The sequence below is a fragment of the Trichogramma pretiosum genome, unplaced genomic scaffold, assembly GCF_000599845.2.
Source record: "Trichogramma pretiosum strain Unisexual culture from Peru unplaced genomic scaffold, Tpre_2.0 scaffold157, whole genome shotgun sequence".
Classification (NCBI taxonomy): Eukaryota; Metazoa; Arthropoda; class Insecta; order Hymenoptera; family Trichogrammatidae; genus Trichogramma; species Trichogramma pretiosum.
In genome coordinates, this window is record NW_019640826.1 from 11,055 (window position 1) to 83,143 (window position 72,089).

Below are 72,089 nucleotides of genomic sequence, written 5' to 3' on the forward strand. Positions count from 1 at the left end.
ACTTGAAAATTAGTTAAGTATTGCACATTTAAACATATAGATACACCTTTGTTAAAAATTAGTTAAAACGATCGCTACTTGATTACTTTGATTGGATATTTTTATATAATTTAAAAATTTTAATAAAGTCATTAAAAAATTGAAAATTTAGTTACTATGTTTTCTGCAGAGCTGTATTCTTAGTCAGCTTAGATACTTCATAGTCAAAAAAATTAAAATGCGCATAGTTAAAAAAAATTTTGTCAGCATCAAATATTCACGAAGCGGCTGATTATGTTTGTTTTGACGACTGCAATAATACGTCATTCTGCACATATTGCTCTCGTATTAAGGGTTCATTTTCATAAATGAATTTTACTTTTTACAATAAAATATATCTTCGTGTCGAATACATTAATTTTCAAGACTCTATGAGTTAAACCTTTAAGCAAAATTTTCTTGCTTTCGAACCCTTTTCGATTACGAGCTAACAATGCATTGTATAAGACTTTTTTGCATATATACATATACACTTACTGTATATCTATAAAGGTTTGCTCTATCCTACTCATTTTTTCTCAGTCCCCCTCGCATCTTTTTTCCTCTTTTTTATTTCAGCGCCCACGACGTTCACTCGCGTCACCGATCTGATTATCCATCCCATTTTCTCTTCAATTTATTATATCTACTATATACACAGACTCGCTTTGCTCCGACACCTTTGCCTTGCGGATGACGGCTTTTTTCTTGCGCTGGTACACCATTTTTAGTAAGCTTTTATTTCTTTATTTATTAGCTTTGTAGCTTCGAATTAATTTCAAAACGGTTTTGCGATTTAACGAAAAAAACGAATGATATTAATTTAAATGATTTCGAAAAAATATGATTGTAATCATAGTAGAGTTACTGTAGTAGACATTGAATGATATTTTAAAATGAAGAGAAATATTTCTAACGTAATTTTTCAAATCCTGATTAATTAGTCAAAGTAGACTTATTGAGAGCCCTTTTGATAATTTTCCATTCAGATTCGATGAAATATAAATTGAATAAAGATCTTTGCTATTGTCTGGGACATATAGTTGTTGCATTTTCTTAAGAAGAGTATTGCATCCATGAATATCAAGTATACAAAAAGAGAGCAGGGCATTGGAGGAATGGTACAATTTGCAAAAAATCGATACGGATCATTATCCTTCACAATTAATTTTTCGAACAATGAATAAAGTCGTATATAAATTTTATAAATAAATCGATTTCAATTATATTCTATAATTTTTTAATTCACCTGCAGTTATACTTTATTTGCTGTAAATTCGTTGTAAATTTTTTGATTGCGTTTTAAAGCTATAAGCTCGTAGCTAAAATAATTAAACTCTTTATAAAAATACAAAAACAGCAGAGAAAGAAAATCGATCTTGCAACACGCTAAGACGAAAGCGCCTACGTACAAAACATATCTGCACTCTATGTAGTTACGAAGCTCCTTTCCATTCCTCCATGTAAAAGGGGTCCATCTATGTTCTTCTCGTATGAACTGCTGTATGTGTGTAGGAGAAGAAGAGAAAGAGGCAGCGTACGTGTGAGCGAGGAGAGTGCAATCGATATTGTACCACCCCCTCGGAGACGACGCGCATGGACACCCTCGAGCGAATACTTCAGCCTACTGTTGCGATGCGTTTGCCTACATGTATATTATAAACGCGTTTGAGTGTATGTGCATGCGTATGCATGAGGCGTTGTACATTATCGAGGGGGACATCCCCGCGTGCGATTTTTCGGATATGATCATGTAGCGAGTCAAAAAGAAAGAGAAAACGTCAATAGAGTCATAAAAGCAAGTTATGGAACTCACATAGCTACATTTTAGACTACCCACGGATATGGATTAATAGCACAGTCATTTTATGATAAGAGTTTGACCACATGTACAATATCACAGCCAATCACAGCTAAAAAAATTTTATTTTCAGGGAATAAAATCAAATATTTTGTGGATACACCCCATTCTCTTCTAATTTAGTAGTTAGTTCATTTGTATAAACTTTTTTACACGTGTTTAATGCTTATGTGGTGCTCGCAATTCTGACGTTTCAAGTGGTTGTTACAAATATAACTTTTATTGAAGATAAGTAGTTATATTTAACGATCAGCAGTTTTGAGACTGATATTATAGTCAACATTTTATCTGAATGCATTATGTGTAAATACAGTCGATTTAAGATCAATCAGCTAAGAATTTTATTCAAAATATCAAAAAATATCTGCATACTTATACAAAATACAAAAATTTGTGAGGATGATTTATCGGGCATAAATAGTTTAAGATGAACTGTGGTGAGATGAGTTTCCATAAGATGTGCAGACCGACTTCCACTTCAATCGCTTCGCAAAATGGACCCTCGAAATACAGCAAGTGCAAGTGAGCCATTCTGCATCACTTCTCATTATTTTGGATTTTCAATGTTTGTATAGCAGACGTTGTACCTAACTATGTTTTGTGCACAACAAACTAAATATTAAAGACAAAAAAAGTTTTCAAACTTATTCTGAAATTTATTTTTAACAACAAATAGGACTTAAGTCATTTAGATAATGTTCTTAACACTCTCTCTCTGTCTCTCACCGTTCGAGTTGACATTTATATGTTCCTTTGCTCTTCAATCATATAATCTCCGTTTTTAATACTATTGGCTTTAAAAACACGATTCACAGGCTTAATTTGCATGGGTTTCAAGTTTGTATATAGCATTGCTTCGCTAATTAAAGATAATATCCCTTCATGTAGATGAGAAAATTATATATGTGCAAATTTAGTTACAAGCATCACACGCGGCATGTATATATATTTCCATGAGCAAATGTTGGTGCTCTATTGCACGGTACATTGTAACGGATGATGGGTTAACGGTAAAGTTCATATGTACATTTAAGGAAGTCGAAACCTCATAATCTAATGTCAACGGCTTGTTACGTGATGCAACACATATATATATGTGCGAATAGATATTGAAGCTTGTCTTGAAAAGGCGCATCGTCTTGCAAACGGAAGCACGTTGAGGCCTTGACACTCTTCAAGTCAATCATACTTTCATATCATTGAGATTTCACTTATTGTTTACCACGTTTCAGTGAAAGATTAAATTAATCACTCCAAAAAACTGTCATCATACGGTACAGACGTACTTCAATGTGCAAAGAAATGACGATACATAATTACATGGTGAAATCGTTTATTTTTTACATCAAATAAAAATTAGTATTTTATGATTAAAACTTATTGGCACAGCAGAGCTTAGTGGCCCAGCGCAACGAGAGTCCTTATTAGGCATATCAGAAAGTGTTCCCTATGACACGAGTATCATACCCAATTCTTTTGCAACGTTGAATAAAAACAATATTGGAGACTCATAATAAAGTCAACTTTGAGAAATTTCATAAGTCAGGGCATTTTTAAAAATTCAAGCTTGAAAAGGTTTTTTTAGCTCAGGGAGAGGACACGAACATTTTTCTAACTTAGAGAGATTTTTGAGTTAAGGTGGTTCGGCTTTGAGAGAGTCTACTGCATATACGCATATGCAACAAATTTCCGTAAGCGCAAAAATGTGTCTGCTTTAAAAAAAATTTTTTTACTTGAAAAAATGACTTTTTTGAGCAATTTTCGGCTTTAAAAAAAACTTCATTGCAGAACTCTTAACACGTTGGAGGTTCAAACACACCGACACATTTCAACAACAAGCAGTACAAATTTCGAAGAATTAGTCAAGGAATTTTTCAATAGGATGACAGCCAGTTTTCTTTTGTCATTATAAAGAGCCGTGTACCGCTTCTAGTTTGACTGACTTAGAATATATGAAATTTTTTAAAAAATAACTATCTTAATGCTTAAAATGTTTATCATTTCAAATTCGATTAATGTGACAAATTATTTCACTTAAAAATACTCAATTTTGCACTCATATTTCGTGGTGCTGCAAAACTTCTTGCTTTTAAAAAAATGAAAAATCCTCGGATGTTGAGAGCTCTTTTGTTTCGAAGTTCGCTTTAATTAGACACGAAGCTACAGAGCTATACGGGCGCAGGAGCAAAGTCCGAACTTTTCGACAAGAGATGAGAAACTTTCTCAATTTATCGTTAATTCCAAGTGAAGTAGGAAAAGGTCTACAGCATCTATATGTAAAATATAGATTCTGATATCCTGTAAGGATCATAGATGGAAAACAATAGTTAATTTTCTTTTTATGCGGCGTAGTGACGTACTTGTAATAGTGTAAAAGTGAACACAGAGGTTAAAATGTAATCGTATATCACATTGGTATATAAAGTGCTTCTATCACGCAAAGATTAAAATCAAGATGCCAACTTTTTTGTTTCTAAAATTCGAACATAAATAAACCACGTTTTCAAACTCTGCGATTGTCTATATCGAGATAGAAACAATTAAACGAAAAAAATGTAAAAAACAAAGATGTCTTAAAATTAGTCAAAGAACACAAAAAAAATTTACAGAATTTTTTGAGGACATTTTTAAATTTCGAATGTGACGTTCTTGGCAACCTGTCATATGGACATTCAAAATGACCGTAGCTACGGGGTTTTCCATTTTTTGGTTCGAGAAAACTAAAAAAAGTTTGGGAGCGAAGATCCAAGCAACTGAGTAAATAAGTGCCACGCTAATCAATATTTATTAGCTCTTGAACGAATATGCAGCTACCCTAGTCAATTTTTAAATATAAATTTTTAATACGCATAACTGAACCCATTAAAAAATATATAAACTTTCGTGCAAGCGCCAGAAAATGATTAAATAAGGGTTTTTGTAAAGTTATTGTAAAAATTTAATCAGTTACCACTTGTATAATTATCATTAGTACATCGTTAACTGAAATACGATATAATTTTAAGCTAACACATTCATTTTTCGTTCAGTAATGTTACTCGAAACACGGTTTATAATATAATTGTCATCAGTACAACGTTAAATGAATTTTTTCAGAATTTTTTGAATCGTCCATTACCGTTTTTTAAAGGTTTCTGAATTGCGCAAAAAAAGCATCAAATTAGGGTCTCTGAAAAATGGTAATGGACGATTAAAAAAATTCTGAAAAAATTCTTTGAAAAATTTCAAAACTTTTGATCTGTGCATTTTTTGTTGAAGGGTTTCTATCTTGATATAGAAAATCTCAAAGATTTAAAAAAAAATATATAAAACCCCTTTTAAAATGGGCTCTAAGGCCCATTCAATAAAATTAAGCATAGGGAGCTTTATTATTAGGTTGCTGGAGACCCCAAAAAAATTGTTGGTAAAGATCCGTGACCCAAAGGTGAGAAGGTCTGCTTGTGAGTAGTATTGTGCGTCGTCCAAACGAATATGTTGCTCATATCATAAAAGAGTTGATAGTTTAAAAATGGAACAGAAACTTAATATCGTCGCCCCAGCGCAGGAAGGTATCTATTTCCAAGCTGTAGCAAGAAGGATACTTACTCGCGCGCTGAGGCAAAAAGGTATCTAACTCGAGCGCAGCGGCAAAAAGGTATCTAATTCAAGCGAGAAGGAAAAAAGTAGCTAATTCAAACGAAGTGGCAAGAAAGTTTTGACGCGCTGAATTTAGGTTGGCAACGGAGCCGTAAATGATTTTATTTCAACATTCAACATTCAACATTTAATTCAAAGCTATGTAAAGCCGATAACTTCTACTTTCCTTTTATAACATACAAAGTTCTCTATAAGTGGCAAATTGAGTCGAAATCATGGTGAGATTGATTTGTTTGCTCGCATTACAAATGGATGAAAATCATTACACTAGCTCAAATGTTTTTCCTCTTTTTTGCTCTAATACAAAACAAAATTTTATCATTTACGACTCCGTTGCCAACCTAAATTCAGCGCGTCAAAACTTTCTTGCCACTTCGTTTGAATTAGCTACTTTTTTCCTTCTCGCTTGAATTAGATACCTTTTTGCCGCTGCGCTCGAGTTAGATACCTTTTTGCCTCAGCGCGCGAGTAAGTATCCTTCTTGCTACAGCTTGGAAATAGATACCTTCCTGCGCTGGGGCGACGATATGTACTTTTATATAAACTTAATTCGTACTATATTGAAAAATGAAAAATCAACTTTGAGCCCCTGTAGATACATGAGGGAAGGACCTAAAGCGCTAAAATTTTCAGGATTTTCATTTTTAATGTACTCTTAAAAAGAGTTACTTAGTTCCTGTTACATTTTTTTAACCATCAACTTTTTTATGAATTGCCCCATATAAATGGTTGTATTACCAAGTGTTTTTTTTTTTTATTTTAATTGATTTAATCTATTACAATAACTATAAGGGGGTTCCTAAAGGGTATTTTTTATGTCTCATTTTTTTGAATGACTAATGTATTGACAATGAAATGTGAATATTAGTATAGATGAATACAAAATTTGGATATGAGCCATAGAAGAGTAAGTCTTTTGAAAATCAGACAATTTAATTTTTCATGCAAGTATACTGAAAAGAATAAAGCGTGAGAAAGACTTTGTGAACATACTCACAGCAGTGCATGTATAATATATTTCAAATAATGTAAGTATCTGCAGTTTACAACATATTAATATCTGTGGTTAACCGATTTCCTGCTTGCTCGTATAAACGTAAGGTTTCAAGTTTATATCTATTCGTCGACTCATGTATTTAATTTTTAAAATCTTATAAATCCATGGTTACAAAAAGTAATAAAGTGTGAATTTTCTGGAAAGGTCCTGAAAAATTTTTTTACTTTACACATTAACATCCAGAATAACGAAATTTTTTGTTCAGGATCGACGCGATTTTTTTCCATATTTTGGGCTCAAAAAAGTCATACATAATTTTACATAAAATTTGATGCCCTTTGAGAATCCCGGCTCAAATTTAAGATTTGATGTTTCTATAAAAATTCTCTCATTAAATTCTCGATTATCCCGCTCATCAAACTTCAAAAAACCAATCGAATCAGTATCGTTTTAGAGTTCTCTGAATAAATTTTCGTACGAATTAAAAAAAATATTTTTTGTACAAACTTATTACATAGTGAAGTTACAGTTAATAAGTTACGATAAAATCAATGATACTGCACTACATTTATCATGAAGTAATTCTATGTAATATAATCACGATAAATCATATGTCAAATCTTGCAAAATATACATTTATTTGAAACTGGTTTATTATGTACTATGACGCAATTAATATTATATACACTTTATTATGAGCTTATACTCTTATTTGTGTACATAGTACGCGAAAATTCTAATTTTTTAAGGGTGGTTTGGCGATATTGGATTGTTTAAGCTTTGATGTAGCGTGACATAATCATGAAGAAGAACTTTATCAAAAATGATATGAACCTATATCAAGAGTTCTACTGTATAGAACTTCAAATCATACCGAGTGATCTCCAAACAAATTTTAGAATCTTTGTGAAAAACGATACATTTGTTATTGCATGCGGTTAATTTTCTAATAGAATTAGCCAAATGTTTTTGTTAAGTAACGGAAAAAATATATTTTTCATCACTAATGCCTCTGATTTCATTCGAATTTGTGGACCGAAGTATTTTTTACTAGAGTAAAAGTAGTGTGTGACATGAAAATTTTATACGCAAATTCGAGATGAAATTTTAGAAAGCTAACTCTGAATCAAAATGAAAAAAAAATTTATTATACAGAAAGAAATATTCGAAAGAAAATTAAATTATTGATTAGTTTTTGAAAAGTTGAGCTAGTCTGAAGGCCTTTTTATAGATGAATTACAGAATCAATTTTCAATGACTTTATTCATGACATAAACATTTCAAAATATGTTTTGTAAAATTTTTTAATAGAAATGATAAATACTTAGATATTTTATGTATGTTTTCTCTCAAATTATTCGATGACTTGTCGAACTTGGTATTCAAAAGAATTGGCTTGAACAAAGTATTAACCAAGCTGTTGCATTCAAAAAGCTGCACGATAAAAGTCTTACTACTGTAGGAGACCTAATGACTCCAAGGGGTTACCTTGACCGTGTAGAGACAACTCGAGAGGATTAAGGTCCTCGAGCTAATAGACAGGAGGCACTCAGAGCTTAATGCGAACAGCTACTTCGTATTGTTTGAACTTAAAAAATCTTCATTATTAAATCTAAGAAGTAATAAAGTATGATTATCGAATGACTATTAATTTGACTTACAAAGGAAAACAAAAATCTTTTCTAATTCAATCATCTTTTAATTAGTAACAAGCATACATTTTATTATTTTACCTCATTGTACTTCACTAATTTTAGTTCTTTCTACGTTAAAGTAGTGAAAGTAGGTCTTATGATTTAATTGGTATGAATTATGGCCAACAATCGAATAAAAAAGAAATCTCTTGAAAATCAATAAAGCTAAGTTTTAAGTCCAAAAAATCAATAATAATTTAAGCTCTGAAGATTTATGGTACCCGAATAATGTATAAAATAATTTTTTTGGTCGTAGTGAATTATAATGGTACTTGAAAATAGAGAACTTAAAAACGTCAAAAATTTCAGTTTCAACATAAAAACCTTTTTCTTATATTTTTTACAACTAATAATTAGTAAAAAAACCATGATATAAGAATTTAAGGTTTTTTGAGCGTTTAAAAAGTTTTAAAAATATATATCTAAAGTTTATATTCTTTATAATAATGAGTGTGTTTTTTGGTAAAAAAATTGTTGAATCAATTATTATTATCTATACGTCCATTGTCCCCAAAAGTTTTATCTTCTTATCTATGATCAAGCTCAGACGAAACATACATCAGTAAATTAGTTGCTGAACCCATGGGTTAACAAGTAGATTCGCAACACGTCTTGCTGTGTTCTGCATTTGAGCTCTCTTAAACATTAAAGGCGAGTTTCTTTTTCTCTACAAAATTACATTGATATCCTCTTTTGAGGTTTTATTCACGAACCAACTTCGAAATTCAATATTGTTTACCATACAGTGTAAGGCAGTTAACAGCAAACTTCTCGAACGCACCTCATTAAAAGTTAAATTAGTGATAAAATCGTTACGCCTTTTTTGGGTATATGTCAATGAGAATAAACCAGCGATAAAAGCGGTGCCAAAGTCAAAATTTATTAAAAAATAGGCGGTGGGCGAGAGTGTACAATCTCGCACTTCTCGTCACCTAGTCGATGTTTCGCCGACCACTTTGTCGGCCTCTTCAGGACTATATAAATTAGCTCACCTAAAAACTGTGATAGTATACTAGCGTATACATCCGCGCAGTGAATACACAACTTAGAGATACAATGGAAATCTGCTTTGTTATATATAAAGCAGTTTTTGATTGAGGATCTTGCTAGTTAGTATTAAACATTTCATTGATGTTGACAGGAACGCGTGCGTATTCCAAATCATCACATTATAAACATTGTCGTCTAGGAGTTAAAGGACGTTGGCCATCATAACGAGTTATAAAAAATTGATTACTACAAAAATAACTGCGCTTATTTATATTTAGTAATAATGTGAGTGATAAATTGACTTTGACAGGACAGGGATTTTTTAGTTCAATATAACTTTACTTGCACCAAAATTTGGCTATACACACCAGATAAGTAATTTTAGATGCTACAATAAAAAATATATCGATCGCCCCAGTCCTCTAAATCTGAAACATTAAATACTGTAGAAAATCGTCTTCATAAAAAAAACTAAATTATATAAAATCCATAAAATAATCATAAAACGTTTTGGAAAATCGACTTCCTCAAAATAATGAAAAAACCCATGAAGTTGTCAAACTATAAAGATCCTATAAAGATGATTCAAGTTTTACGCGAAAAAGAATGGTTTTAAGAAAAAATATTATAAAAAAGATGTTTCACATCAAAAAAATGCATAGAATTGGATAAAAGTAAGTACACGAATGAAATTTGTGTATATTTTTTATGGAAAATAATTTAAGGTTTGGATCGTTTTCGAAGAATAGAAAGTAATTATTATTTATAGTTACTTTAAGGATTAAACTTTCTGTAAATGAAGTGATTATTTTTACTCAAGAGACCGTTTGAAAAAAAATAAGAGTAACTATTTGCGCCCACCTTTTAGGTATAGATAAATATGAAAACAGTTAATACGTGATACTTCGTAATTATGTTTTAAGTAAATTCGTTGCGATACAACAATATTCAAAGTTAAGATATAATGGTGAATGGACAGAGCGAATTATGCATCAAAAGCTTTCCAGTTGAACATTCACCATAAAACTGTTTTTTTTTGTTATTTTTGGAAAGTGAAAGCTATTTTCCACGAAAAAACGTTGCAAGCAATCGACAATAATTAACTTGCAGTTCAAAATCGATTTCGATACGTGACAAGCAAATTTGTGAAATAAAAAAGTATAGCTCGCTAAACAAGTGAAAGACTCCTCAATTCCACTCAACTATAAAATTATATGAGCTGTTGTAGAATTTAAATATGGGTCAGATTCAGAATTTTTTAAATAAACCTGTGGATGAGGTCCACGAATTTTCCTTAAATTTTGGTATGTTATAGTACATACTAAAAGGGTCCCAAAACCTACATTATATAGACCCCCTCCCCCTCCTACCCACCACCCCGCTTTAAACGTCTATTATCTATTTATATTTATTTTGAAGCCCTGAAGTAATTGAAAAATCTGAAAAAATTCATGATTGTACTTTTTAACAATCTAAACAACCTTGAATTATTAAAAAATTTTTAATTACTTCAGGGCTTCAAAATAAATATAAGTAGATAATAGACATTTATAGCGGGGTTGGTGGGTAGGTGGGGGAGGGGGGTTCAAATTTTGGCACCCTTTTACTATGTACTATAACATACCAAAATTTCAGGAAAATCCGTGGACCTCGTGCGCAGGTTTATTTAAAAAATTCTGAATCTGACCCATAATCTTATTAGCATTTGAACCAAAAAAGCTAAGTCGTGTTTTGTATTTTCATCTACGATAAAGGTGTGCTACATGAAATGACATGAAAATGTTCAAAATTTATCAGAACAAACAATTAAATGTCAAACTTTACGATTCAATTGCTCTAATTCGAACGATAAATACATATTAATTACGAGAATTCTAAAGTGACGGAATCATATAAAATTAATAAATTAATGAAATTTATATGATTAATGCTCGAAGCATTTGCAATGAAAAAACTAAGAATATTAAAAATAAGTTCGGAAAAAACAAGATAAAATTAATAGTGAAAGAGATTGGCGTCGTCAAGGTTACTTACAAACACTACCTCTACCATGATTTATTTACGATACGAAATTCTCGTATATTTGAGAAACGTGTTTGAGTATCGATGGCGTCACAACGATGTTAATGTTTATATTGAGAATGTAGAAATCCCTCCAAAAATTTTACGAAGGCACAATCAAATAGTTAGCTTCAAGCATAATCTTTACGAACTAAAAAGTATGCGGAGCAAAAGTGACTTGAACTATTCATTCTGTGCGATTTTCCAATCTAGAGCAGAAAATTTATTTCACCGAAAAATCTATCTAACACTTATTGAAGCGACTCAACCACTTGTGAAAGTGAATACCAAGCAACATTGACGAAGCTGTCTCGTGCCTACTTGACTGCTGCACTTTGCTATGGGCCAAATCATAGTAGAATGGAAATAGCAAAAAAACTGCGATTCTTTCCCATACGAGCCCCACATTCCCGTACGTTTAGCTTTGAAGAGGAGCAAACGCAATACTGGCGCGCGTAATCGCGTGGGACAACGTAACTGTATTGTACGCACGATATACTGCATGGTAGCCACTGCGTGACAGTAGTACTGCCGCCGCTTCTGCCGAACACGTTTACCGAAACAATGCAAGCGCTCCACAAGCTATACATAGCTTGAGTTAAAAATAGGCAAAAGGACTCCGAATGTCGGGCTTTTAAACAATACGCCAAGTCAACTCGATAACGCCTGCTCGAGCTGCGGCTCGAGTGTTACACACATCCACCGAAACAATGTATACCTTTACAGTTTCGCAGTAGGTAGGAAAAATAGGCAAAGAACGAAAATTTTTTCGTCCATCAGTTTGTGAAAAAAATTTTAAAGTATGTCTCAGATAACTTTGTGTAAAAATATATGCATACGCTTATATTAGTGCAGTCAGGTAGTAACGATCATCTAACGACAAGTATCAAAGATGATACACATGCCATTACTTACAAATACTTTGCCGTGGAGGATATCAACTCAATTACTCGAAGCGATAAAAAAGTTTTAAACATTCTTCGATAAAATAATTATTTTTGAATTTTTGTAGTTCGAAGTGTAATTTTTTTCCATTTAGTTTCCTACTTTATAGACAACATTAGAACCGATGCTACGCGTGTTTCACGTTTTAACTTAAAGGGCTATTTTAAATTTGCTAATGAAATGAATCTTTTTGTAAATAGATTTAGATATCAAAACTAATTTTAAAAAACGCCTCAAACTATTACAACACGAATTTGCAAGCTCAAAGTCAAACATATAACAAGTCTATGAGCCCACAAGTATTACAATGCATACATCGAGAATAAAAAGGTTTAATTTTTACAGCATTACACTCGTGAAAATTATTTTCATTTCTACATGCAAATCTTAAGAACATAAAGAGTGAATTGAAAAGAACGCTTTTTGTTCAACTTTGGAAAATGTATGCGACTATCCTAAATGCCTAATAAAGTCGATGTTTATTCAAACTGTGATGATTTAGATTTTTCACAGGGAAAAAATCTGAACATTCTGCAGCAAAATTCCGAATAAATTGAATTACTCATTTAAATAAAATTGAATATACTGTAGTATGTACACTTTTGAACAAATAAAATAATTCATAAAGCAATGATTAAGTGGAATAGATAACGCATGACCAACACATTAAGAAACGTAGGACAAGTTACCATCTAATAATCAATTGCTATAAACCGTGTTCTCGATGAAAATCTGAATATTTCAGTCTGATTATAGTGGGCATTAAACTCAAGATCCCTATAAGTTAATCACTGCAACGCGTGCACTTTCCATTTTTTGAATTTCCGTTATCATGTACGATTGCGTGTTAAACTAAATGATAGCTCCTGAAAAAATGTCCGCACATCGGCCCGTGTAACAAAACTCAATGGAAATGGTAAAACTTCCTACATAAAAGGTAAGCAAAATTACAGCCGAAGCTAATAATTCGCCCGAAATGGAGGAAATAAAGTTACTGCAAACGATGCCGTTGAACCAGTTAAAATTAACATCACGCGCATACGTGTATAGTACGAGCAGCTGTCGTTTGTCCGGGCGCACAAATATACAGTGCATATCATAAGCATATATAGCCTACTTTTGTCTCATCTACTTTTGAAAGAACGTTGAATGCGTAGCATTCCGACACGCTCGAGTGTGTCGATGACAACACAGGTGGTGCAGTCAAAAAAAAAAAAAAAACGACTGACCCCATCGGAGGATGGGGTATGGGATATGACAGACTTGGCTCGTTCCGATTCATGAAATAAATTAAATTGAAAATAAATAAATCAATATTATTTTCTTTTTAAACATTTATGAATGTAAGAAAAAAAATGAGCTTTATTCGACAAATAATGTATTTTTCGAAAGCGGTAGTACGCTTGATTTCATTTGTACGCCTGCGGATGTTTTAAAATATTACGAATCATTGTGCAAACCGTAGAAACAAGCTTTTGTGAATGATTACAAGAATGATTTTCTAAAAGTAACACCTGAATTATATGTCATGCGAAAATGCGAGCATCGAGAATTTTTTTTTGTTTCGGGGAAAATCGATCAATTTTCTCCAATAAATATCAACTTCAAAAAAGCAGAATGGACGAATAAAACTAAAAGGATCATCAGCCGCATCGATCACTTCCACACTACCCTTCCACTTGCGTTATACGAACGGCTTTCATTTTTCCAGTATAATCTGAGGCTTTGAGTCACCGTCTCAAAGTTTCCGATACTCTAAAGATACCACCACGTAACGATTATGCCACTCTCTCACGGTTTATCATAGATGGTTAATTAATATTGTTATTTGAATAAAAATGAATCGAAATCACTTTTAATTAGTATCCACTTTTATGAAATTACTTAGTATCTTCCATGTATCTGTTTTGATCCAGAGTTTGAGTCATATGTTATAAAATATTTTGGTTTTTTGCATATATACACGCGTCTATAGTGATAGAATTCTGACTTTCTTTCTAAAAAAATTGTCTTGGAAATATAAAATTTTTATAAAATAACACGCATAATGAAAACTTCAAAAAAAAAAATAGCATTCCTTCTTTATTTAAAGTTTTAACACTATACAATGGCTATAATTTATTTTTTCAAATCTCATCCACAAGTCTAATTGAGTAAGATATAATCATTCACTGCATTATTCAAATTTACGTACGTAATATAGTAAAAAATGACAAGAGGCTGATCAGTAGTTTTTTCATACGAAGGGCCCATATAGGTAGTCATTTCTGGACCTCGTTGGCTATGTATGAAGCTCGACTTAAATTGCAATATTTCTCGTATATTGTGAAAAATTCATTAGTATTATAATGCAGTTTGGGAATTATATAATTTCTCGTACTTGAGATAAAAAATAGTACATCGGTCTAGACAGCGAAAAAGAAAACTCCAGTGTGCGTATTCATGGCTAATTACTCATGGATTGAGATAATTCTACTATTTTTAAGACCGTTATGTACTATTTGATTGATCGTCACATTTGACATTTTATCGGTCCAGCGTAGAAAGATATTATGAAACCCGGAGGTAAAATCTTATCTTTGTCCTATCTAAGTAATACAAAAATTGAAACATGTTTTCGCCTTCAAGTTTCATAAGATATCTGTCTATTCTAAGCGAAAGATTTGTTCATTGTACGCAAATACTGAAAGTAAGAGGTAAGACCTATGGGATAGATCATTGAGTAGCGATTTATGATTCAGCAATGATTTATGAAAGAGGTGCAGAAAGTTTGTTGAAATAATAAATAAAAATATGAGAAAGTAAATACAATTGAATTAGAAGCAGATGCAAGCGCGCTACATCGATCTAGTATATTAATAAATGCGTTGATTGTTGGCGGCATGAATCGCAAGAGGAGGGTATTTTTAAAGAAACTGGGTTAAATCGAAGGTAACGCGTGAAACGAGCGAAGAGCTGTCTTTGATTGATTTATAAATATATATGTGTAAAGGCTTACGAGCTAATGTCTGCATTGTTATACAAGCGCATTACTGCTTTGCTTATTGACATATATTATAATTTAGCTATGCAATGGAGCTCACACCTCGTACTGGTGAGTTACCTTGACCTAAAATTCATCGGGAGACTGGAATCGCGATCAAATTCGAAAATAGCTGACCGATAAAATTATTATACGGATCGAAGAACTCGGCAGGAAAGAAAAGCGGCTCGGGTTTGGTAGTGATGGAGGTTTGCGCGGAGAACAACCGAAAAATCGCTCGGAAGAATTACCATAAATACGGGCGCGCAGTCGCAACGAACCGTTATGAACCTTTGCGCACTTTTCTGCTTCTGAATATTTAAATATGCACGAGTGTGGAGCAACAATGTAGGCGCTTACATTACAGTGTACAGGCCCGCCTATGCAGATCTGCTTCGTCAACGCTCGAAGGTCGGCGAACTGTTTCACCTTCTTCTCGTCGTCGACTTTTTCATTCAATCCGTTCAAACGTATACGTATAAAAAGTCATTTTCAAAGCGAGAAAAGTCAAAGTGCCAACTTTGCAAATCCCATTAAGGATGAAAAAACCCTCACCCGTTCATCGTGTGTGCTTTCGACCCAAGTCGGCTGCGCTCGAGTGAGTAAGCGAGTGTTTATGTAAAAAAAGCTCACACGTGGAACTGTATGGAGCCCTTTTGAGCGAATCGCGATACTATTCAGCTTGAATCGCTGTAAGTGTGTTTTATGTATATATGTAAATGAGAAATAAATATAGCATGAGTATAGATTCTTTTGGCATCTTCTATAATTAGATCTAATCTCATTTCGCGATTAAAGCCACACAAGAAGTTGAATTCTCAGTAAATAAATACGTATGTATTATGTACATTTTAATTTCGTCTGACATCTAAGAGTTTTGTTTTATCAACATGGTTTACAGCACTTGTTCAAGTCAATTATCGAAAAGTTTATCGATATTACAAATAAGTGAATTGTGGTACGCCAGACATTCGACTGTTAAAAATTCAAAAGCGTATACAAACAACGCAATCGGTCTATCGTTTCATTCATCAAAAGAATTCGCAAAGTTAACACCTTCCCTCTGCGGGAATGCATAATATTAGAGAAAGTTACCTTGGTGTTAAATAAATGTTCACCGAATTCATGTAACTCACCACAAACGTTGAGCCATCCCTCAACTCGGCACGGGTACTCCAGCTGCTTCATTTTCCTCCAAAATATGAAAAACAATATATTTTTTTGCGTCCAACTATTGCACTGGTCGATATTTTTCCCTTATCTGCGTTCACAAGTATATGAATAACACCACACTCTTACTCTAATGCATTTACAAAATACACTTTCACTCACTTCGACACTGCATACATGATCATGTGTATACATAGAATAGGTATAGTTATACCAAACTCCACACTGAATCTGGGAAATTTATATGTAATACATATAAAGTAGAAACTTGGATCCGGCAAAGACCATGTCGTTTCGGCTCTGTTATCACTTCCTGATTCGACACATGGACGAGCAAAGGTATAGGCTGTAAAAAAGCACTAATAGCGCTTGCACTCGACTACTGCAAGCTGCTAGTGAAAAAACTTTGAATTTTCATGAAAAAACTAAAAAGCGCCCCACGACCATATTCCCGCGGGCCTTGGAGTTACGCAACACACGTTGAAGAATTCCTCGGATGATGCTCATTTACACACATTCACTAGGAGAAAAAAATACGCCAGCGAGACGGGCGCGCCACACGCAAAGATGCGAGTAAACCGGCGTCCGGAATGAAACTGAGTCTAGCTGCTGATCATGGCACATAGCCGTACACACGACGCGAATGTTGGAAAGTGCTATCCCGGTGCGACTCACCTCCTCATATCTCTGTACATGTGCGCGCACACACACACTTCGCACACATACATTGCTGTGCAAATTTCTCGATCGAAGCGACTTGGCGCGCTGTTAAAACTCTGCCGGTAATGCAGATTCGATGTTTTGTTTGTATCGCTCGAAGCATCTAAAACGCATCAGTTATGGATTTCTATCGTGTATTTGTCTTGCTTTAGCAACATTGATTTATTATTGTTTACTGCTTAATTTCAAATTTTGCATGAATTGTCAAAATCACCAGTGAATATTTGTCAGCTGCTACGAGTCGCAAAAACTGTGAACAATACTCTGTCAAAGTAACTTCACCGTAAAGAATAAGGATGTTATTTTACAAAATAGCTGGTAAAGTTGCGGTGAAATTATTATGGTAAAAGTCATTTTTGAAGAATGTAGGACGTGGAAAAAGCTCACGCGCAGACAGACGGTAGCGAAGTTCAAGCACAGTATCGATTACGTGCGCCCTAAACTTTCTAGGCTTTTCTGTCGGAGCTTGCTTGTGTACTGAGCGTCGTGCACTACAGCGTCTGCTCTGCCAATGACGAATTCAGCAACCCGTCGCGAAGGAAAATTCAATGTAAAACTGCGCGTTACGAGCTTACCGAGCTGAAGAACTTGTTTCTAACAATCCGCACAGTATGATGACAATTCAACAATTCAAACAGAGTTTGCACATGAACATGTGGTTTTTGATGTTTCAGTGCTTTTGAAATTTTGCCGAGATTGATTATTTTGGCTCATTCCGTAAATTTTGAAACTCGCGCTCAATCGCAATGCTCAACTTTGCCAACAAGAAACATTATTTAACATTTGGAGGAAAAAATAATAAGAAAATGCACCTATGCCAATATAAGCAATTAGGTGAAAAAAGCAGTTTCTCTGCGTATAGGTACACCCCGTATACCAGAGGAAAGTACGGATCGCGAAGAGAGAGAGAGAGAGAGAGAGGACGAGAGAGCATTTTCAGCAGCAGTAGCCACGACTAGCGCGCGAGAGTTTCGAAGCTGCGCGCGAATGTTGCGCGTACGTTTGTGCGCTGATCGCAGACTTGGCGGCGCGGCTTGGTCGTACTGTCGTCTTGTCGACTAGCACTAGTCAGTTTTAACGGAGGAGTTGAAACAACAGCACGTTATTGTGGCCGCTCTGACAACACAAGCGAACGAGCGGACAGAACTCCAGCAGTTAAAGAGAAGCAACGAGAGTGACAGAAGAGGTCGGACTCGTCGTCGTCGCAGTCGAGTGCACTTCTCGTCGTCCCGTGAACGAGGCAGTAGTAGGGCAGCCCATACTTACCTGGATAATCGGCTTGCAAAAACACTCTTACTGTCAAAATGGCGCTCAAGGCACAAGTCGGTCAAAGTGAGTAAGGATCCACGTTCCTGTCTGTGTTTGCCTTTTTCCCGAGCTTTTCGGCCTTCTCTTGGCAGTGCGGAAAAACGGGACGTTTACCCACGATAGTCGGCTGCTCGTTATTGTACAATACATGTAATGTGTGTCAGTGCTGCTGTGTCATATGCGCGTTCGCCTATCTCCATACGGGTGCAAGCGAGACGGAAGAGGTGGGCGTGCGCCGATGATTTCATCGCGCTCTTCGCCACAATCGGCTGCTTCTTCGCGTATTTTTATATATCTACATTATTCCTATCAGCTTCGCTTACCACGCTGATACTAGCCACTTGAATGAAGTAACAGCTTCCTTTATATAGATTCGTGTTTTCAAAGTCACTTTTATTTACTCTCTTTCGATCGAACGTAATTATTTTCGCTTCTTTTTTAACGTCTACGCTTAGCAATGATGTCAGGTGTCAAAATTGACCTTTACTAAAAATCGTTTCTTCCGAACTTTAATGAGCCAGCTATTGTTTTTTTATTTTGTCGAATACATCCCTATGTCTAATTGCGTTCATCGCAAATTATCTTTTGGGTGCTGAAAGTCATTGAAGATTAGCATTTTATGCCTACCTTTTTTATGCTCTTATACTACCGAGAAAGAAAAATTATCAAATAATTCAATTAAATACGTCAAATACTCATTAACACATGATTCGCTTTTTAAAACTACGATGAAAATCCGATCGTAAATGCTGTATTACAGCCCAGCTGATATGCGTCAAATGAAGCCCACTAAAAACCAATTGTCCTTTTTACTCTATGAATTATGACGTCGCTTGTTGATTATTTCTATATCTTCACATTTATAATTGCATTTGGCTTTGCAATGACGTCATTCATGGTTGAATGTTGCTGTATATCCATTGATTGTAGCTATTTAGACTATATTGACTAAAAATGGGATTTCATTCAAGATTTTGTGTTATATTCATTTTCATTTCCTCATTTTGGCTTACAAAATCTCTTTTGTTTTTTTAGAATGAACGCTCAATCTTTTTTATTAATATTTTTACAAATTCTGGTAACGAGATTCGTACAATCGAGAATTTCATACTTCAATTTAAAGTTATATCATGAATATTTCAATTACATATGCTCATAATATAATCTCATGAACGATACTCGTGGTACAGGAAGAGTTAACATTCATTATGTATCAAAATTTTTATGCCTAATTAAGTTGAGCATTGCATGCGAATTAATTAATGTTAACAATATATATCGTAATGATTTACCCTGGGGGGACTGCACAACGTCTACCACTGACCTTTATCAGAAAAAAATGTCTGTTCAAACGCGCTTCAATCTAGCGAGAAAAAAAAAGATTAATTAAATAGCAGAACGACTTTTACCTCATTTGTAGCCCTACAAACACGTATTAAGTGAAGAGAGCGTGTGCGCGAGAGGCATCTCAAATGCGTCTATATATACATGTGCAGCGAGAACAAATATGGTAAAAAAATAGGGAGCACGTAGGTGCGCAAGCGCTGGGTTGAATTTACCCCTGCTACTGGGCGACGCCGATCAATACCTCGAGCTTCGGCTTACATTGCATGTATACCTGTATGTACGAGTATACCTGTACGTGTGCATGTACACATACATCAGACAATTTTATAAGCTGCTTTTTTCAATTCTTGCGCGAGTACGAAGCTATATACATGCTAGAAATTGATGATACTTGTAGATAGCGATGACGCTGCAACATTTCTCATTATTCAGACTATGCGCATCGAGTAGTATTTTTTTGCTAGCTCTTTGATCCGATCGAAGATGCTGTATTGAAAATGCACAGCGTTGAATGCAACGTAAACGTCTATTGTACATTTTGGGCTACAGAAGAAAATAATCGATGACTGCACGAATGCACACGTACCAGAAGCTTTTATTTTTACTCCCATACTAGTTTGAAAAATTGATGAGAATTAATAAGACATTGGTTGTTCAATCAACAGAGATCATGAACGAGGTGATCAAGCAAAAGAAAAAAGGCCAGGCAGCCGGTGTCGAGTGGCGGATCCTCGTGGTCGACCAGTTGGCCATGCGTATGGTCTCGGCTTGCTGCAAGATGCACGACATCAGTGCCCAGGGCATCACCCTGGTCGAGGACATTCACAAGAAGCGCGAGCCTCTGCCGACGATGGAAGCCGTGTACCTGATAACGCCGAGCAATTTGTCCGTCACCAAACTCATCGATGACTTTAGCAATCCAACAAGGACCATGTACAAAGCCGCTCACGTATATTTCACCGAAGGTACGACTCGTCTAGTGCTTGATTATTAATTTATTACATTAATACTCCATGAATAAATATAATCATTTTCTCGAGGGAGAAGAAGAATTATCGAAATTAATCGAGCGGGCGATCTCGCTCGACGGGCAAAATAAAGAAAGAACAAATTTTTTCAGCTGATTTTGTTTCACAGCTTGTCCCGAAAACTTGTTCACTGACGTATGTAACGCGGCGGTGGCGAAATTTATTAAGACTTTGAAAGAGATCAACATCGCATTTATTCCTTACGAAGAGCAGGTAAAAATATTAACTGAATTCCAAAAGCGTGTACATTAATAAATTTTAAATGTTATTAACAAGAGTGCGTTTTCTGTGTGTCTCTAACTGGTGCAGGTCTATGTAACAATACACCATCATTCTTTCTTTTATTATTGTCACTTATTACTAACGTATTGTGGATCTCTTTCGAATAACATGATAACTGCAAAAAATAATTTACTCAACTCCTTGCTAATTTTGCATTAGTAATGATCAATTAATGTTGGTATCGATTAAAATATGCGAAGATGTATTAACTGTTTGTGTTTTTACTTATGAATTTCAATTAAGTTGATAAGTAATGGTATCTTCTCTCCCTCCACGACTCTTGGACATTTACACGCACAGAAACATATTGATACCCGAATACACACTGACATATAGACACAATAATATGTTGTATACTAATTGTTAAACATTTGAAAATAATTGTTCGTGCACTCCGTTCGTTCAGTGTGTCCTGAAGAACTGTTCAATGATATCTGCAAGTCTCTTGCTGCTAAAAAGGTCAAAACCCTCAAAGAAATCAACATCGCTTTCTTGCCCTACGAATCACAGGTGAAAATGAGATCGTAGATTCGCGCTTTTGAAGCACATCACTTTGTTTTCTCATAATATCAAAATGCTGAAGCTAGTTTAAAAATAATAATCTTCAAAAATTTTATTTTTAATATCTTATCTATGTTTTTTTAAAGAGCTACATGGAAATAACTTTATTAAATTTTTATTCTATAGAGCCTAGCTGTTCAGAAAAATATTTCATAGATATTAAACAATTCACGATGAAATATTTTTTATTTTTACTTTAGCTTTAACATACAATAATTAAATTAGTATAGTCACATATTAAACTCTTTGATTTGAACTGTAATAAGCACTTTTTTCAAAAAGAATCGACCCGCTTATAGTTGTACATCTTCTAATATGTATTCTTTCAAAGAAGTTTTGCTTGTTGATATATTTCGCTTTTACTTTCAACTGTCTGCTTATTACGGTTGATTTTTCATGTTTGCAAATAATAAACTTTGATTGGTGTCGAGGCGAAGAAATGTGGCGCAGAAATTCAACTGGAAAATATTTTCGCAGGTATTCTCTTTGGATTCTCGAGAAACGTTTGCGTGCTTTTATAATCCCTCGCTGATAAATGTGCGAAACGCCAACATGGAGCGTATTGCCGAACAGATCGCCACTCTGTGCGCCACCTTGGGCGAGTACCCGTCGGTGCGGTATCGCAGTGATTTCGATCGCAACGCTGAATTAGCCACGATGGTGCAGCAGAAGCTCGATGCTTACAAAGCCGACGAGCCGACGATGGGCGAAGGCCCTGAAAAGGCTCGAAGCCAGCTGTTGATTCTCGATCGTGGCTTCGACTGCGTGAGTCCACTTTTGCACGAGCTCACCCTGCAAGCTATGGCCTACGATCTCTTGGAGGTTGAAAATGACGTTTACAGTTACGAGGCGACGCAAGGACAAGAAAAGTCGGTTTTGTTGGACGAGAACGACGATCTGTGGGTCGAATTGAGACATCAGCACATCGCCGTAGTATCTCAGTAAGTTCGCATCTGATGTTTTATGTGTCTCATTCATATTAACAAAATGATCTTTTTGACAGAAATGTTACCAAAAACTTGAAAAAGTTCACCGAGTCGAAGCGCATGCCTCAAAACGACAAGCAAAGCATGCGAGACTTATCACAAATGATTAAGAAGATGCCACAATATCAGAAAGAACTCAGCAAGTACGCCACTCATTTGCATCTTGCCGAAGATTGCATGAAACGCTACCAAGGAAACGTCGATAAGCTCTGCAAAGTCGAACAGGTGCGTTGTACTTATTTTTCAAGTAATTCGGAATTAAGTATCATCAGTCGGCTAGCGGTATCAGCATCCTCTCTGATTCTCTTATCAAATAATAATTAGTATTCTCATTCAAATTAGGATTTAGCAATGGGAACTGATGCCGAAGGCGAGCGCATCAAGGATCACATGCGTAATATAACTCCAGTTCTTCTCGACCAGACCGTCAACAATATGGACAAATTGCGAATCATAGCGTTGTACGTACTAAGCAAAAACGGCATACCCGACGACAATCTCAATCGGTTGATTCATCACGCCCAAATGTCGCCGGAGGATAAGCAAACCATCGTCAACATGGCTAATCTTGGTCTCAACGTCGTCGTTGAAGGCAATCGTAAAAAAATCTATACCGTACCGAGAAAAGAACGAATTACCGAACAAACATACCAAATGAGCCGTTGGACACCGGTTATAAAAGACATAATGGAAGATTCGATCGAAGATAAATTGGATCAAAAGCACTTCCCATTCTTAGGTGGCAGAACTGCTAGTTCTGGATATCATGCACCGACGAGGTAACATTTCAATATCCAATTCAATTTTTCATGAATAATTATTTTTAGTTAGTTAATTAATTCTCTGCGTTTTCCTTCTAGTGCTCGTTATGGACATTGGCACAAAGAGAAAGGTCAACAGACGGTCAAGAACGTACCGCGACTGATTGTATTCGTGGTTGGCGGTGCGTGCTTTTCTGAAATTCGCTGCGCTTACGAAGTTACAAATGCAGTCAAAAATTGGGAAGTAATCATTGGTAAGATGCGATCATAAAAGAGTGCTATACTTTATTGAAATGACCAATGCATGACAATTAAATTTATTTTTAGGATCTTCGCACATTATAACGCCAAAGTCGTTCCTCGATGAAATGTCCAAACTTCACATAAATTGTGCTTAAGTTTATTATTTTAAAGCAAAAACAGTAATTGAAGCTGCATCGACATGTAATCAGTACCTCAGGCATTCCCTTCATTTACGTGTATCATGAACTAACTAAACAAAAATCACCACTTTCAAGCTCATCGTCAGTGAAATTTTCAATAGTTTTGATCAACCTGATATTTGACAATTAAAAAACCACAAATTTAATATAATAAAGACAAAATCACATTAGATTACGCATACTAGATTTATAAAATGCACTTCAGTCAATTTAACTCAACAGCAAATGGTAACGGTTTTGCTATTATGAAAATAATAATGATAATAATTACGGTGCACTTTTGAAATATCTTAAAAGAGCCCACACTAATCAATTTATCCAAATAAAAATAGTATTAAAAATCAAACAGTTTTGAGCGCTAATGGGGTTACCTGGTATATAAGTGCCTGTGAGAATGAATCATTTGATTCTGAACACGTTGGCAATATCATTATAGAACCTTATTCCAGGTAGAGAAAATTATCTTGGCCTGGGAAAAAATTCAAAGCATAATTATTAATATCATTGTTGTCTTCATTAATTTACATGTGATCAATTTATGGTGTCTTAATATCCTCTGTGTTTGAATTTTGAATATCGATAATTGTTCATAGTAATAGTCACGCAATTGCACTATTGTAAAAAGTACTATTCTGCAAATATATTAAGACGAAAATTCATGTGACTTCTGATTTACAATTAAGACTTTGAAAAAAGCTGTTTCACTTATAGTTTATATGTAAAAAAATTATAAATATGTATAGTATAATTATTATATGTTACTAATACAACTTACACATATGTTAAAAAGTAGTTCAGTAAATAGTCATTCATTCAATAAATGAAAACGTATGTAAGCTAAATTCAATTTTTTTTTCACAATATACAAGAATCATTCTGTTAAAAAAAAACTTGACATCTTTACGAAAATTAATCAATGCATAAAGATAAATTAGTGTTGGATAAATAATTATAAAAGTTAATTATATAAAAATAAGAATTTATTCATAATCTTTTGTTATTCGAGTAACCGAGTAATCTTTTATTATATGAGTAACCGTATTACTTAGGTGTGCCTGTGTATTTAGCGCAGTAATTAAATTTGATGTAATAAATGTCATTGATTGCAACATTTTCCGTAAAATAATTATGCTTAAATTTTTACTTAGTTTTTATCAATGGCCTATCAGTTTAAAATATTTATAATTTTTTATTTCGGTTGACTAAATATTTGTAATAAACTTTCTTTGGAAGATCTTTCATCATTAATAAATTTAAAGGTCTGGTGCGTAAGAAAATTGAAAATCATCAATGTAAAAAGATATCAAGTATGACTATAATTTAAAAATTCGAGGATTTCTAAAATTTATAGAAATATATAAAACTCTTAGCGCATTTTGAACACTTTTGGTAACTGCAGTAACGTTGCAGTTGAACTGTCATTAGGCTAAAAAGTTATATAGGGTAAAGTTAAGTTTAGGGGATCACTTTTTGGTCAGTGAAAGTTAGCCTGTTAATTAATTAAAAATTTAAATAATTTAAGTATGTTGAAATGAACGTTGCGGTTGCACGGTAACGTTGTCTCATTTGAGAGTTTATGATATTTATAAAAAATGAATAAGATATATGTACTGACGAACAATTATAAATCTGTACGTAACTAAAGTATTTATTTAGTTAAGTTAAGTACATATCTTAAGTCTAAAATTGTTTCGTTTGATGAAATCGTTATTATATCTGTATCACAAAAATATTTTTTTAAAGTCATAAATGATTTACTTTTTATTATTCTTATTATTAGGTACGATAAATTTTAGGTGTTCAAAAAAGTATTGTAAATTTTTTCAAGTAGAACATACAGTTTTACTATTTATTGTATATGGTATTAATCTTTAGACTATATTCTTTGATTTAAAACATTTTATAATTTATATTTTTCACAAAAAAATTCAATTCCTTGCATGTGTACTGCTTCTAATAAATTGAAATAAAATAACTTAATTCCAAAAGCAATTGACCAATGATTCTTTCTGGCCTTGATCTTTTATTTGATCAATTCAAACTTATTGACAATTCATTATATTTATCGATAAAAATTATATTATCAGAATAAAAATGTAGATTTTTTACAATATTCGCTGATGGTCCAAAGTCCTCTCGTGTTATAAAATACTATTATAGCACAGTCTAAGCCCAGCGATAAAATTACGATTTTAAAATCGTAAAACCAACCTGCTGCACAATATGATCAAAAACAATTTCGTTATAATCAATATGTACTTTTATCTTTACGAACCGCGAAACACCATATGACATGAGGCCATTGCCCCAAAAACATTTGATATTAATTTGGTCAAATGTTACAAGCTTAAGATAATTTTTTAAGGGATATATTATTTTTTTAAATTTCTCAAATGTCGGTTTTGTTAAAGGTTAAAATTCGAAAATATAGATATTTTACAAAGATACAACTGTTTTCATAGGTAATTCTATTTACTACACGTGTTTCATTTTTTCTTATATTTTCTGACATTCCATATTGAGGTAGTGCCCTCGAAAAATTGACAGTGCTTTTCATATGTGTGAGAAATTTCAGGAACTTTAACCAAACCATTTTCGAAATATAATTAATTAAAGTTCGGTACTTTAACATGGGATCCCTATGCTAGCGCGTCGAAAAGACGCTATTTTGTGTGATTATAAAAAAAACTCATCGATAGAATCTTTTCAAAAACTAGGAGATGATTGTACAGTATGTCCTGAAACATAGCTCAAAAACTGGAAAAACTTGACCATACAGTTGTTAAGAAAAGTTAATGAAAAAAATTGCAAAAATAAAAATTTTAACTTTTGGACCTGAAACCCACTCTTATGGGTTTTTAGGGTCATTCTAAACAAAAAAGTGCTCTTGCAAATTTTCTCTAAAATCTATTTTTCACGAGCTATAAACGATTCAAATTTAAACAATTTCAAGCAATGAACCTTTGCGATTTTTTATCTCAATAAGTATGAACTGTACGAAAAATTTAAAAAGAACAAAAAAGTCTTAGAATTTGTCAAGGAAAACGTATGATTTTTTTCAGATTTTTTCCAGACATATGTCCGAATTTGTAGGTCAGGTTCTGAGGGAACTACCCTAAATGCATTCCAATTTTGACCACAAAAGCTACATTCAGGGGTAACACCACTCTAGGCTTTTTAAAAAAAAAACGTTTTTTTTGCAAAAAAGCTCCCTCGGAGTGTGTAGAATGATGCCAAATTAGTTTTATAGGGGAGACGAAGTTATAAGATGTTTTGTTTTCAATTTGAGTGGAAGGGTCTTTACGAACATATTTTCGCAAAATCAGCGAATTTCAATAAATTTAGTATTTTTTCCATTGAAGCACTGTCGCTAAAATTTCATGTAAGTACATTATCGTACGAGTGAAAAGTGACTTTTAATATGTAAAACGACCTGAACAGGTTGCTATAGAAGGCCAACTGTATGGTGCAGGGATCGCTGATTAAAGGTAATACATAGGTTTTGTATGAATTTCGTACCAAAAAAACTTTAAACGCGCTTTTCTCGAAACAACGTATTTTGGCACTGGCGGAATGATATCTCGAAAAATATTGAACCGATTGAAATTTGAACTGAAGCTTTAAAATAAGATTAATAAGGGAAGTACATAGGATTTTTTCGATAAGTTAATTATTTCAATTTTAATAAACAATATTCGGAGGGAACTTTCTCGAATTTTTGAAATTTTTTTTAGAAACACCCAATTTTCACAATTTTCACTTTTGAGCTAAAATCCTACGCACTTTCCTAGAAAAAGCATTTAACTTTAAGACCTTTTTTGAAATTTTGTTCTAGATGCCATAGAAGTCGAGAAAGCTTTCCGCCAATCAAAAAATCGCTATTTTGTAAAATTGTGATATCTTCGCCATTTTGTGACTAAAACTTATAAAGAAATTTTTTTCTTATAGTTGATTGCATGTATTATTAGTCCTCAAAGTCTTAAATTAAAGTATACATCGTGGCCCCCACAAAAAATTCATAAATTTTAGCAATTTTCCAAAATCCTACAGTGGTGTTACCCCTTAAATACGAGACTCAAGCGTCTTTAAAAAATAATACTCATACGTACAATGTACGTATGTACATTATTAACTTACCGATTGTTATTAACAATTAAGGAACCGAAATCATTGTTTTTTTTATCTCGGCTATTTCTCTTGCTAATTTAGTTAGAGAGGTCGTAGAAACATTCTGCCTGTTATAGATTTGTAGGCTTTGACAAGAGCTTTAAATTTTATTAAACTTGTTTTTTTAAATTGTTCTACGTGCATCTTACCCGGAGATACGGCTATTTTAATATACCTCAGTATTCTAGAAATTCATCATAATTTTTTGGAATAATTAAAAATTTTATAGAACCATTTAGCCCATTAGTGGTTTAATTCAGTAGAATTGGTGAAATGTACGAGTCTAAAAAATATTGTTTATACAATATAAACTAGTTCAAAATCGCTATGTAAGCATGAAAAAAAAGTTTATTTAACTTGAAGCCATTCTTTTTTTTTTTTTTGGTAATATATAGATCTTAAAAAGTTGTTTATCTAACCGCTCAGCATATTTGCAACAACGTTACCACTAGACTAATTGACTACAATAAAAATAACTAAATTTTACTAGTTTAATTAAAATTTCACAAATCAACCACCTGAGTATTCATCAGCATGACCGGGGAAAAGTTTTCGGTTGGCTTATCGTCGAATTCCTGAATCTCATGAAAACTGTGAAACATTGAAACAGAAGTGCATAAAAATGTACAAAACTGCATTCCGATTACCACCAAACAATATACAGCACATCTTCGACCCTATTAGAATTGACCCTCATAATTTAATGTAAATGAAAAAAACGGCCATTGAGTTACAGTGGTAACGACAAAACATTCGAAGTTGTGCAGAGGAGATTTACGCTTCGCTCAGCACCAATCTTCAGCAGCAAAATTTCTTTTGCAGATCCAGCTACCCACTTCAGCTGGATCTGCCCATAAAATTATTTTCAGTGTACTGCAAAATAGAATATCGGTGATGCAATTCAACGAAATCGATTACCTTAGGATATAACCGGACCATCATCTCACTTGGATAACATATATTTGGACCAAATGTAAGCGGCTCCATTTAAAAGTAAGTAAGAAAATAAATTAAATACAAATAAAAATAAAATGAATTACTTCTTTGCAAAAGTATATTTAAACCATTTTGGACGTATGGAATCTAAATCACAAAATTAAGTTATATGAAATATTTAATTCCAAGATATTAAAAAACAATGTCAATATTAATAATCTCATCCTCTTATAAAAATCTGTTTAAATCCCATCCCAACACCGTGGCAGCTCAACTCGGAATGAAGTCAAGATTTTAAAAACATCCCCCTCTGAGTAGTTGATCTTGTAAAATTCGAATAGTTTTCCTAATCAATTAGGACTCAAGTCATTAAACTTGAGCTCACATATATTTCTAATTTTTTTATTTTTCATTTATTATTGAAAGATTTTGTGAACATATTGTTAATAAAAATGGGATATAAAGAAAAAATAATTTTTGAGCAATTCTGAAAGTTTGGATACACGTAACTTAGGACAACTTAAGGCTCATTGAAATAATCCAACAATCAGCTAATTGAATTCGGTAATCGGAATGTGAATTTTAATAAAACACCTGTATTAATATAAATATACATCTATTTTTAATTCCGTAGAAGTTGAAAATAAGTAACAATTTTAATACACAATAACACCTGAAACATTAAATAATTTTTTTTAGCTTTTTTATAATAACCTTATACGCTTATTTCTCAATGATTTTGCACTTTAATTGAACGGCAACATTTTTTAAAAAAAAAAGGGGATCGTTGTGAAAAAAAAACAGTTTCATTATAATATTTAATTAAGTGACGTTTTTCGTATAGAATAATGATGCAGTCATTAACATTTAAATGATCATTTATTTACAAATCTCAAGTGAGTTCTTGTGGTAGATTTTATAATTTTTTAAATAAAAAGTATCAGTTTCATTAATTAAGACAAGTTCCTACAATAATACAAAAGCCGAAACAGCGATTTGATTTTATCACTATTTGCTATAAACTTAATTATGAGTACATACTAATCAAAAATATTTATCGTTCGCAACCAAGCTTTTAATCCCATTTGAGAAAACAGCGTATTATGTTATGGATAATTTCAAGAACTATTCAATTCACAATAAGAAAATTATTGCTCATAAGATCTCCTTAAATAGCAGTCAAATCTACATTCATGAGTCTTATGATCGCATTTGATTTCGAAAATAAGAAATAGCACTTTGAAATTTATTTTTTCTAACTATATGCTTCATTGACGCAGATACATTAAAAAATTATTAGTTATTCTATTAGGACGAGAGATCGTTTATTCATAAATTTTTCATTATGTTAATAGTAATTGACAAATTTATCTTTCGGGATTTTAATGCTTCATAAAAACTTGAATTAATCCTCCAACAAAATTAATGTACTATTAATTATTGATTTTCGCATTACTTATGTATATAATTTATTTTAAATAATACATTGAAATTCAATTTTAAATAGCACATTTCTTACAATGCAAACGCAAACAAATGTTGTATGATTCTTACATCCCAAAAAACTGTCATTCAATGAAAAAATATGAAATTTCGAATTACATTTGCTTACAGTAAATTATTTTCTTTGAATGCACGTCTATTTTGGTGACTAAAATTTGTTCAGTAGAAATTTTCAAGTTTTGACATGCTTGTCTATTCCAGTTAATTTATAGACTTCACAGCAGCTTATTTATTAAATCTTAATGATGCAAACTTTAGTCACATGCATTAACATACTTTTAGTGAAAAGCTTAGCTTTGAAATATCATGTTTATTTACAAGTTCAAAAGTTTATTTCGGCTTATCTTCCAAATTGTGACAAAAATTATTAAATCGAATATATAATTTCTAACAACGATTAATGACTGAAATGTGGAAAAATATAAAACAACTAAATATAAACAACTCTGGCATATGATATTTGTTTTTAATTTTTTTTATTCAATTTTTTAATTTTTTGCTTTTTGTACTTATAAATTAATTTCTTAAAAATTAACTTACAGATTACATCGGTATCACACATATTTGTTCTATTTACAATAACGCATTTTCTTTATTCCAATATTAATTGGTAATAATATAATCTATATATTAGTTATTATTATTTTTACTACCAATGTTTATTGTTTTTCAATGCGTTGAAGTTTTTTTTGTATATACAATACAAATTTATGAAAAATCGAAAATAGTTAAAGAACTATTTGTTTTACGTAATTTCACTAAAAGTTCATTCTTTTTTATGTACAATCATACATTCCATATCTTTTTATTTATACAATGCTTACAGAAAAATGTCTTCATTTGACAACGTTAAGAATTTGTCAAACCAACATAGCAGACATTGAAGAGCGAAACAGAATTAGACGTTTTACTCGAACGTCTCCGAACTGTATCACTGTGAAAAGAAATGAAGAGAAAACAACCGAACGAACGAAACGGCCCATTTTCGGCAGTGAATATGAATACAATAGTATTTCTACATATGCGAGCGCTTCATACTGATTTTGAATTCTCTTCATATCTTTTTCGCAATGTCTCTGTTACATTTGCTGCTGTAACAATATTTCATTTTTTTTATTCTGCAACTATTAGACAATATTCTTCTATACACAACACGATTTTTAAATATTTTATATATGTAATAATAACTTTGCTTATAAATAGCTCTTAAGAATTCGACGTCGCTATTAATCCAGTTTTTCGTTCACTCTTTCATTTTGGTAATTCTCACGAACATCGACACATCTTTAACTTAATTTACAACACGAGTAATATTTTTTTGTACAATTACAAAGATTCTTCAAATTCTGCCATCAAATCACTCTGCATAGTGATGTTAATTTGTCCTGCCATCTGGGGAAACATTTTTAACCAATATTATTTAATATTCGCCTATTAAAAATTGTATCAAAAGTTTTACTTGTTCTATAAAAAAACTTACCGCTGCACGTTTTCTTTTTTCTTGTTCAATTTTTCTTAGCTTAGCACGTTCGGCAATTTCGTTCTTTGTTGTGGGTGGAGTACTCGTTTCTAACACGGTCGGTTTAGTGAACTCTAGCCGCATATTTGGAGGGGATTTGTTAGTTGGTGGAGAAATAGAATTTTCTTTACGTTCTATTTCATTTTTACGCTCAGTTTCTAAACGATGTCGCTCTGCTCTTTCACGCTCAGCCTGTGCTCGACGTTGCTCTTGCTGCTCTTGTAAGGCACGTTGCTATGAAAAATGAAGTCATTGTTATGATTGAAAGAATTTCTCATATTTCATTTTTCCAATTGGTTAACTTATTAATCAAGGTAACTTACCCTATTTTGTTTTTCTTTGGCTGCTTTTTTAAACAATTGAAAAGTGTCTCGAGTTGCATCCTTCGCGTTGGCATTACCAGCATTTGATGATTTCGGGCTTGCCGATTGAGCCAGAGATGACCATGATGATGCATTCTTAACGCCAGTAGTTGAAGCTGTACCACCCGGTGGGCTCACCTTTTTATTCAACATGGGTGGAGTTGATTGCTTCTTTTCAGGTTGTACCAAAGAACTCGATGAATGATTATTAACTTTTTCTGTTACTTTATCTAAAATAAAATGTTATCTTTATTAAAGTGAAAAATCTAAATATTATTAACACAGAGTAAAAATAATGCGAATTTTGTCTAGTGAGTACAAGAAAATTTGAATGAGAATGATGAATTACAAATATTACAAGTATAAGGTTAACTATAATAGCAAAATGAAAAGCTCGTGGTTTGAATGAGGTGGACACGAAAATGGATGAAAAATGAATTAAAAACATACAATGAAGATTATAAATCAAGAATTTATAAGATGATGAATGAGTGTATATGATTTGGAAGTCAAGTAAAATGAAATTTTGAACATGAAAAAATGAAATAAAGCATAAGCAAAGCGTCATGAATAATTAAAAAAAATCTCCCTCACGACACCTACCATCCTGTTTTTGAGTTGCGACATTTGATTGCGAAACATTGGGTTTAGTTTCATTTGTTTTCATTAAAGGTGTAGTTGGTGGTGATGTGCTACCGAAAAGTTCTGCGAATTGGCTCATTCGTTTAGCATCTTTCGGAGACGAGGGCTTATTCACAGTACTTTTACTAGTAATACCATTTGAATTTTGTGAATTACTATCTAAAATTGGTTGCCGAGTCTGATGTTGCAATGGTTGACCTCGTGGTTGCACCGACGAGTCGATTGCCATTGGGTGAGCTCGAGGTCGATTAAAAGGTTTTATTTGATGCTGTGTTTCCATTACAGGGCGTTGAGGCAGTGATGATGTATTTTGAATCAACTGGCCCTGAGGTCCAGATTGTTGATGGTTCTGCATAGAAGCGTGATGATGCTGATTTGCAGCTTGCAGAACATTAGCATTCATTTGATTATTCTGCATGTTAACGTTAACGAATTCTTCTACATTTAGTTGCGACATCCTATGTTTGTGTAATAAATTCTCTGTAAACATTGTAGGATCATTGGCTGGGAATGTCTTGTTTTTAGGATTTAGCATCGATGACTGAGCTATATGTTGCATCAATTGTTGTTGTTGTTGTTGTTGTTGTTGTTGTTGTTGTTGTTGTTGTTTTTGCTGCTGCTGCTGCTGTTGCTTTGTTTTTTGTAAATTTTGTTGTAGTTGCAAAAAGTTTGCTGCCTGTTGTAGTTGTTGTTGTTGTTGTTGTTGTTGTTGTTGTTGCTGTTGCTGTTGCTGTTGTTGTTGTTGTTGTTGCCGTAATTGTTGCTGCATATGATCTTGTACATGTGCATTATCTATGCTCATCATAGTCTGCTCCAAAGATACTGCTGAAGGTAACATCGATGGCATCGATCCTGATAAACTATGCAAATGCTTTTGCATTGTTTCTTGTAAATCCTGCTCCGAATTTTTCGCTGGTAACGTCTGTTTAAGGTTTGGCTGAGTCGAAATCGGAGGTGGCAAAGAGCTAGGAATCTGCAATTGTTGTTGGATTTGCTGCGAAAACTCTGGTTCTTTGGAAACATTCGCAGCATTGAATGTTTGCTCCAAACTCGATGATGCAGGTACTAATGTTTAACAAGGGAGATTTTGGGTGTTAAATGGTGATTTATGCTGAATTTAGCATGGTGAATATTTCATGTACAGATAGCAAGATACGAGCGACATACGTAGTTTGAAATTCAAGTGACTGATTTTATGCTTTGTGTGCAATGTAAAAGTGCAGTTTGAAATGAATTATTATAGGATTAATGATTTAGTTAAAAAGGACTGGTAGTAACATTAAAATAAATTTATTACGTGTTACACAAAATATCAAAATAACGAAGACATGCAAAAACTTTGAGTAAAAAGTTTAAATAAGATTTTTCCAAACGCGATGATAGCATCATACGTTAATAATTTTACTTTCATTATGAATAATATGTCAAGAAGTAATTTGATTTTAAGATGCGAAATTTTAAGACAATTTTCAAAACCACTACGTGAATCACTCTATATCCAACTAAATAAATAATAAATAAAAATAACAAATTATTTTTTGTACTTACTCATACTCGAAGTGTTGATTCCATGAAGCAAGTTTGTTTGTCCAATTACATTGGGATCTACATTGTGATGAATCATCGACGTTGCCATACCTGCATATGAGCTAGTAGTTGAAACATTGACTATTGGCTGTGACACAAGAGGCATTGTAACTACTGGCAATTTAGGTTGCTGAAGTACTGGAATGGCGCTAGCTTGCGAAGCTTCTGGCACAGCAGGAGTGATAGAAGTGGCAATTTTACTTGCAACTGGAAGTTGAGGAGTAGAGTGATGTTGAGGCGGTCCTATTTGTAAAGGTGTTTCAGGAAGCTGGGCTGATAAATTGTGTTGTGGAGTGGTTGGAACCAGAGCTGGTTTTGGCATAGGCGCAGCGTTTGTTAGTGATAGCGGCCTCGATGATTGCACTGATATTGAGGCATGATCAACAATGGAGACAGCCGCTGGGGTATGAATATTGGCTGAAGTATTTCCTGACGCAGTGGTTGCAGTGATCGGTTGGTTGACGACTGATCCGAGCCCTTCTTCATCTATTTAATTTTGGAATAAAAAATTGTTTTAGTAGAGTCAAATACATAACAATCTATTTTCGTTGAATAATTGCATTAATATGAATCAAAAAATTTTGCATTATCGAGATATTCAAGAAGATATCAAATCCAAGGTTGAAATAAACGTTTTGATACACGTTTTTCGGGATTAACTCTAATTTTTTTCCAAACAACTACGCGAATGACTAAAAAACCATTATGATGACATTTAGGTGATTGTTTTGAAAAGTACTCAGTGAAAAACGAGTAAAAAAACTTTCATTTTTGCTATTGTTTTGGCATCTGCTTAAATGTGAAATTTCACAATTCAAGTTCTAAAATCTTAAGCAAATCTATCGACAGTGATGAATTCACAATGAAAATTATTTTAAATATTTAATTAATTATGATAGAAATTTTTATGTATAAAAAAGCAATAGAATAATAAAAACTAAGAAAATAAATAAAAAAAAAAAGTAAACCAACTGGAATGAAAACTCAAAAATTACTTTGACTAAAGTTTATAATGGAATGAAAATGGAATGATTAGTAAAGAAAAATTTTTGATCATTTTTCATATTTTTCATAATCGAAATGTTAACCATTTGATCATTAATACTTAATATTCATAAATTGACTTGTTGCAATAAGTTTGAAATAGTAAAAAAAAATTTATCTACCAAAAAAAAAATGGAATTTCAAATTATGTTTAAAGTTCATGAAAATAACCAGATGTTGGTTTTAATAAAATGAAAGCATTTTTTCTTTCAGTAGATAAAAATTTTATTTATTTCATCTACAATATACAACAGATGCATCATAACCAAAATAATTGGTTACTTATTTTTTTTACAAATTTCATGTGTAGTTTATTGATGATGTGTTTTCACATTTTCACCAAAATGAACCTTAGTCAAATTACCTAATTTGTTCTATAACAGTCAAATTAACACATGTTTTAACCGATGCGTAAATTTAAGATGCTAAAATTTTTCAGAAGTATTAAAATGTAAAATTTACTAGTATAGAGATCTTCCCTAATAAAAAAATATATAACTAATGACAGTAAACTACTTATACAGAGTTTAGCAATTGTCTACATCGGTACTTATAAAAATCTCCTCTCGTATATGCATGTTCATATATAGTATTATATAGATCATATCGATATGAATAAATTCAAATAACAATTTAAAATCAACAATTTTATTTAATTATTATATGATAAATAAAATTCTTGAAAGATTTGTATGTATAAATATACAATTATCAAGTATGAAAAAATGTTCGAAACGTTGATGAAAAGAAATCATACGAAAGACTCATGAAATCGGACCAATAAAAGTTTTTCAGTACATTATTATAAAACGAAGTGGCTATTCTGGGGAGATTCGAGTATAAAAAATGATACTTCGTGCACGAAATTGCTTGGGGAAGGTAAAGTTATTTGGAATTTCGTATGCGAATTTACTGCCCCCCCGAATAGCCAAACCCATGATAAAACCTGTCTTTCGTCTATATAAGACAAGTCAAGTTGACTACTTTTTACAGAATTTTTTTACAATTATAATAAAAAATTCTACAATAAAATCCTTTTGCTGCAGTGTACACAATATTTGATGTGAAACACGTCGAAAGTAATACTAGGCGAATATTTATGCAAATTATTGCAAAACCGACACTCGTAGTTAAAATTACAGTAAACAACGATTATCGATCAAATGAGACAATTAGTCATGGTTATTTATAAAATTGGCAATCTGTCCTAATTTATCAAGCAAATACATTGTTTGTACCTTGTTCTGGTGGATTGCTTGATTGAGATGTAGCCGATTTTGAAATTGGTCCCGACGCATTCAACGTTGCTTGACTGTTCATAAGCAAACCCGCAGTATGATTTAAATTAGCTGCCTGCATGAGTAATAATAACAATGATCATGAAAGATTCAAAAATCTAATCTAACTACTCTACTTTGCACCGAATTAAACGTACCGTAGAGGTAGTAATGGCCGTCGTAGCCGTTGCTGTTGCCGCAGCCGAAGCTGGTCCGACGGAGCTAGGCGTAGCCTGTTTCTTTACTTTTTTACGAGACTGTCGAGTACCTGTATGACCTAAAATTTCAACATTTACGTGCACAATTACATAAAAGCTACGATTACCCGTTTATTCATCGTTTAAGTCGTCCAAAACGTCCGTCTTTCCATTTCGTCAAACATTGGTTGCCGTAGAGTGCCACTTTGTTCAGCGTATACCATGAGCCAGCCAGTTTATTATTATTATCATATCTACTATTACTAATCAAAGTTTTTGTGAAACCGATTTCTTACGTACGAATAACCATACAAAATTTTCTTCATTATTATGAGCAATTTGTTTATTCATGTACCCGTAATTTTTGTATCACCGTGTACATAAAGAATATTTTTTCAATTACACTGTTTGGGTGCGTCGTCTTTTATTTAGAAAATTATCACGTAATATTCTAAACTCATCATTTTCTTATGATGAATATTCATATATAATATATAATATATATATAATGTTCTTTTCGTTATCTTCAACTGTAAATATTGACGATGAACTTCGTACCGTTTTTCAACATTATCAAAACCCTTACTTTCTTATGTACATTTAAACTACACATTAATACTTTTATGAATGCTTTTTTTAATGATTTATCAGAATTCACTGTTTAGTGAAAAATTAGTAGGTTTTTGTAGCTCTTCCTAATATTAAAGGACACTCGAGATACTTTTTCAACAAAATATCTAAGCCACACTCTGTGCAATATATACTTATTAATGAGATCAATGGCAAGACCATCCTTTCTTTAATTGGTACTAAAATTTGATTTTAATTCATATTCATTACACCTTTCAACATTAATTGAAAAAAAAACTACTTAAACCCCGACTGCATTTATTTCGTAAAGCACAATAAATATTCTACCTTGATTTTTATGAAAAAAATAACCATATCAAAGAGTCTATTTTAGTAGGCACTTGGTGATGATTACTTATTAACTCATACCAATTAGTGTGCGATATTTTATGACTCTTATAAGTATACATTTTATTAAATTTCATTTAAATATCCATTCAAACGCGAAAAAAATCAAAGAAACATAACTCGTGATAAAAAAATTAGGATGACACTATTGAAATTTTTACATGTCTTCATTTTGTATTCATTTTCTTTGAAAATTGATTGATTTAGAAATAGTTCCAAATACTATTTCATATCTCAGTATAAACGATGAACAGTAAAGAAAAATCTTTCAGATAACTTCAATATTCATAGGAGTACACACGAATGTGAAAAAGATATCTGAAGTCCAAATTCTTTCAATCCAAATTGCAATTTCATTACATGATTTCTGCAATATTTACTTTTTCATTTTTAAAATACATAGAAGAATTACAAAAAAAAGTTCAAGTACTTTTGTACTAGCTATATCATACTCTTAGATTCACGTGAACATTATTTTGATGGCGGTAAAAATCCGAATGCGACATTTTGAGTAAATGAAAGTTTGATCATCAACTAATTTTCATTTGTGTGTATATATATATATATATATTTTTTTTTATATATTACGTTAATCCTAATTCAAATATGTACAAAACATGAGTTATTTCACTATTCTCAGCATTCGCAAATACATGTTTTCGAGTATAATATATATTTATTCAAACGCGATAAAAAACATGTTTATAAATGAAAATTTTTTTTCAGAAAAAAGATAATTATTTAAAGAAGCAGTTAATGTAAATTTATCATAGACATAGACGCTGTGACCAAATTTGAAAAAACTTGCCAGGAAAAAAATAAACTATCAACCAACACAACATACGCGTGAAGAATAGAAATTGAAGCATTTTAATATTTTTTACTCAATAATCCCAAAAATTCCGGCCGAGGATAAATTTTACTACTGAATGTACAAGTACATGCTATAAAACAGCTCTATTTCATAGAAATTTCGTTTAAATAAAAATTCTAAAGAATTATTTTTCATTTGCATCCTTATTGTACCTTTTTTGAGACAAAGTATCTATTCTTTAAAACATGAATTTTAGGAAGAAGTCATGAGCTTACACTCGAAAATATGTAAGTCAAACATCGCGGAAGAACGTACGAAAACTGACACTAGAAGTACAAAAAATGTTAAACAAGTGAGTAAGTAATGACTATTCAACTTGTTATTTTGATAATAATATAACTATTATAATTTTACAAAATTTCACTGATACACTTTCTCTCAACTACACTGAGATATTTTTTATACACACGATGTATTTTGATTTAAGGAGATTCAGATCCCAGCCTAAAATTAAAATTTGTAAAAAAGTTTTCTGAAAATTCGACTAAATATGTTTTCAAAAGACTTTATTGGAAGCTTAGGATCGTTGAAAAAAAGGTTCCCATGGAATCTCTTGGAGAAATATTGTGTATTATGTAGAATTTTCAGAAAATTTGTTTGAAATTGAGAGTTTTGGACTGGAGTCTAGATTTGTTTAATTTGATCAAGTATTTTTTCAATTTATTCAACTAGTGCCGTTAAAACTAAAATTTAAGTACTTTTATTCATGTACGTTTGTAAAAAAATCATAGCAAGAAGTTAATTCTCTCCTTAATAATTAATTGATCATGGCTAATCTTTTGCACATGATAAGTCAAATTTGATAATTCTTCGGAACAACAGTTTCATACAATATAGTAATAAGTTCGTATAATATTTTACATTATTTGACACGACGTAGATTTCACAATTTCACCGTCATTCATTCGTATATCAATTCATCTTTCGTAATCAAGCATCAATATAAAATTTCACTATTGGATAATGCAAATTAGTTATTATTTGAACATAGCTTGCCGTAAAGCTCAGCAGAGTGCAAACAATGTGTTCGGAGGCTTATAATGAATCCGTGTTTTATCAATAAAACATTGTGTTTTATTACATTTGTTTTGAAGAAAACTTCACCAAAATCACTTCAATCCAATTTCATTTCTCTCACGTCCATGTGTGTAAGCTTCAGTTCTTTTTTATTACATCAGAATTTTATTCTAAATTTCAAAACTAAGTTTTTTGGGGATGTTATTTTAATGATTGAGATTTTTGTTAAGCTTCATACTCTAATGAACTAAAGGCAACCAATTTTAATCTAAAAACAAGAAATTCAACTGACTCCGTATTCATTTTAAATAAAAATATATAAATATATAAAATACAAATAGAACAATTTTTATAAATCTCGATCGTGTCATTCCATTAATTTAATATTTCAATTGAGTCTAGGTATGAATTTAACTATTCGAGAACGTATTGATTTTGGTTTTTTTAATAAAAAATATTTCATTAGAACTGTGTAAGATTTTACTTAAATTACCGTTAACATGTATTTTCATTCCAGCCACCAAAACACATTGTCTGCATTCACTGCTTCTGATAGCTATCGTTGATGTCAGTGTTAATTTTTTGCTTTTTAGTTAATGACTAATAAATAAATTCTTAGCACATATACCTTTATTTTTTATATGTAAAAAAAATTCAGTCCATCGCTTCGTCATACGTAAGTCTAAGTCTCATAAATCAACTAAAAAATGCAAATGAAAATATTTTCTCAGCGGCTCGGCATGTTTTAATTCAAAATTTTCGTTTTTCTAATGACTTGATTTTTATTGGTAAAATTTATACAAGACTTATTAATGCTTCAATTGAGTGCATAGGTCTTGAAATAAAAAAATAAGTATATAAAATAATACAGCACGTATTGTATTTGGAAAAATAATTCGTGATCTTACGGAATTTTATGAAAAATTACAATCGATACCTAAAGCTTGAAGAAAAATTGACTATTGCATTTATTTTCGTGAGCTACAAAAACCTACCTTTTCAATAAATGGAGCAAGAGAAATTAACCGGATTTCATGATTAGGGTGAAAACGTGATGCTTGAAAATAAGCGAGTAAAAAATAAATATTTTTCTGTGAAAAAGCTGGCTTAGCTTCAGTATGGTATCCTCTAAACACAGTATGCACTCCACTAGCTCACCTTGTTCTTACCAAAACAATTTTCAAATTCATTATAAAATTCGTAATTATAGTCGTGTTTCTTTTAATCGGAGAATTACTAATAACAATAATAATCGCAGTAACCAATAACTACTACATGTTTGTAGACAAATATAACGGAAAGTTCTTCGGTGTTCCGTTAAGTTTCGCAATTTATACGGACGTTACCATGAATACGATATTTACGAATGAATTCAGTATAGATGGACATTTTGCGTTAAAGTGGCCAATTGTTTCTACGGTTTTTCTGCAAAAAATGAATTGATTGCAGTTGTGAAACGCAGCGTTTCAAAAATAAACAAGCATTTTTCAAATAAAGTCAAATAACTGATTACAACTAAAATAAACTATTAGTGACTCGTGAATTCCGAACCGAAAAAATATTCGCAACTGATTTGGAAAATTGCAAAATTTATGTTGTAAGGATGTATCATATAAGGGGACGCATTTATTAACGTGAACTAAATAAATACAGATAAGTTAAAGTATACGATTTACTCAAAAATTCACTGAATTCAGAGAAAGAGTAATTGCACCTATTAACTTTTTTTGTAATCCCTTCCTCAAGATTTCAAGTTAATACGAAGTGACGTTTGTATTTAATTTGTCCAAATTTATTCATTAGAATTAAAGGACTTACCAGTTTCGCTATCACTGGAATCACTGGAACTCGACGACAGGGAACTGCTACTCGAATCACTATCACTACTACTGCTGCTAGATGCAGAGAGCCTAGAAGCAGCAGCTCCAACAGGGCCAGTAGCATCAGTTGCTTTGCTTTCATCTGTAATATTCATAAATACATGTTAGTATTTTAAAAAAGTTACATGTAAATTTTCTTCTTAGATAAAAGAAAAATAAGAGAAAAAAATGAAAAAAAAAGGATATGAAGAAAAAAATATACGTTTCTAAAAGAAATAAAATAGATCTAAAAAAGTAATGAAATAGATTCTAAATAATCCTGCGAATTTCAAATAGTAATTGCTGGGTCAATTAGTGACTACGTGTTTATAAGTATAAGTAAAGATTACAAAAGAAAAATCACACCTTTTTTCATTGGTTTTTTAACATTTCCCAACTGTCCAGAAACATCTTGTAATCTCTTTTCGAGTTCTTGTTTTTTCTCAGCGAATTGTTCGTCTTTTGACTTACCACTAACTTTTTTATCTGTAAAAACAATATTTTCATTTAGCTTTTATGGATGCTGCATTCATAAATTATTCATGTTAGCGTAATACTAGAAAATTGATTCTAACCAAATTGTAAAATAAATTATTTTTAATTTTAACTTATTAACTTCTGGGATATTTATAAATTAATGAATGTTTAATAACCAGTTGAAATGTTCATTAATGATTTATGAAATAAAAAGTTTTACGCAAATGGAGGAATAGAGATGAGTAAAGCTTCAATAACATGTGTACTGTTTAACTTACGTGGTTTTTTACGAAGACAAGAAGCTACATAGCTCTCCAATTCTCTCAGCGTCGAGGGCTTCAAAGTCTCAAAATCGATTTCTATTTCATCTGGATTAGAGTCTCGGAGTGATGGTTCACGAGACTGTATGATGGTTACTACACGACCAAGCTTGTCCCCTGCTTAGAAACGAATCACGTTACAAAATGAAAAGAAATGGTAAAAAAAAAAGCAGTTATTCAATTTGTTTCATCTACTGCTAAGTCTAATATTTATGATGCACACTTAATTTTAAAACTAATTAATTCTTATATTTGTTTTTAGGAGAAATATGACAATATTGTTGATAGTTTAGCATATAGTTTTAGAGCTATCAGAAGTAAGAGGTCTACCTCCAATATCCTAATATTATAAAGATTAATTAAAACGTTCAATATTAATGAGTTAGTCTAAACAAGTGAATCTACTCCTAAGAAATCATATAAATATTTTTTTTCCCCCGGTCTAATCTAAAGTACGAAAATTTTCCGCTAATTTTAGGCTTTAATGAGAAAAAAAAACAGTTTTATTAACTGGTGCTGATATAGTTTTTTAACAAAACTCATTAAAGCCTCGCCTTCGACTCGTGCTGTAATCTCTCGTTTTGCTAAAAAACCCCCAACTACGCCTGTTCAAAAAGATGTCATACTTGTTATTCGTTCTTAACAATTATTACTCAAGTTTTTACCATAAAATTAATTCGGAAAATATCATAGATAAACACAAACACTGTGGTTAGTTTATATTATTATCAGCTAAAAAAAAAATTATAAGCCTTTTCTTATTTTACACAACATACCCGGTAGCTTATTGATATCCAAGCTAAGTTGTCTTTTTTCATCGTAAGACATAGGTTTGGCATTATCTTCGTCTTCGGAATCAAATATCGAAGGAGGTGGTTGATTGGCAGCATTTTTCCTCTTAGCACCAGTTGAACGATTTGTGGCTTTTGGACGTTTATTCAAATTTGTTGCTGTGGCTTTGCCGGGACCTCGTGTTTTGGTAGCTTTAGATCCTTTAGTAGCACCGGCAACAGCAGCTGTAGCCGCATAATGAGCAGCCGCAGCTGTCGCGGCAGCAGAGCTTGGGGGTAGATGGTGGCCTACAATTTGAAATACACAATGAGTTATGTAGAAATATAAACAAAATACTTTAATGATAATAAAATCAAATATTTTATATACCTGCTCCAAGCGAAACGTTAGCTAAACTTGTACCAACGCTATCAGAAACTCCTCGGATACCACCTACTGGCTTCATTAAGTCTTTTGAGTTATGTCCCATCATCATAAGATCTTTTGTATTCATTGATCTAATTTTGGATTTATCAAGCTTCTTCCGCTTTTTCTTTTTCGTTCCGCTTTGTTCTACGAGCTTGCGCATTTCTTCTTGCATTGTCAGCAGATTGTGTTGCAGAGCCCGTAATTTTTGAGTTCTTTCTTCATCAGAATCATCACTATCTGACGATTCATCAGATTCTGAACTACTTCCGCTACTATCAGATCCTTTCATATCGTCAGCATCCATGGGTTCATCGGGAATTTTGGCATAACGCATTTCAAATACATCATGCAATTTCTTAGCCATGGCAACTACATCGTGATCTGGAGGATTGTACTTATAACAGTTGGTGAATATAAGTCTGATATCGGCAGCGAATTCAGCAGCTGTATTATATTCTCGGCGATCCATTTTATTTTTAACAGTTCCCATGTCCATAGGTTTTTTTATAATTTCATGATAGTCGTGTAGGCCCAATAGTTCTGCATCAACTGGTTTGTAAAATGGCCATGCATACAGAGCATGTTTTTTTCCAAACATTTCTTTTAAAATATCATTGCAAAGTTTTAAATTATCAGACAATTTAGAATTTCCCTTAGTCGTTGCAACCTGAAAATTGAATTTATTAGTATTCTGTTCAATTACAGCTAAAATGCGACATTTATTTTAATGAGATGAAGTATGAAATTTTATCTAAATTAAATTCCCTTCAATAATGTTAAAAACAATTAAAGCAATCGAAAGTATCTGTACCTGTTGGCCTAAAGTACCCATGAGAGGCATGCTAACTTGATGAAATGGCACCAGGCCGTCTTCCGCCTGCCTTGTTGGCTGCAAAAGGCCGCCATTAACCAAATGTTAGTTTTATATATAGTTAAAATGTTAAATTAACATGCAAAATGTAATGCTTATCGCCTAATAATTGATGGCATATCTTTTAAATTATTGAATGATCAATTATAATGGTGTAAGCAAAGATGAATAATTCTGTGAACTTATTGAAGTTTGAAAATTGACTTTGAAAATGTTATTGTAAAAATGTAGATTTGATATGAGTCAAATGGATCTTTTAAGCACATAATGAATAATATTTCTTCTTAAAAGAATGAACAAAAATAAAAATATCCACACATTATTCAAAGAGATAGCGTGATCAGCTTAAAGATCAAATCTTCAATTCTGTTTTTAAAACTTCTTCTAAATATTTGTCAAAAGTTTATGTTCTCTTGTGTACCATAGAACTTTTTTGAGAAATATTCAATTGAAGATTATGATGTTGAGATTGAAATTTTGATTGTTTGGGCTGGTTTTAGCATTAATTTAATTTTTTCATTCAAGATCAGCAAATTAAACACATTTATTTTATATTTCTTTTATGTATTATAATCTCAAAATTTCTTTTGAGTCATATGGACTTACCTTTTTCACTTGTCGACCAGAACGGAGGGGTACTTTGGGAGTTATTTTCGGCTCTGATGCATATGATGAATCAAATGCGTTAGCAGGTGTCGTTGTATCAGCTTTTCTTTTAACACCCTTTTTAACTTTGGCTATGTGAGAGGGTGTCATTACAGCAGCAGATACTTGTGCAGGTCCAAGAACAGCTGTTTCGAGTCCAGTAGCTGCTTGAGCATGATAACCAGGACCTGGTGGGACAACTTGTGCTGGTAACGAATTGTGAATAGCCATGGGTGTAACCCCTGGAATTCCAGCTCCTGGCTGAGGCGCTATTGCATTAGAACTGGTAGTAATTGGCATTATCGGGGTTTGAGCACCTACTGGTGGCATAACATTAGAAGCTCCTGCTAAGCCAGCCGCAGCAGTCGACTGTGTAGCCGAAGGTGGCATTACAGACATATTGTTTGCCATACTTGATGATACTGTAGTGACCCCAGCAATACTACTAGGTGGTCTTCCTCGACCTCCAGCACCTGCAACTCCTACTCGCCCAACAGGCCTTTTGCCTTTTGGGCCTTTACGAGCAGGGGGATCCAGTTCAACTTCATCTTTTGGCATTTGGGCTATCTGTAATCACGAAAAATGATAGAAAAAATTTTCATTAAAGAATTTTGTTATCCAATAAGCAATTGGGGATTTAAAAAACTTATTTTAAATGAATGTTTACCTTTGTTAGATACAGCTTTTCTAAAGCTTGAGCCATTACTACAACATCTTCACCTGGCTTATTGTATATGTAGCAATTTGTAAACATGGTATTGAAATCCTGAATACATTCTTTACTACTCCAATAATAATTATTTTCAAGTCTCTTCTTTATTGTACCCAAATCCATTGGATTTTTAATAATTTTATAATAATCCGGTAAGTTGAGTTTGTTTACATCTACAGGCTGTTGAAAAGGCCAAGCAAATTGATGTTTCCATACTGGTTTGAAAACAGTTTTGGATATATACTGCAACTGATTTGTCATTCGCCCTGGTCTATCAGGTGGTGGTATAAATGGTGGCTGTACAATGCCATTAATAACTTCCAGAACAATATCTTCATTATTAGCTGGTGCATTATCATAAGGTGGAGGCAAATTACCACTGGCCAATTTAGGTGGTGCACTTGTCTGATCGTCAAAATCATAATGCATTAGCTGGAGTGGTTAAGATATCATTTTAATTTTCTTGGTTTTCCAGAAATATTAAGTTTAAATTTATAAAAAGTGTAATGTGTAAATAAAAATGAATTTTCTAAATTTATAACTGTAATAATTACTGTGAATGTATGAATTTTTTAGAACGAGTAAGTAGTTTAAAAATAAATAAAGAATCAAACAAGCGGTGTATATAGTACTTTGAAAAATATAACCATTTTTTTTAAAGAAAAAAAAAACTAAAATTACTAAAACATAAAAAAAGTACAGATAAAAATGGAAAAGAAACATGCATACATTATCATAACTCAATCAAAAATTTTAAGAGATTTCACTGATTTAATAATTAGAGAAAAGACAAAAATATAAAACATCAGTTATTGATAGAAGCAAATACATTATTCAATTTTTTGTCAACATTATCTAAAATTTCATAGTTGTCAGGCTTCTCACCTTCTGTAAGTTTGAGAGCCTGTCTCGCTCTTCGACATGTAACTCATGTAATTCATACATTCTATTCAGTCAATTAGGGACAAGAATATACAAAATTTTCAAATCTGACTTTTAAAAGAAATTTGACTGTTATTTAAATATTTTACTGCCAATCTAACAATCCTAGAAGCAGTATTGTGATGCAAAACTGAGCTATATCTAAAAATGTTCAAAGAAAAAACTTATAAGCCAAGGTCAAAAGTCAAAATTTGCTTCATTTGATGCTTTACCTAATACTATTAATGTCAAGAATTGATGTAACTCATACTCATTGTAAGATTTTTTCATTAAATGAAATTAACATGCTATTTTTTTAGCAAAATATTTTATAGGACCAATGTTATTTTATTGTCAAACTCCTAATTATGAGAAATTATTTTTTAACTTTGAACAAGAAATTTTTTATTTGCATGAAAAATTTAAAACAATATCAATTAAAATTTTTCCATAAAAATGATACTTTAAAAATAGCATTCTTATTTAAAATTGCCATTTTTTTGGAGTAATTGCAAATGTTGAATGTACAAACAATTGACATTGAAAAAAAGAGTGAATTGAAATAATATTTATAATTCAAGTAATGTTTCAAAAGTACTTACTGCATTATGCAAAGGGGCAGCAGAATTTCCCTGCTGCATTGTGGGCGTCTTACTGAAAATTATAAGTAAAAAAATTTGATTAAAAATAAGTCATACTTTGGTATATGATTAATATTATTAGCAATAATTATACTTTTTCAGATATGCTCAACTCAAATCACCTTTCTGACATAAACTGTACATAAATGCTTTGCAATAGATAGTTGATAAAAATTTATTATTGGCTTGAAAAGTTGTCATCAACAATCTAGGTTTTTTTCGAACAAAGTAAGATATTTCAGTAAATCTTTGTTATGTTGAATAATCCAAGAAGTTAACTGATGCAAAATCATAACATTGTGCAAATCTACCAAAAGGTAGTTACTTGAACGTCAGCGATGCATATGTTTTCTCATACTCCAAATCAGCATTAATGAATCTGTGAACATCTTTACATAAATGAAATCTCAAATGAGTATATACGAAAACTCAAAATTTTGTAAGAATATTCTACAATTTGTTCTAAATCTACTTTTGATTCAATTTTCCAAAAGTTAATCTTAAATGAAAGATCAAAACTACCTAAATGTTAAATCTCGTGACACTGTTTAAAACTGTTAAATAATCAAGGAATAATATTCTATCTAAATTCAAAACTTATTTACTTTCAATTAAAAAAGAAAATTTCGGATTATTGATGAGGCTGTAAAAGGTAATTTAAAATTTGAATAATAAAACTGCATTTATCATCGTAGACATGAGTGTATTGATGTAAAAAATATTATAGAACCATGATATCGAATTCAAAGGGTAGAATCTGAAATTGCAGACCACTTATATGAATAATCACATTCACAGTCAACTAAAAAGTTTATACCAACACGAGTGTAAGTGTTGAGTAAAACAGAGGATGCGCGGGATGAGCAATTACTCTTAATAGAAGGTGGACCTGTTCCTAGATGGACCGAATCGATTGATGCATAATTTTAGTTATTGATTCTAAACCCAAAATGTAAGCAATAACATTAAAATGAACTTGGCACGAGTCTGGAAGTTAAGGCGCGAAGCCTCTTATCTTGTCGGCACGGGATGAGAGACCCACACGAGCATATATACACACATCAATGCACACTGCACTAAAGAAGCTCAAACGAGTTGCATAAAAAAAGTACAGGACGCACCAGACGTTCGCTGACTTGGAAGCTATGGCTCGAAGACGATGTAGCTTATTTCCACGATGTGGCAAATTCTGTATACACAAGAGAGCAAAGGGTAGCGAGCGAGAAAGAGATAGCAGTTCAGAAAGCGTCGATGCAAGCAAAACTTCTCAGCAAGCAGGCATTCAACATGGCGCCGTACAAGCGACAGAGAGGCTGCTTGCTTCGGTCGCGGGTCGCTCGTTGGCCTGATGCTTCGGCTCTGGTCCGCACGCACCGCGCAGTGTTAGTCACATATACCGCCAGCAGCAGCACGCGTCTCCCCCTCTTTGCTGCGACTCTCGAGCTCGATCCCAAGTCCCGCCGCGACTCGTACGGCGTTTACCAGATATCCCGATTCGCGTACTACCTCTGAAAGCGCGACGCGTTAGCCTCGGCGTATGCCGCCCATGCTGTGTGGAATTACCCGCGAGTATATATATATATATATATATATATATGTAATACACAGATATTGGTATATACATGTGTATTATATACACACACGCACACGCTTTACAGTTAAAAGCGTCACATCGTCCATCAACCAAATGGATGTTTATGTTTTTGTATAGAAAACACGTGTTGAAGGGAGATCGAGAAAATAAAATTTTTTTCCGCACATTCAAACTTAACACATGCAAAGAGAAGGATAAAGTTTACTAGCTTTTACATCTGCATACTATGCATACTATGAGACGGTAGAAGCGAAGGTAACTGTGGCTGCAACCGCGGCGACTTTTTTTGCTGGCTTAATCGTATACTAGGTAGTTTCTCGACGCACGAGACTAATTAAAATTACAATCCATGCGGTGCACACGACAATAAGTTAAGAGAACATTTGGACTACTCAAAATATATCTATTAACCTACGTAAGACGAATGTGTGACTGTTCTCGTCATTGAACAGGAGTTAATTGTCGAGCTTATACATACGTGTAGGCGTGAGTTGCGCGCGCCGTCAACAGTGAATGTTGTACGGAACGAAGTATTTTATATATTATATATTATACATATATATATATATATAAAAGTTGTGTGGGCTGAAGACTGGGAGGAAAAGAGACAGAGAGAAAGAGAGGAAGAAAGATGGAAAGAAAGAAAATGAAAAAGACGCGCCAAGACACGTATCTATGGCATGAGCATAGCACTTCGAGTTTGATAGGCTATGTCCACAATAAAAATCTCTGCATTCATGCGGAATTTTCTGGATTGTAACTATGAATATTAATCATTAAAATGGAAAATATTTTGCAAAAAATGTAATTGCAAACGAAACTCTAATTTAAACGTTTTTTATCTATGATGCATGAAAATTTATCAATAACTTATTAAAAAAAAAAAATAAATAAAGCCGATGGGCAAAAAAAGAACAAGACATTGGTGTGAACCAACTTCATTCGACCGAGAATCACATATTTTATAGGTGAAACAGAAAAAAATTGCAGTTCGGATACTGTTGTGAACAAACCCATATGAAGCTGAATGAGTCTGCGCGCGAGATTGAGAGTGCACAAGATAGGCCCAGAGCGTATGTGCGCGACGTTGCCACTCGCGCCTGGTGTCTGCCCCGCCGCACAGTTAACCAGCCGCATTGCACCGAGAAAACTCCTCCGCTCCACTATAGCCGAACACGCGCCACTCTTTTTTCATATCGCACACGCTTTGATGCTACACAGCATACCCCCTTTTTTTCTCTGTTCATATCGTTCTCTTAAATGTCTATGCTATATGGGCAGTGCGGATTTGTGTATTTGACATGTATATATGTTTTTTCTTTCAATAATACACCGTCTCCCTCCTTCGTTTAAGCGCGTGCTGCTTTATGCGCGGGAAACAAGGCGACCATTTGATATTTCGCGCGAATGACGCTAGGGTCCCTCATGCCGGTTGTTTCTGCGCCGGCCGTCTTTGTATATATGTTTTCAAATCATTAAAGGATTAGAGGAATTTCAATAATCCGAGTGTTTACCTTAAAATCATGTGGTGACGCGCGGAACAGCGCACCAAGGTAATTGTAATTGAGTGAGATATAAATTCAATAGAAACCTTTTTTATTAAATATCTATGCTACTTGTTATATATAACACCTACACTGAAATACTTAATATGTCACTGAAATCATAGTTACATAAGTTACTTAACATAGTTACTATTTCAATTACAAAAAAATCAAATACTGCTAAGGCAACGTTAAAGTATTCTCTTCGGATGCCGTAAACACATCTACACGTTTGAATAAGAAAAATAGTGTACCGCGCTGGTATATGCAGTTCTCAGTTTGAAGCTCATTGCCTACCATAATAAACACGTGGTTCACCCTTAAAGATCTCAGTAAGTCTCTAACAGGTGTTTATAATTTTTATACCAGCGGCCCGAACGTGACTACTTCCCTGCCGCTGCGCAAAGCGGGAAGAGCGATTTTCGGGCAACTGTTTGTGAGAAATAGTATACAGACCTATGCCGCGAAAAAAGAAAGCCCCAGAGCACGTGTTTATCGGCCTCGGCGACTAATTACACGTACTTTTGGACTTTTCTGTTTTTCGTGGCCTAGGGCAGTAACATACTATTGATTAAATAACCTAACTATACAAGAGTGGAAGAGTGGATAACTATACAATCTTTATAAAATATATGTAAAAGGTACTTTACCAGAACTGGTCCGTTTAATTTAGTTAACTCTGTAGTCTGTCGTGAAAAATTGGTCTAGAAACATGTGGATTCGATCGAAATGGTAGCAACTTTAAATTAAATACACTGTTTAATTTCACTTGATATTTGCAAAATTTATACCAATTCGAAAATTCGAACAGTGTCGCAAGTCACAAAGTCACTTTTTCTGGTTTGCTTTAATTCATGATTGTAAACACTAACAGTAGCGTCGGGCAAGCTGCATGCTTGAGCTCAGAGCCGACTCGCGACTGCTGAGCAACTAAAGCCTTTGAAATAGCTATAGTCTTCAAGAATACAAAAATATAAGTCAGTGGTGGGTGGTCTCCAATTTCTAACACATTTGAAGTAGAGTAGGGATAAACTATGCTATCTCTTTCTTTCTTATGGTACAAATTATTCCAAGTGTATTGGCTGAGCTCTGATGTAGATGAACTTTTGAAAGCTTAATGTCTATTTTGCAAGCTACAGCTTGCGAATCATAACAAAGATTTGCTTGAATTTTTCGCACACAGGTCGCGTGATAATGATACACAATTCGCAATGCGGCGGCGCGTAATATACACAGATGCTCGTGTTCACGCATGCGTGTCGCATGGAAGCGACGGTGCGGGCTACGGCGGCAACTGCTTACGGCAGCGTCTTGCACGTGCGGGGGTACAGACCAAAGAGAGAGAGAGAGAGAAAGAAAAAGAAAAAGAGAAAGAGACAGAAGGTAGAGGGGGGGNGGGGGGGGGGGGGGGGAGAACGCGGGTGAGAGTGTGTGTGTGTGACGTGGTGTCCGCGTAGCTTAAGGAGGGGCTCGCTATAGCGGCGCTACGGCGTACATATAGCGAGCAGCGGATGGACGGTCATGCGCACAACGCAAGTTGCAAGGTGAAAGGCATTTCCTTCGTGGAGTTGGACGTTATACGAATGTTCTAGAACTTTCTTGCGATCGCTTCTCTATCTGTTCGTCTCTTTCTCTCGCTTACTCTAAAGTCTTAACAGGTTATGCTATGCCCACTCAGATATATCTATCCATCTCTTTTTCTCTTTCTCAAACCCGCATTAGACTCGAGCTCGATTCCCTGTTACGCGATGTACATAAATTTTAGCCCCCAGGATTCACGAGATGCACACCCAATCGATAATGCACATCAGATAAAGTTCTACTTTTATTTAAATCTTTATTATTTATTGATTTTCTTTTTTTTGAGACGACAACTACTTACAAGGACATCGACGTGTTAACTGCTCTCTTGCGACGCTGACGTGGGCACTAGCAACTGACGCCAGACTCGGTGGTGTCGGCCATTTTTATACGGCCTCTGAAATGACTACGCAAGTAAAACGAACAGAATCCTGTAGAAATGCATAAAAAAATGCCAGAAAAATAATTGACGAGCTCGTTTGCCGCATAAAATACTAAAAGTAGAAATAGGAAGTAGTTCAGCACACCGTGAAAATTGAAAAGAATTACATGCTCGAACTATTTATTACACGTGTCACGAGATTTCACTATCTTAGGATCAATAAAAGAGGCGTAATATGTATAGTTTGGTCGTGTTTTGCGTTGGAAAAAATGAACATCGTAGCTTGATAAATAGATTGATCAGCGTTTATTAAAAAATTTTCTTTCATTTATCATCTATATGTATATATGTGTGTATATATAAATAAATATAATCCTCTATACATATAAGGTATATGTATATATGTATTTACGTACATACACACATATATACATATATAAATATATATATCAAAAGATAGTAATTTTATATAGGTATATGTATGTTATATGTATATACTTTTTAAGGCTTTTACAGAACGTGTTGCAGCGACCAGAGACAGATTATTCTTGATATAACATATTGCATTGAGATGAGGCCAACAGCAGTTCTTTACGTGTAAATTCACTTCCTGCTTAGGACAACTCTTTGCAATAATAACTCACACTTATCGCGGTTAAACAACGACTAATTACGACTCGAAACACGAGACTAACGATATTGAGAGCGATTTCAAGACGGTTATGTGCACCTTAACTTTATTCCAACTGACCACGTCAACGAATTTCAGAAATTTTTCGAGCAGTTCACCGTTAAGTGATGACGCGACACACTTTCCATATGTTACACTGCTGCGCAGTTAAAAGTACGTAGAGGGAGAGAGCGTACGTAGCACGGCTTCTTGCGTTTCTCGGCGGCTATAGCACGCGTACACGATCTATACTCTAACGACACGACTATTCACCAATATTTGATCATGAAATGAGTCTCAAAATTTTTTAAATATTAAACTGCACCAGTTGAGCACTAATTAATGCACACGAACGACCGGTTACTGGGAAAATTCATGAAAACTCGCCAAGCGACCAACGTACACGACTGTGCGAGATGAGAGGAAGATGGCTACCGCCGCACGAGCAGGGGCCTCGGCCCGACGATGGACGAGACACACACCCATGATTCGGGTGTTCGCTGCTTTAGACCTCGGTGTGCGATCGTCGGAGTGACGGCCTCGGCAGCGGCCACGGGACTTAAATGTTGACAAAATAATTCAGTCCGTAGGCTTCTTCTATGATCTTATGTTCGCGAGTCAAAGTCTCGGATTTATTTGCACTTCTTTTACCAGGGCTATTCGTTACATTTTTCCCCCATCATGCTCGCGCTTGGCGTCGGAAACATTCGCGCGCCGCAATTCTCGCGACGTCTGCCGAGAGCAGTTTGTAGGCGCATGCGCGTTACAAAAAGTACCACCATTCGCGACTGGCTTCGGCTTGTTATTATATAGATAATATCGCAACGTAACCGTTGACAAAAATATACGCTATCGACTACACTAGTCAGTGCAAATAACGCACACGATTATCCATCGAATTTTGTACGCATACTCCATCTATCGAGCTCTAGTGGAATTTTTCATGCGTAGCTGAATTTAATTTTGAGTAGATTTGAGAATCAGAAATAAGAAACAGATTTTCAATTTTACATTCATTTTTACTATGAACATATGTACAATACGTTAGATTTATAAAATCTATAACTATTTATGCAAAAATAAACGCTTATAACACTAGCTATACATTTTCAAAACAATTCTTTGAAATTAATTATAACTCATTAAGTTAAACTATCCCCCATTTTTCTTCAAATCCTGAGCAAATTTTACTACAAGTTATAGCAGCAGAAAGTGGATAGTTGCTCACTGAGACTGTGTCTTCGGCGTAACTCGGTTCAATCTAGAATTAAAAATTTATTTAATTGTTACATAAATTGTATTTAATTTAAAAAAAAGTAAACTCACTTGACCATGAGCCATAGCTCCTATGACAATTGCAATAGGCTCATCAGATGGTACCAAATCACGTGGATTGACTACTTTTTTAGCACTGAAAGACATGGCAATTTTTTGACAGCCTACAGGTAAATGATCCGTAATTGGATTCTTTATAATTTTGAGCAATTTAACTTTTCCCTCTGATGATTTGACATGATATTTGTGAAGTAATTGTACTGTAAACAATAATCAAAATCAATTAAATGTTCTGTCTATAAAAAAGATACTCACATATGAGCCATGAAATTAAGGTAATTGATTGTTTTATTTACCCATTAAACCAGCAAAGCGTTTAAATGTCCTTGGTATCCTAGTTTGAGGATTTACTTCAATCAGCACATTTTTTTCTGTATGAATATAAACTTGCAGCAAGCCTGCTCTATTTAAAGGACTATCCATAAGCATTAAAAGGCACTGATGAGTTATATCTGGACGACTACTGCCAGGTTCACGATTACTTTTTTTTAAAATATGTGCATGGTCATCGCAGTTCAACAATTGAAAACTGTTATTAACCTGCAAAAATTAATTATTTACGATAGTTAAAAATTAATCTTAAAATAATTATTAAAATTGGCTTAAAATAAAATCAGAATTATAGTGAGGTATCTAATTTTCTTTATAATTATAAATTTTAATTTCCATGTAAAATACAGTTTGAGTAACCCTTACGTCCTACATGACGTAATATCAATAAATTGAATTACATTATTTCTTCTGTAATTTTATCATATGATTTGATAATCATTCAATAATTAAAAACAACAAAAAAATCTAGATTTTTTAAAAATTATTTGCAAAAATAACAGTTCCGACTTAATATTAATGTTAATCACAGTAGTTGCATAAAAAATATTTACATACCTTTACAGATTCCAATTGAGCTTTTTCTAAGATAACTATCAATCTTTTGTCTTGTTTTTGTTTTTTTATTGCATTTTTCATAAGATGTTGAGGCAATTTCGTGTCAAACTCTTCTTCAGCAGACCTTTTTGAATTAGCTTTTGGCATTTTGAACTAAGTTAATGTTATTTGCAGAAAAGATATAATAAGGGTTAGAAAAATGTCATGAGGTAGAAAATGTACATGTGGTCTGGTATTTTTCGCTCGTATTATGGGCTATGGTGTAAAGTACTAGTGGCGCTCTGATGCTAGAGTTCAGAAATCTCAATTCCTACTTTACCAATAGTACAAGAACCGCCACTTTCAAAATAATATAGTATAAGTGTTAAAAGTCACGAAAAGTATACTATTGAATGAATTCAAAGTAACTTAAGAGGACATTTCATCTCTAAACTAATAAAATATATAATTTTTTGAAGGTTTATTTTTAATGGAAGAAAAAGTCAAATCTAAATCAAACTTTTTACACTTACTTTAACAGCCTTAAAATATATGAAAGTTTTTTTTTAGTTTTTTAGCGGTCTCGGGTCGTCTCTTACGACTATTTTTTTGAAACAGCATTTTTCAAGTTGGCCCACACAATTAAAGAAAAGCTATTCATTTTATCATTCTGAAATTCTGACGAAATACTCTGCACAAGTTTCTGCTCAGAATGAATAATAATGGAAAAAAATATTTTTATCGACACAATATTTTTAGAGTTAAGTGATAAACAATTTTCAAAAAAAATGTCGATTCTCAAAAAAATGATGCCATTTCGTTATTTTTTAACCAAAGTTTTTCATTCTAATTCATTCTGAGCAATAACATGAGCAGATTGTTGCCTTAAAATTTCAGAACAATAAAATCAACGATTTTCTGAAGTAATTGTAGCAGACGACATTGGGTGATAAAAAATAAAATAAAATTTTTTTGATGTAGTATGGTCAATGAAGTATGTGCAAAAAGTTTCATTGAACTAAATTTTTTTCTTCCATTAAAAAAAATCTCTTAAAAAAATTTTTTTTCTAATTTGGAGGGGCAAGGTCCTCTCTTAATTTATGATCGTTGCAAAATTATCTTCATATCCAGTGGCCTGAAAATCGCTCTTCCCGCTTTTTGCATAGTGAGGGAAGTAGTGGAACGTTGTATGTATAAGCATAGGAATTCCGGTGTTCCAACGATCGCTGGTATGAAAAATAGCGTACAGGCCTAAGCCGCGAAAAAAGCAAGCCCCAGAGCGAGTATTCAACTAATTACAAAAAAAATTGTCCGTTTGTACGTCTGTCTGTCTGTCTGTATGAATATAATCTGTGGTAGTATTTTCCCTACTCTCAAATTTGGCACTCTTATCCTGTCCCTCTCCTCCATCACTTTCATTTTCTAATTTCCGTTTCTCAAGGGTTATTTTGGAGATAAATTATAAACTCTTGGGTTATTTGCAATTTGTAATTGTTGGTCTATTATGGTTGATAGAGATACTTGAATAATAATTAACTTTTCAAGTTGTTGCATTGAAAATGATAAAACTATATATGGTTGATTCTCCCGAAATCTGCTTTTTCGGGTATGGAAAACGAAAAAATGGTAAAAATTTTTTTGTCATATTGAACGGCGCGAACTAGTTTACCCTTTTTTAAACCATAAAATATGAATAATTATTGAATCTGGGGCTTTGAGATTTCGTTTTACGAAAACTATGTCCGATTTTATGCTTAAAATCGACTATTTTCGGTTACGGAGGTGACACACACGGAGGTGACAAATCGCTGCTTTGATCAACTATGTAAGAAAAATAAGAAACGCACAAAATTTTCCGCACAACCCGAAATTCGGTCATGAAAAACGAGTCTTTTAACGGGGCGAGCGGTTAAAAAGAATGATCATAGCTCGAGATATTCATGTCCACGGAGGTGACCGTTTTTTTGACGCACGTGAATTTTTCAATAGAATAATTATCGCAGCATCGATAAAATGTAAAATTTGAACCCGCAACCTACACCAATCGAAAGCTGGGTTATAATACTTGCCATTTACGTACCTAGCGACATCAAAAATGAGTTAGCGACCCAAAGCAGGCGGTATGTTTGAAATTATTCAGAAGCATGATTAAAATCCGAGACATTTTTCAATTGCGTGGGAAATTTTTTTAAAACATTTTTCAAACCCCTAAAATAGACTTAAACTTTGCTCTGGATGTATAGAAGCTGGTCTCATAGTTATTATAGGGTCAGGTGCTAATGAGAATGCATGGTACATGCAAATAGAGTTGATTTTGAGATGTAGACATGCCACGGAGGTGACATTTGGCATGTATATCTTCACGGCAAATTTAACTGACCCTAAAAAATTGAAATATTTATGTCCTATCATGAAGAATACAACAATATTGAATGAATGACCGAGCCAGTTTTGGCTCATCTTCACTAGTTTAAGAATATGGCATAAAGACATGCAAAAAGCAGATTTCAGGAGAATCAACCATATAAGTATAAAATTATGATTGGATTCAAAAGTTCTAAAAAATTTATTCACAAACATTTATAGTATCCAATAGTCTTTTAAGTAATTGTTTTTATGGAAAGGCTCGTTAAATATGATAAACCTGCAAGTACTCGATAATGGCGTGCTTTTATTTAAATAGATAGTAATTAAAATTACATTTTGATAGGATTTATTATTTTTTCACTCTTTGCAACATTAAATTTTCAGAGAAAATTTTTAGCTGCTCTTATAAATTATCAAATTTGTTTTCCATGGTTCTACACCTAACGGACAATACACTAAAATAGGCCTTTCGGTATTTGACTACTTGCAATCAATTCCCATAATTTCCATGTAACTATTTTAACTCAATTTTCACGAACTTATACATTTGAAGGCATAAGATGAATATTCTAATTTTCTACTGTTCAAGAAAAATTCACCTTTTACTTACTCATAGAAAATACCCATAACGTCCAAAATGCTTTCCGCAGTGCAAAATGCTGTAAGTTTTTTCAAATGATCACACACACTTGACCAAAAAAAGTGGTAAGACTTTTAAAAAAGTTATTATAGCCAAACAATGAGAATCGTACATTTTTGACCACCCTACTAAGCCGTCAATGATCCTGAACTAAAAACTTGGTTACATTTTTATTTTCGAGTTCTGAAATAATTGTAAATCAAACGTACTTTACTTTAATAATACTCAAAAATGTAACTATTATGTAATCATTTAATTTTAAGCCTATAACACAAACATGAGATAGTCCAAAATAGAGAAATGATTAGGAACATTTATGAATAAAGTCTGCAAGAATGAGTCCATATCGAGTCAATTGGGGACAAGATGATGTTTCAAGTTGATATTTGAACGCCCATTTGAATGGCCATATTAATCGAAATAGTTGACATTTTTTTTCTTAATAGTAATATTTGTTGATACTACACCTGATTGCCAAAAACTACCCAAGCTCTGAAATTCTTATTACATTACTTTTTTCATAATACCAAATATTGTGTTATAAATATTGTATTATCACTTGCTGCATGATCCTGAAGCGAGTTCTTCATCAATTTTAATCTATGGGGTCTCAAAATCTTCAGAAAAGTATTTTCTTACCCTGAAACGAAGCAGAATTTGGAAAAATGGTAAACAACTTAATGTACAAGTCAAAATATGACAAATTTTAAGAAAATCAATGTTTTGTCAACGTTAAATGCCACATTTAAGCTCTTGGAAGAGAAGCAAACATTTTTTTCAAAATTGTGCTCCAGTTAAGTGGAAGAGAGTAATTTTCTGCATACTTTGAGACCCCATATATATATCAATATTTATGAAGAATTCAAGTCAGATTCGCGGGGCCAGTCAAAGTGTAATATGAATATATTTTACTATCTATTATCTAAAAAAAAAATGTTCAAGTATTTTGAATTATAACGCCGTTTTCAAATATCAATTTTTCTATTATTTAAATTTCTCAATTAAACGCGATGTACTAATGTTTATTTGGTTTGCTGGTGTTTTTTGGTAAAAGAAATATCCGTAATCTTCGAAACTTTTCACGTGGAGAATTCTTACTTTGTCTATTGGTAAATAACTGATCACACCGATCCCTCTTGAAACTATTAACGATCTTTTTTATTTTCTTCATTAATCGAAAGAAGATTCGTTTAAAATTCAGTATTTTTTAAATATAATAAACTACGTAACAAAATTATTGCAAAAAAAAATTTCATCGAAATTTCGTCAATTTTCAAATTCTTCAATCTTCGTCTACTTTCATCATATCGAGACGAATTTTTATTGTTATTTTTTATTTTTTGGAAATATTGTCTTCATCATGTATATTATAAACGCATTGAAGTCAATATCGAGTTAACAGTATTATTTGAGTGTAACGCTAAAGATTACTGAAAAAAATGATTGTTTAAACGTGTCCATGGAACACAGTAATTTGTTTATCAAAATCTGAAGATGAAAGCATTTGAAAATTGACGGTATTTCGATCAAATTTTTTTGTTGCAATAATTTTATTGCGTAGTGAATTATTATATAGACTCAAACGGCGGTATGGATTATCTTGTAGTTAGTTAATATTACTGGCTTAAAATTTCAATCCATACATTGAGTGATGCAAATCAGATTTTTTCTCTCTCTCATTAATCATGATGATTATATACTAAAATTTTAAGTGCTCAAAGGGGGCTTAAAATAGAAAAAATTGTTATTTCTTTTTCGATTAGGATTTTTGTCCCCTTCCCATTGCATTTTTTGAAACTTCAAAATTTTGATCATTCACTGAGATACAATTGTTTCCGTGAACCGTTTTCGTGTACTTTGCGTGTTAAATTTTTTCTTTTTTGCCTTTTCTGGCGTTTTACGTTTTTAAAAAGTGCACCTCAGTTGTCATAACATCCAGAGCGTACAGATTGAGTTATCGCCCCAGGGTCGCGCACACTTCTTCAAATCATGCAATGGTTACTGTCACAACCTCGGGCGAGGTGATCGAACTCATAAGTCACTTTCAATCAGTAGATTCGTGATGGAGGTCACAAAAAAAAATTGTGCTTCAGTGTTTGTGCAGGGTGACTTGGTTGTGACCGTAACCACAGATGTTCTGAAGAAGTGTACGCTACTCTGGTGCTGTACCTCAATCGGTACACTCTGAATGTTATGATTACTGAGGTGCAATTTTTAAAAACGTAAAATGATCAAAATTTTGAAGTTTCAAAAAATGCAATGGAAAGGGGACGAAAAATCCTACTCGAAAATGAAATGAAATTTTTTTCGATTGGAAGCCGCCTTTGAGTTCTTTAGCTTCTTTTGTGTCTGTCCTCGCGATAATTTTAAAATTCATATGTCCGAGTCTTTATCGATACATTATTATGAAACTTCTTAGTTTTTTTAAAAGAACCTTTTTGTTTTACAATATGTACTGAATGATTTTATAACATGACACATTCAGTTTTTTTCACTCATTGTAAATTTACCGAAAGCTCAGCAATACATTCAAGTTCAAGTTCAAGTCATTACACAAGTGATGGAAATTATTTTTTGAAAAATGATATTTTAAAAACAAAAAGCTCAATCAATTTGAAATTTTTACACGTTGAAGTTTGTCCATTAGAAAAGATGTAAAAAAATTTTCAGATAAAAATATTGAAAATTCTTAATTTTCCATCAGTTTTCCTCGGTCATCCTGTTGTCCTGCGGTAGGCAGGATATTTCCTGACAGGATCATCGGTAACCAAAAATTCGACATATTTCTTAAAGATTGTACCCTTGGCTAGTGATTGATCGAATGAAAAGAGAAAAAAATGAAATTTGATGAATTAACACGAGTTTGAATGCATTTTTGCCCTGATTTTTAAGCATTTTTCAAATTTTCACCATTTTTCCCAACTAAATTTTATTTAAAATAACAACGAGTCGGCCGATCGAAAATCCCTTCGATCAATCACGAGTCAGTACCCTTGAGAGGACTTGTGCAAAATTTCAGCTCAATCGGTCGAAATCATGCCTACCGCACGAGAAAACAAAGTTTCGAGAAAAACACGTTTAAAGTTTTGTGTACCGTGATTTGAATGATTTGAATGATTTGACTTGTATACTGTAGCGACTTACTTCAAATCTTCGATCCCGGGTCCATACAATAATTCCTTAGCTTCACCTGCAATTTCCAGGGCATCTTTTTGATATTGTTGACGAATAATTTTAGACTCTCGAGTAGTATCCGAAGCTCTTTGCTCAGCGATCAGTAGGCGTTTTTCGTCCTCGCTCCACGCGTACTCGTGACTGTGCCGACCAAGCTTATCCCCATACTGTACATAATTGTAAATAAGGCTTCTGTCCCTTGATTGAACATACAAGCAACAGTGTATGCAGCAATTTCAACTATTTTTGAGCCAGCAGGTAATATTTTTGGTGTAATTTTCCAAATAAGCTGATTATAGCTTTCGATGTTGTTCGGTGTGAAACCACTTACATAGTGCTCTAAAACATCATCTGGAATTGGTTTATAATCATGCTTGAATGTCTTCCGAAGTTTTGCAGGAGAAGCACGTTGCCATGGACACCAAAACTCAGAACCCTGAGGACACTTTTCACGATGTGGTTGCTTATTGTCAAATTTTTTTTATTGAATTCTCTATAACTTCAGGAATATTGCTCGGATCTACTTGAAATATTGTCTCAGTATTCTTAAAGACATTTACTTTCAAATAGAACAATAAAAAAAATTTCGATTTTTCGAAAATTACAAAGCTATGTAACCCTTTAATCTAATGGGCCTTGGAATTCATTTTTAAGAATATTATTGACTTTAATTGAAGTTAAATATAAAAAAACCCTATTTTCTGGCTCGTATAGATTTTTAGACTTGACAATCGAATTTCCTACTATCTTAGCGCATTCAATGTGACCACATAAAACAACTTCGATTTATAAAAAAATGTTATTGAATGAACGTCTGCTTTGTACCAAAAACAAAGCCTTAACCAAGTTTTTGGAATGTTTTATTTTTTTTTCTATTAATTTTTACTATGTACAGTGAGGTAATGTATATAAACACACCCTTAGAGGTTTCAAAAGTAAGTTTTCATACTATTGAAAGTAACCAACAATGGTACAAATGTATATTTCAAATTTTTTTTATAAATAGTTGAGTGTTACATATTGAAGTAGAAGAAATAAATGCGAGAATCGTTAATAAATAATTAATGGTAATCAGGTTGACTCAGAACTCGCAATTCAACTTTTTTTTATAAATTTAACTTATTTTATGTGTGAGTAGTCACATATAATTAACAAAGATAGTAGGAAATAGCATAGTCAAATCTAAAAATCAATACGGGCCCGAAAGTAGGGCTTTTTTCCATTTCAATGAAAGTCAATATTATTCTTAAAAATAAATTTCGAGGCCTATTGGATCAAATTTATCGTAAAGGACTTCCTCGTTGTGTAGCAGTAAACCACACACAAAATTTCAGGATAATTGGTGATCCGCATCTCATGTAGTCTCTCTTTGTTAGTAATAAACATCAAATAATGATTTTAATCAACCCTTTTAAATAAATTTCAGATGATTAAAAAACTTCAAATAGAAAGTGAAAAGAAAGATAAGCTTTTATTTCAATATCTTTCGGAAGAAGATTTTAAAAATTTGAACTACAGATTAAAGGATTTCATCACTACTGTAGAATCGGAAATTACGTCTAGGCTAAATGTAATTTCCACCTTCTTTAAGGTCTTTTCATAAAAATATGAATTTGAATGTTATTCTTTGAATGAAAATACAATTTTCGTTTGTATATTTTTGAAAACATAACATATAATTTTTGGAAAAAATAAATAAAAAGTACTATTTGTATATAGGTCATATTTATTTTTATTGATATTATTTATTGCTATAATACAATTTGATTGTTGTGTAAAGTACACTAGAAGTACCTATGCTTATAACATATTGTGATATAAAAAACGCGAAAGCATAGCACAATAGAACGGAACAACAACCCTATCGAGATTATATTTAAAAAAAATTATCTATGTTATTCCTATAGAGACGTCACTTATAAAAACTATTGATAAAAGTAATATAGGATCATTATATTAAAAAACTACAGTAAATCTTAAATTAAATACGGCATCCTTAGAGATAAAATTCAGTACTTTTTACATATTACAAGGAATAACAAGTTTTGTATATTTTTATAATATAATAATAATGTCATGAATAAAAATAGTAATGATTAATAAAGTATTTTCTAGAATAACTTACATTCATCTGGGCAATTAAATTATTCGTACTTTTTGCTAGATACAACGAAGACAGGCAGCGAGATCAGATTGGATAAATCGTACCCAAAGAAAAAAAATTAAGTTCAAGCAGTCTCTTATAAGTAGCTCGATCTTTTCATTTTTTTTACTTTTATTAATTTTGTTCTTAACATTTTTCTAAATATATAAGATCTGCGAGCTGATCTGCTATGCCTATGTACCTTTTAATATCATACACTTTGCGCAACATAGCCCAATGTCATACTTCATAATAAGACACAATTATTGTCAGTCTCTATTGTTATGTACTCTTACTTTACTAATACATATTATTTGAATTTTTAAAAATCAAAATTGAAATTCTGTCATCTTTTTAACAATTTCGGAAGATCCCATGATTTTTTATCGCACAGCGAGGCACTAATATACAGCTTTAAAGTCTCAATACATTAAAAATTAAAAATAATGATATCTGATATAAAAATGAAATAATAAAGGATATATAATTAATGAATCACAGTTCCCCGTTTTTACGTTTGTCAAATTGAGTCGCGCGGCGCATTGGGGTCCACGATGAGCGCGGATCATATATAAATAGCCTCTTGACCCTTATTGCTTTGGTGTCCAGTAGCAGGACCAGCGGCCGTCCCGTAGGCATTCTGGGGCGATGCCATACACTCAGACCAGTCACTATTTGAGTGTGGCGAGCTCGAAGACCAATGCCCAGGACTATCCGGCGACGGCGTTGGAAAGCTTTCGGGAGCTTGAAGTAAATGCTGAGGCGTTACATCTGGACCTGAATGATGTGAAGGCGGCGTCAAGTACTGATAGTACTGTTGCTGTTGGCTCTGTTGCTGTTGAAACTGTTGCTGCTGTTGCTGTTGTTGCGACGCTTGCATTTGCTGTTGCTGGTAGGGCATGCTGTCAAAGTCAAACCCCACTGGTGGCATGCCACCGTGCTTCTGATGCGTTGCTTGTCGCATAGCTGCAATGTGCGTCGGGGACGTCGGCAACGATGGCCGACTTTTGGCAGGTGAAGGCGAGCCCATGTAACTCGCTTGTGGCGACAATGTCATATTTGATTGAACGGAATGTGGAGGCGACTGATTACTGTACGGCGGCGATAGGGTATTCACGACCATTCCACCGTTCGACTGTTGTCGTTGTTGATGCTGTGCTACCAGCATTTGTTGCTCATGAAAATTTGACAATCCATAATTTGTGAAACCATCGGGCGATAAGTGACTCAGTTGTTGCAAGCTGTTGGTGATAATTATTTACAATTAGTATTTTTCGATCATTTGCACGATAAAGAGAATTCAAATGTTAAATACGTACTTGTTCTGCTGCATTGTTTGGCTTTTTATGCAATCTTCGTAGGGAGGGGGCTGTTTGGCAGCCTGAACAACCGCAGCAGCTTGTGCAGCGGCGGCCACTGAAGTAGTTTGAGTATGAGGCGCTGTTGCACCTACCAGCGATGGCAATGCATTACTGTACAGGCTTGCGGTGTCGTAAGGACTGGGCAAGTTTCCCTCTGCTCCTTCGGCGCCTTGCGGTAGTTCCTGATTTGGGTTTGGTTGTGCGGCGCGCTTCGCGGCCTGCGGGGGCTGTTGTCCCTGCTGTTTTTTCACCGAGGGTTTTCGCCGAACCGAGGCCGCACCACCGTTTTCCGATTCCGGACTGTTTGGATTTCCAGCGCCTGGCTTCGGACGCTTCTTCGACTTTGTCTGTTTTCCTCCGTTGCCGATCACCGTAGGATGAGAGATCAAACCTGGATGATTAGGCGAGCCTGCTAAGTTAAGATGTTCAGTTTCTCGCATGAACCTGCGAGCGCCTTCGGCACTCGGCAAGTAGCGAAAATCATTCATATTAACAACGTGTTCAAACTTACCCATTAGAGGTCCGTTGGGTATGACGTTGACCATTTGTGGCGATCTTGGCACGTGCTCGTCGAGCAATCGAACGATGTCGTGGTGAAGTCGCTCACTCGCTACGTCTCTCGGGAGCCTGTCCATATGGTCAGTAATTTCTCGATTAGCGAATGTGTCTAGTAAAGCTTTACAAGCTTCATAGCTGCCTTCCCTGGCAGCAAGGAATAATGGAGTCTCGTCCTTATCGTCTTGAGCGTCGCGGTTGGCTCCGTGTACGAGAAGTACGTTAACGGCATCTACGTTATTCACAGCGGCCGCCCAGTGAAGAGCGGTTTTGCCACTGTTGTCTGAAGCGTTAATATCTGCATCAGCGTTAATGAGATCTTCGACCATGCCTTCGGTCGCAAGACGCGCAGCAAGAATCAGAGGCGTCGTTCCGTCATGCATTCGTGCGTTTAAATTAGTAGCCCGATTACGCAATAGAATTTGGAAAACTCCCATAGCATCAGCTGCAACAGCTGAGTGTAGAGGAGTACGGCCAGTATTATCTTGGGAATTGGCATCCGCACCGGCATCTAATAGACGCTTAGCCGCGTCTGCACGTGCATATCTTGCAGCTAGATGAAGAGATGTTTCACCACTCTTATCCGTCGTGGCGTTCGGATCAGCACCTTGAGCAACAAGATTTGCTATGGTAGCTGCAGTATTGTCGTTCTCGTCTTCTTCCTCTCCTGTGTCCAAACCTGCTCCACTGACAGCGGCTACCATAAGCGGCGTCATTCCGCACGGCCCCCTGGCGTCGACATCTTGGCCGTGTTCTTGACTTGGAGGTGTAAGAATGCCAGCATCGGGTCTTCTAATTTCAGCCGCCTCAAAATGCTGCTGCGTCCACATACGTGGCTCAGCCTCTTCGTAATCGGTAATAACTGTGTGATCGCTAGAGTATCCAGGTTCAATGGCACGCCTACGTTTTGAGGGCGGCAAATCAGACTCGTCATCTGACCATTGAGGAGCATGGCCATTGCCCATATCCAGCTCCATACAGTTATTTCCTGGTTGCTGCTGCTTTAGATTACGCATTTCTTGGCCGTCCGGGCCACGACGACGTGAACGTCTCCTTTGAACGCTGCTGGTCGAAGTTCGAATGAAACCTTCCGGGAACCAGGTCGTAATTTTACCGGGGTGTCGGCGCTGGGTGATAAGTACACCGATCAAAGATCCTACTAGAACAACTAGTATGCCCCCAATAAAAACGTATTTGAAGTTGGTCGGCGAATCTGCGTAGTCAGGATTTGGCTCCACTACGCTTTCTATTTTTTCAATCGGAAAGTTTCTCGATAGTGTATGTTTCGAAGCTCGTGCAGCCAAAAATTCAGCAGCTTCATTGGCAGATGGGAAGCAAACGGCTCCAGACATGGTTGTACACTTGCGATTGTCAATTTCAAGGTACGCAACTACTCCTGGTTGATTTTCCATGTAAATAGATGTTGGGCGGCCGAAAAAGTTCGTCTCAATAGACGGTTCACGATCACGCTTCCATGGGAAAATCATGTCTTGTCCAAGATCGTCTTGCTTTACTCGCAAAGTCGTTCTTAACTCATGACCCATATCTCTCAAAAACATTACCAAGTTTTGCCGGAAAGCCATCATATCCATGCGCACAACGACAGAAATGACACCATCGGCCAAAGAAGGTGGTTCTCGATCGCAATCTAAACCGTCCCAGTTGCATTCTTCGTTATTACAACCGTAATCACACATGCCGTTGGCGTAATGCTTGCGACAGTACGCGTCATAGATTGGATTGCAGGGTGCAAGTCGCTTTTCACAATCTCGGCCATCGAAAAGACATTGTGGATTATTGCATACTTCGTCACACACGCCGTTCATGAAGACGTCCCAACAATTGATCGGTGCTGTACAATTTCTCCAAGGATTTATACCAAGAGAACAATCGTTACCATCAAAGTTACAAGCATAGCGGTTACACTCTTCGTCGCAACGATGATTACCGGACTTTTCGTCACACCTATTCTCGATACATTTTTTACGTTCTCGTTCGAGGTCTAGGTCAAAAGCATTCATGTTGTTGTTGTTATACTTGCCAGGCTTTCCAAAAACACCCCCGCGGTAGTTAGGATCATAAATCTCGCAATTTTTGCCGGTCCATTTCGGTGGGCAATAGCAAGCGTAATCACCCAAAAGATTTTCGCAAATTGCATCGGGTTGTTGGCATGGATTGCTGAGACACTCATCTCTGGTATCAATTTCACAATGTGTGCCTCCTACACCGGGCTGGCAGTAACATCTGTAGCCAACGCCGGTTTCTGTAATGCGACATGTTCCACCATTTAGACAAGGCTCAGTGTCACAAAACGATCCTGAGAATTCACAGTTGGGTCCGTAATAGTCAGCTGGGCAGACACAAGTATGACCAGCTTTTTCAGCGGCGCAAACGCCTCCATTCTGGCATGGTGAACTGTCGCAAAAGTTGACCTCGACTTCGCAATGACGACCCATGTATCCCGGCTTGCAATTGCAATGAAAGTTGTTGACGAGCTGCACGCAATCTTGAGTGCCAGGAGAAGCACATGGATTTGACAAACATTCATTGATGTCACCTTCGCATCTTGGACCTACGAAACCCGGAGGACATTTGCACTCGAAACCTCCAACTTTGTCGACACACGTGCCGTTGTTGTGGCAAGCATCTACTACGCAGTCATCAACATTGATTTCACAAATGTACCCAAGGGTGCCTGGTGGACAAGAGCAGCTGTATTTTCCGATAAGATCGTGGCAGGTGCCGCCATTCTGACAGGGATTCGGACTGCAATCGTCCACGTTCAACTCACAATTCTGTCCTTGAAAGCCTTTAGTACAATCACACTGGTAGGAACCAACAAGATCACGACACACAGCTCCGTTTTGACACGGGGCAGAGTCACACTCATTGATTTCGATCTGGCAGTAGCTGCCAGTGTAACCTTCATTGCAGATGCAAGTGTGACTATTACCGACGTCTTTGCAAGTACCATTGTTACAAAGCCTATGCTCGGCTACACCTTTGCGAAGAGCCGCGTCATCGCACGATACCATTTCGACGTCACAGACTTTACCAGTCCATCCAGGTGAGCACTTGCATTCATATTTATTTCTTTGCTGCAAGCACGTAGCGCCATTCTCGCAAGGAGACTCAGCACACCAGTCCACGTAACTTTCACAGCGTTCACCAGTAAAGCCGTATGGACAATGGCAAGTGTAGTACTGCACATGGTCGTGACAAGTAGCTCCGTTTTGACAAGGGTTACTATCACACTCGTTGATGTGATATTGACAGTTGGTGCCAGTGTAGCCCGATCTACATGAGCAAGTATAATTATTTATTCCATCGTGGCAAGTTCCTCCGTTCATGCAAGACGAGTCCGTGCAGTCTTCATCGTTGGTTTGACAATTGATGCCTGAGAAACCGAGTTGACATTGGCACGTGTACGAGTTGACGTACTCTTTGCAGATGGCACCGTTTTGACAGGGATTTGATTGGCACTCGTCGACATCCACTTCGCAGTGTTTGCCATTAAATCCGTCGACGCAAAGGCACGTGTAATCGCCAATACCATCGAGGCAGGTACCACCGTTTTGACAAGGGACTGAAAAAAATTTGGAAAAAAATGGTTACATTATTTTATCGTTTACACGTATATTGATATCGAGATATATATATATATATATCGTTTATGCGAGGTACAAAAAAAATGAAATATTGAACTTACAAGCAGCGCAATCGTCAGTGTTTATGACGCAATCACGTCCTTCGTAACCTTTGGCACAAATACAATGATAAGATCCATTGGTGTTGCGACAGGTGGCTCCATTTCTGCAGGGCGATGTCATGATACATTCATCAACGTCCTCGTCGCAGAGCCGACCAGTGTATCCTACAGTACAAGTACAGGCAAAATCAAGGAAGTTTGAAGACGGTGTGCACTTGGCTCCGTGATGGCACCTGTAAACGAAAACAAACGACAGTGAGATATAGCGCAAATAAATGTAGACAGTAATATTGACTCGGGAATCACTACTTACTTGTTGGGCGAGCAGGGATCGAGTTTGTTCTCGCAATTACGGCCCGTGTGTGGCAGCTCGCAGACGCACTTGTAATCGTTGACAAGATCGATGCAGGAGCCGCCATTCTGGCAGGGATTGTTGGCACAGTCGTCGATGTTGGTTTCGCAGTTGATGCCAGCGTAGCCAGGCAGACAATGGCAAATGTAGCCGTCGAGGTGGTCGTTGCAAATGCCACCGTGCTGACAGGGATTCGAGCCACACTCGTCGATGTCGATGTCGCAGCGCTTGCCCCCGTAGCCGGGTAAACAGTGGCAGATGAACTGATTGACACCGTCCTCGCAGCTGCCGTGGTTGAGGCACGGATTCGAGGCGCATTCGTCGACGTCGCTGAGGCAACGAGCGTCATAGTAACCGCGAGGGCATTCGCAGCGATAGCCATTGACGAGATCGATGCAGCGGCCCCCGTTGGCGCACGGATTCGAGGCACACTCGTTGACGTCGGTCTCGCAGTGTTGTCCGGTGAATCCGGGCTCGCACTCGCAGGTGTAGCGATTGATTCCGTCTACGCAGCGAGCTCCGTTGCGGCACGGGTTGCTGTAACACTCGTTGACGTTGATCTCGCAATTGTTGCCGGACGTACCGGGTCGACAGATGCACTGATAGCCGTTGATGCGGTCCTCGCAGCGTCCACCGAACAGACAAGGCGAACTGTCGCACTCGTCGATCTGCGTCTGGCAAAGATGTCCCGTGAAGCCAGCGAAGCAGCTGCAGGTGAACGAGTTCTCGCCGTCGATGCAGGTGCCGCTATGGCACGGGTTCGATTGGCAATCGTTGATGTTGGTCTCGCAACTCGAGCCGGTGAAGCCAGCCGGGCACTCGCAGGTGTAACGCGCGACCGAGTCGTGGCAAGTGCCGCCATTTCGGCACGGCGACGAGGCGCAATCGTCCACGTTGATCTGGCAATGCACCCCTGCGAAACCATCGGCGCACTTGCATTTGAAGCCGTTTATTAGATCTGTGCATGTGCCGCCATTCAGACAAGGATTGCCCGCACATTCGTCTATGTTGATCTCGCATTGTGTTCCAGTGAAACCTGAAAATTGCACAAAAATAAACATTGATCAATTCCTTTCATTCAGACAAAATCGATTTATTATATATGGAGATGGAAAAAAGCATGTAATTTTTGGCAATCGTGTCGAATGAACCAGTTATCGCTTTTTACTGGAAAGCTTATCGATGTTCTCGAGATTTTTCGGTAGATCCAAGTGCAGGGCCTTTTCTTCGTTCCATTTCTTTTTTCGGCTGTGCTCGACGACAAGTATTACTCTACGTGGTCACGCGTACGTACCGTTAATAATCGACAACGATTCTCTACTTCGTCCTCGACTAATTGCTTATCCCCGTCGGCTCTCGGACTTTACCTACCGATTGCCTGATAATTATTCGGGAATCTTAGTTAAGTAGCTTCAAAAACTCTTGCGAGCTAATTGACGAAAGCACGTTATTACGCGGGCATTTGTAGTATCGCATTCTATCGTTACATCAGTGCCGCGAATGAGTTGAAAATCAATTTCGGTACGAGGCAGGATCAGACGTGAGAAAACAACTGGTTATAGAAGGGAAGGAGCCTTCGAAATGACTCGTACTTAGTTTTTTGCTCGAGTTTCGACATAAAGTCTTCCCGATTGTCGACCCAAATAACTTACCAGAGAAATAATCGATCGCGCGCAATGATTGATCGGCAAAACTTCAAAACGTTACGCATACGCGCACGATCATAAGAGACAACGACAAAGACGAGCAGTACCGCTCGTTGCACATTCATACATATGTGGCTTATAAAGCTCTTGTATTGACACTTGGCATGAACGGTACTTTATTCATTTTGCTTCGAAATGAAAAAGTAGCAATCTGCCAATTATATACTCCGCTATTTCTCGTACGTTAATTGTTCGTCAGATACGCTGCCGCGTTTTTGTTTTTTTCATTGTCGAACGATATTATAGATACATGATGCAGTCGACGTATGCATGCAACATATCGACGGCAGGGCTCGAAACTTCGCAAGCGACTCGGGAGTTCGCATATATACACGCCAAGAGTTGAACTGCTGTATATAACTAATCGGCAATCGAGGCTAATGGACGTGTGTTTAATGCCCAATTTTGCCTTTGCTCTCCGGACGCGGTCGATTTTCATTATTGCCCGGCTTATTACCCACACGCTGAGCACGATGAGCTTGTGCGCGCATCGCAATTACGCCAGTTCGTAGGCTGCGACATATGCTTAC

The 72,089-nt window shown here is 34.6% G+C and overlaps 4 protein-coding genes across 24 annotated transcripts in view; 1 reads left to right on the plus strand and 3 right to left on the minus strand.

Annotated features, from left to right (window-relative positions):
- Positions 1-18,154: 18,154 nt before the first annotated feature.
- LOC106648419 (protein ROP) lies at positions 18,155-24,171 on the plus strand. Of its 2 annotated transcripts, none has more exons than XM_014365329.2 (8): positions 18,155-18,446; positions 20,435-20,734; positions 20,907-21,010; positions 22,118-22,581; positions 22,644-22,851; positions 22,969-23,405; positions 23,487-23,641; positions 23,715-24,171. In XM_014365329.2, the coding sequence occupies exons 1-8, from the start codon at positions 18,419-18,421 to the stop codon at positions 23,783-23,785; spliced, it is 1,767 nt and encodes a 588-aa protein (XP_014220815.1). In that variant the 5' UTR covers positions 18,155-18,418; the 3' UTR covers positions 23,786-24,171. The 2 variants fall into 2 exon arrangements, with proteins under 2 accessions (XP_014220815.1, XP_014220806.1); XM_014365320.2 differs by lacking the exon at positions 20,907-21,010 and adding an exon at positions 21,486-21,589.
- A 5,426-nt stretch (positions 24,172-29,597) lies between these two features.
- Positions 29,598-54,074, minus strand: LOC106648344 (bromodomain-containing protein 3-like). 18 transcript variants are annotated; one of them, XM_023463298.1, is made up of 18 exons: positions 53,179-54,073; positions 52,600-52,729; positions 47,702-47,968; positions 47,541-47,592; positions 45,973-46,449; positions 45,267-45,872; positions 44,601-44,678; positions 43,751-44,456; positions 43,366-43,668; positions 42,548-42,709; positions 42,159-42,278; positions 41,752-41,895; positions 37,026-37,144; positions 36,829-36,943; positions 34,508-35,032; positions 32,279-32,547; positions 31,917-32,189; positions 29,599-31,828 (listed from the first exon to the last, which is right to left on the minus strand). In XM_023463298.1, the coding sequence occupies exons 3-18, from the start codon at positions 47,710-47,712 to the stop codon at positions 31,763-31,765; spliced, it is 4,026 nt and encodes a 1,341-aa protein (XP_023319066.1). In that variant the 5' UTR covers positions 47,713-47,968; positions 52,600-52,729; positions 53,179-54,073; the 3' UTR covers positions 29,599-31,762. The 18 variants fall into 18 exon arrangements, with proteins under 18 accessions (XP_023319069.1, XP_014220742.1, XP_014220759.1 ...); XM_023463301.1 differs by lacking the exon at positions 47,702-47,968 and having other exon boundaries at positions 29,598-31,828; positions 45,973-46,422; positions 53,179-54,074; XM_014365256.2 differs by lacking the exon at positions 52,600-52,729 and having other exon boundaries at positions 29,598-31,828; positions 45,973-46,422.
- Positions 54,075-54,348: 274 nt separating this feature from the next.
- On the minus strand, positions 54,349-55,805 carry LOC106648433 (ribosomal RNA small subunit methyltransferase NEP1). Its single transcript, XM_014365341.1, has 4 exons — positions 55,574-55,805; positions 54,982-55,225; positions 54,677-54,885; positions 54,349-54,611 (listed from the first exon to the last, which is right to left on the minus strand). The coding sequence occupies exons 1-4, from the start codon at positions 55,718-55,720 to the stop codon at positions 54,498-54,500; spliced, it is 714 nt and encodes a 237-aa protein (XP_014220827.1). The 5' UTR covers positions 55,721-55,805; the 3' UTR covers positions 54,349-54,497.
- A 7,652-nt stretch (positions 55,806-63,457) lies between these two features.
- The window catches only part of LOC106649702 (neurogenic locus Notch protein), a 63,947-nt gene continuing 55,315 nt past the window's right edge, over positions 63,458-72,089 (minus strand). The window contains exons 6-10 of one of the 3 annotated variants that reach the window (XM_014367293.2): positions 69,815-70,889; positions 69,502-69,734; positions 65,749-69,378; positions 65,196-65,628; positions 63,458-65,117 (exon numbers count right to left, since the gene is read on the minus strand). In XM_014367293.2, coding sequence (XP_014222779.1) covers positions 64,442-65,117; positions 65,196-65,628; positions 65,749-69,378; positions 69,502-69,734; positions 69,815-70,889 — 6,047 coding nt within the window. In that variant the 3' untranslated portion in view covers positions 63,458-64,441. Of the gene's footprint in view, positions 65,118-65,195; positions 65,650-65,748; positions 69,379-69,501; positions 69,735-69,814; positions 70,890-72,089 lie in introns of all 3 variants that reach the window. The other 2 variants (XM_014367284.2, XM_014367275.2) reach the window with 2 other exon arrangements.

Bases quoted from the DNA above. Each gene is read 5' to 3' on its own strand.
- LOC106648419 (XM_014365329.2), top strand. From the start codon at position 18,419: ATGGCGCTCAAGGCACAAGTCGGTCAAA. The intron at 21,011-22,117 runs GTAAAAATATTA...ATATTTTCGCAG, and splicing joins TTATTCCTTACGAAGAGCAG to GTATTCTCTTTGGATTCTCG. The intron at 23,406-23,486 runs GTAACATTTCAA...TTTTCCTTCTAG, and splicing joins GGATATCATGCACCGACGAG to TGCTCGTTATGGACATTGGC.
- LOC106648344 (XM_014365166.2), bottom strand. The intron at 44,679-45,266 runs GTAAGTCCATAT...GGCCTTTTGCAG, and splicing joins CTGGTCGACAAGTGAAAAAG to CCAACAAGGCAGGCGGAAGA. The intron at 31,829-31,916 runs GTAAGTTTTTTT...ATGTTTCCCCAG, and splicing joins AAAAAAGAAAACGTGCAGCG to ATGGCAGGACAAATTAACAT.
- LOC106648433 (XM_014365341.1), bottom strand. From the start codon at position 55,720: ATGCCAAAAGCTAATTCAAAAAGGTCTGCTGAAGAAGAGTTTGACACG. The intron at 55,226-55,573 runs GTATGTAAATAT...TAATTTTTGCAG, and splicing joins CTCAATTGGAATCTGTAAAG to GTTAATAACAGTTTTCAATT. The intron at 54,612-54,676 runs GTGAGTTTACTT...TTTTAATTCTAG, and splicing joins GAGCTATGGCTCATGGTCAA to ATTGAACCGAGTTACGCCGA.